The 72,089-nt window shown below is 45.2% G+C and overlaps 2 protein-coding genes across 2 annotated transcripts; both read left to right on the top strand.

Moving 5' to 3' along the window:
- Positions 1 to 21,672: 21,672 nt before the first annotated feature.
- LOC126542944 (sodium-coupled monocarboxylate transporter 1-like) lies at positions 21,673 to 46,970 on the top strand. Its single transcript, XM_050190067.3, has 13 exons — positions 21,673 to 22,526; positions 23,186 to 23,251; positions 23,330 to 23,381; positions 24,211 to 24,278; positions 25,138 to 25,292; positions 27,404 to 27,544; positions 35,966 to 36,095; positions 36,789 to 36,877; positions 43,673 to 43,788; positions 44,209 to 44,276; positions 44,381 to 44,467; positions 45,127 to 45,317; positions 46,413 to 46,970. The coding sequence occupies exons 1-13, from the start codon at positions 22,122 to 22,124 to the stop codon at positions 46,540 to 46,542; spliced, it is 1,698 nt and encodes a 565-aa protein (XP_050046024.3). The 5' UTR covers positions 21,673 to 22,121; the 3' UTR covers positions 46,543 to 46,970.
- An 81-nt stretch (positions 46,971 to 47,051) lies between these two features.
- LOC129387857 (uncharacterized) lies at positions 47,052 to 56,148 on the top strand. Its single transcript, XM_055077510.2, has 3 exons — positions 47,052 to 48,040; positions 52,826 to 52,964; positions 54,955 to 56,148. The coding sequence occupies exons 1-3, from the start codon at positions 47,993 to 47,995 to the stop codon at positions 55,281 to 55,283; spliced, it is 516 nt and encodes a 171-aa protein (XP_054933485.1). The 5' UTR covers positions 47,052 to 47,992; the 3' UTR covers positions 55,284 to 56,148.
- Positions 56,149 to 72,089: the final 15,941 nt, after the last annotated feature.

The following is a 72,089-nucleotide window of genomic DNA, read 5'->3' as shown; positions in this document are numbered from 1 at the left end:
TAAACATTAAATATGACCGACTCTTTGGAAACCGATCGCTGTAGAGGCTTACTTGATGCACTTTCCGTTTCTTAGCTGGTAATGCCAGATCACCTTGAAAGAGCAGAATTTCTTTGTAGCAGTGCTTCTTAACCTTACTTTGTTCACTCCACAACAACGCCGTGTTTTCCACAATCCACATTATATGCAAGGAATTTCCCTAAAGTCGCCTTCCTTTATTTTTCCAGAGTCCTCTGTCGCTACGTCGGTTCTATTAAGGGTATCCTCCAAGACACGCCTTCTAACTTACGGAACCGAGGAGGCTGATGTTCTTTGGGAAGTGTTCTCGATTTATGGTAACGAGTAGGGCGAGGTTGAGACATCATTTGATGTTGCTCTTCTTCCACAACTAAGAAACGTTAAGTATGACCGACTCTTCGTAAACCGATCGCTGTAGAGGCTTACTTGATGCACTTTCCGTTTCTTAGCTGGTAATGCCAGATCACGTTGAAAGAGCAGAATTTCCTTGTAGCAGTGCTTCTTAACCTTACTTTGTTCACTCCACAACAACGCCGTGTTTTCCACAATCCACATTATATGCAAAAAATTGCCCTAAAGTCGTCTTCTTTTCTTTTTCCAGAGTCCTCTGTCCCTAAGATGATGCTATTTAAGTTATACTCCTGAACGCTAATTTTTAATTACTGAAACGAGGAAATTTATGTTCTTTGAGAAGTATTCTCGATTTGTGGTAACGCGTAGGGCGAGGTCTGACACATTATTTGATGTTGCTGTTCTTCGACGACTAATAAACATTAAGTATCACCGACTCTTTGTAAACCGACCGCTACAGAGGCTTACTTGATGCACTTTCCGTTTTTTAGCTGGTATTGCCAGATCACTTTGAAAGAGCAGAATTTCCTTGTAGCAGTGCTTCTTAACCTTACTTTGTTCACTCAACAAAATTGCCTTGCATTGCACAATCCACATTATATGCAAAAAATTTCCCTAAAGTCGTCTTCCTTTCTTTTTCCAGAGTCCTCTGTCGCTAAGTTGATGCCATTTAAGTGATACTCCTGAATGCTCATTTTTTATTACTGAAACGATGAAATTTACGTTCTTAGAGAAGTATTCTCGATTTGTGGTAAGGAGTAGGGCGAGGTCTGACACATTATTTGATGTTGCTGTTCTTCGACGACTAATACACATTAAATATGACCGACTCTTTGTAAACCGATCGCCGTAGAGGCTTACTTGATGCACTTTCCGTTTCTTAGCAGGTAATGCCAGATTGCTTTGAAAGAGCAGAACTTTCTCGTAGCAGTTCTTCTCAGCCTTACTTTGTTCACTCCACAAAAATGCCTTGCATTGCACAATCCACATTATATGCAATAAATTTCCCTAAAGTCGTCTTCCTTTCTTTTTCCAGAGTCCTCTGTCGCTAAGTTGATGCCATTTAAGTGATACTCCTGAATACTCATTCTTTATTACTGAAACGATGAAATTTACGTTCTTTGAGAAGTATTCTCGATTTGCGATAACGAGTAGGGCGAGGTCTGACACATTATTCGATGTTGCTTTTCTTCCACAACTAAGAAACATTAATTATAACCGACTCTTCGTAAACCGATCGCTGTAGAGGCTTACTTGATGCACTTTCCGTTTCTTAGTAGGTAATGCCAGATTGCTTTGAAAGAGCAGAACTTTCTCGTAGCAGTTCTTCTCAGCCTTACTTTGTTCACTCCACAAAAATACCTTGCATTGCACAATCCAAATTATATGCAAAAAATTTCCCTAATGTCGTCTTCCATTCTTTTTCCAGAGTCCTCTGTCACTAAGTTGATGCTATTGAAGTTATACTCCTGAATGCTCATTTTTAATTACTGAAACGAGGAAATTTATGTACTTTGAGAAGTATTCTCGATTTATGGGAACGAGTAGGGCGAGGTTGACACATTATTTGATGTTGCTTTTCTTCCACAACTAAGAAACGTTAAGTACGACCGACTCTTCGTAAACCGATCGCTGTAGAGGCTTCCTTGATGCACTTTCCGTTTCTTAGCTGGTAATGTCAGATCACTTTGAAAGAGCAGAATTTCCTTGTAGCAGTGCTTCTTAACCTTACTTTGTTCACTCCACAACAACGCCGTGTTTTCCACAATCCACATTATATGCAAGAAATTTCCCTAAAGTCGCCTTCCTTTTTTTTTTTCCAGAGTCCTCTGTCGCTAAGTTGATGCCATTTAGTTTATACTCCTGAATGCTCATTTTTAATTACTGAAACGAGGAAATTTATGTTCTTTGAGAAGTATTATCGATTTGTGGTAACGAGTAGGGCGAGGTCTGACACATTATTTGATGTTGCTTTTCTTCGACGACTAATAAACATTAAGTATGACCCAGTCTTCGTAAACCGATCGCTGTAGAGGCTTACTTGATGCACTTTCCGTTTCTTAGCTGGTAATGCCAGATTACTTTGAAACAGCAAAATTTCCATGTAGCAGTTCTTCTCAGCCTTACTTTGTTCACTCTACAAAAATGCCTTGCATTGCACAATCCACATTATATGCAAAAAATTTCCCTAAAGTTGGCTTCTTTTCTTTTTCCAGAGTCCTTTGTCGCTAAGTTGATGCTATTGAAGTTATACTCCTGAATGCTCATTCTTTATTACTGAAACGAGGAAAGTTATGTTCTTTGAGAAGTATTCTCGATTTGTGGTAACGAGTAGGGCGAGGTCTGGCACATTATTTGATATTGCTTTTCTTCCACAACTAAGAAACATTAATTATGACCGACTCTTCGTAAACCGATCGCTGTAGAGGCTTACTTGATGCACTTTCCGTTTCTTAGCAGGTAATGCCAGATCACTTGGAAAGAGCAGAATTTCCTTGTAGCGGTGCTTCTTAACCTTACTTTGTTCACTCCACAACAACGCGTGTTTTCCACAATCCACATTGTATACAAGAAATTTCCCTAAAGTCGTCTTCTTTTCTTTTTCCAGAGTCCTCTCTCGCTAAGTTGACGCTATTTAAGTTATACTCCTGAATTCTAATTTTTAATTACTGAAACGAGAAAATTTACGTTCTTTGAGAAGTATTCTCGATTTGTGATAACGCGTAGGGCGAGGTCTCACACATTATTTGATGTTGCCGTTCTTCGACGACTAATAAACATTAAGTATCACCGACTCTTTGTAAACCGATCGCTATAGAGGCTTACTTGATGCACTTTCCGTTTCTTAGCTGGTAATGCCAGATCACTTTGAAAGAGCAGAATTTCCTTGTAGCGGTGCTTCTTAACCTTACTTTGTTCATTCCACAATAACGCCATGTTTTCCACAATCCACATTATATGCAAAAAATTTCCCTAAAGTCGTCTTCTTTTCTTTTTCCAGAGTCCTCTGTCGCTAAGTTCATGCCATTTAGGTTATACTCCTGAATGCTCATTTTTTATTACTGAAACGATGAAATTTACGTTCTTTGAGAAGTATTCTCGATTTGTGGTAACGAGTAGGGCGAGGTCTGACACATTATTTGATGTTGCTGTTCTTCGACGACTAATAAACATTAAATATGACCGACTGTTTGTAAACCGATCGCTGTAGAGGCTTACTTGATGCACTTTCCGTTTCTTAGCTGGTAATGCCAGATCACTTTGAAAGAGCAGGATTTCCTTGTAGCAGTGCGTCTTAACCTTACTTTGTTCACTCCACAACAACGCCGTGTTTTCCACAATCCACATTATATGCAAGAAATTTCCCTAAAGTCGCCTTCCTTTATTTTTCCAGAGTCCTCTGTCGCTACGTCGGTTCTATTAAGGGTATCCTCCAAGACACGCCTTCTAACTTACGGAACCGAGGAGGCTGATGTTCTTTGAGAAGTGTTCTCGATTTATGGTAACCAGTAGGGCGAGGTTGATACATTATTCGATGTTGCTTTTCTTCGACAACTAAGAAACAATAAGTATGACCGACTCTTCGTAAACCGATCGCTGTAGAGGCTTACTTGATGCACTTTCGGTTTCTTAGCTGGTAATGCCAGATCACTTGGAAAGAACAGAATTTCCTTGTAGCGGTGCTTCTTAACCTTACTTTGTTCACTCCACAACAACGCCGTGTTTTCCACAATCCACATTGTATACAAGAAATTTCCCTAAAGTCGCCTTCCTTTTTTTTTCCAGAGTCCTCTGTCGCTAAGTTGATGCCATTTAGGTTATACTCCTGAATGCTCATTTTTAATTACTGAAACGATGAAATTTACATTCTTTGAGAAGTGTTCTCGATTTGTGGTAAAGAGTAGGGCGAGGTCGGACAAATTATGCGATGTTGCTTTTCTTCCACATCTAAGAAACATTAATTATGACCGACTCTTCGTAAACCGATCGCTGTAGAGGCTTACTTGATGCACTTTCCGTTTCTTAACAGGTAATGCCAGATTGCTTTGAAGGAGCAGAACTTTCTCGTAGCAGTGCTTCTTAACCTTACTTTGTTCACTCCACAACAACGCCGTGTTTTCCACAATCCACATTGTATACAAGAAATTTCCCTAAAGTCGCCTTCCTTTATTTTTCCAGAGTCCTCTGTCGCTACGTCGATTCTATTAAGGGTATCCTCCAAGACACGCCTTCTAACTTACGGAACCGAGGAGGCTGATGTTCTTTGAGAAGTGTTCTCGATTTATGGTAACCAGTAGGGCGAGGTCTGACATATCATTTGATGTTGCTTTTCTTCGACGACTAATAAACATTAAGTATGACCCAGTTTTCGTAAACCGATCGCTGTAGAGGCTTACTTGATGCACTTTCCGTTTCTTAGCTGGTAATGCCAGACTACTTTGAAACAGCAAAATTTCCATGTAGGAGTTCTTCTCAGCCTTACTTTGTTCACTCTACAAAAATGCCTTGCATTGCACAATTCACAATGTATACAAGAAATTTCCCTAAAGTCGCCTTCCTTTATTTTTCCAGAGTCCTCTGTCGCTACGTCGATTCTATTAAGGGTATCCTCCAAGACACGCCTTCTAACTTACGGAACCGAGGAGGCTGATGTTCTTTGAGAAGTGTTCTCGATTTATGGTAACCAGTAGGGCGAGGTCTGACACATTATTTGATGTTGCTTTTCTTCGACGACTAATAAACATTAAGTATGACCCAGTCTTCGTAAACCGATCGCTGTAGAGGCTTACTTGATGCACTTTCCGTTTCTTAGCTGGTAATGCCAGATTACTTTGAAACAGCAAAATTTCCATGTAGGAGTTCTTCTCAGCCTTACTTTGTTCACTCTACAAAAATGCCTTGTATTGCACAATCCACATTATATGCAAAAAATTTCCCTAAAATCGGCTTCTTTTCTTTTTCCAGAGTCCTTTGTCGCTAAGTTGATGCTATTGAAGTTATACTCCTGAATGCTCATTTTTAATTACTGAAACGAGGAAAGTTATGTTCTTTGAGGAGTATTCTCGATTTGTGGTAACGAGTAGGGCGAGGTCTGACACATTATTTGCTGTTGCTTTTCTTCGACGACTAATAAACATTAATTATTACCGACTCTTCGTAAACCGATCGCTGTAGAGGCTTACTTGATGCACTTTCCGTTTCTTAGCAGGTAATGCCAGATTGCTTTGAAGGAGCAGAACTTTCTCGTAGCAGTGCTTCTCAGCCTTATTTGTTCACCCCACAAAAATGCCTTGCATTTCACCATCCACATTATATGCAAAACATTTCCCTAAAGTCGTCTTCCTTTCTTTTTCCAGGGTCCTCTGTCGCTAAGTTGATGCCATTTAGGTTATACTCCTGAATGCTCATTTTTAATTACTGAGTCGAGGAAATTTATGTTCTTTGAGAAGTATTGTCGATTTGTGGTAACGAGTAGGGCGAGGTCTGACACATTATTTGCTGTTGCTTTTCTTCGACGACTAATAAACATTAAGTATGACCGACTCTTTGTAAACCGATCGCTGTGGAGGCTTACTTGATGCACTTTCCGTTTCTTAGCTGGTAATACCAGATCACTTTGAAAGAGCAGAATTTCCTTGTAGCGGTGCTTCTTAACCTTAATTTGTTCACTCCACAACAACGCCGTGTTCTCCACAATCCACATTATATGCAAAAAATTTCCCTAAAGTCGTCTTCTTTTCTTTTTCCAGAGTCCTCTGTCGCTAAGTATGCTATTTAAGTTATACTCCTGAATGCTCATATTTTTTTACTGAAACGAGGAAATTTATGTTGTTTGAGAAGTATTCTCGATTTGTGGTAACGCGTAGGGCGAGGTCTGACACATTATTTGATGTTGCTGTTCTTCGACGACTAATAAACCTTAAGTATGACCGACTCTTTGTAAACCGATCGCTGTGGAGGCTTACTTGATGCACTTTCCGTTTCTTAGCTGGTAATACCAGATCACTTTGAAAGAGCAGAATTTCCTTGTAGCGGTGCTTCTTAACCTTAATTTGTTCACTCCACAACAACGCCGTGTTTTCCACAATCCACATTATATGCAAGAAATTTCCCTAAAGTCGCCTTCCTTTATTTTTCCAGAGTCCTCTGTCGCTACGTCGGTTCTATTAAGGGTATCCTCCAAGACACGCCTTCTAACTTACGGAACCGAGGAGGCTGATGTTCTTTGAGAAGTGTTCTCGATTTATGGTAACCAGTAGGGCGAGGTTGATACATTATTCGATGTTGCTTTTCTTCGACAACTAAGAAACATTAAGTATGACCGACTCTTCGTAAACCGATCGCTGTAGAGGCTTACTTGATGCACTTTCCGTTTCTTAGCTGGTAATGCCAGATTACTTTGAAACAGCAAAATTTCCTTGTAGCAGTGCTTCTTAACCTTACTTTGGTCACTCTACAAAAATGGCTTGCATTGCACAATCCACATTCTATGCAAAAAATTTCCCTAAAGTCGTGTTCTTTTCTTTTTCCAGAGTCCTCTGTTGCAAAGTTGATGCTATTTAGGTTATACTCCTGAATGCTAATTTTTAATTACTGAAACGAGGAAATTTATGTTCTTTGAGAAGTATTCTCGATTTGTGGTAACGCGTAGGGCGAGGTCTGACACATTATTTGATGTTGCTGTTCTTCGACGACTAATAAACATTAAGTATGATCGACTCTTCGTAAACCGATCGCTGTAGAGGCTTACTTGATGCACTTTCCGTTTCTTAGCTGGTAATGCCAGATGACTTTGAAAGAGCAGAATTTCCTTGTAGCAGTGCTTCTTAACCTTACTTTGATCACTCTACAACAACGCCGTGCTTTTCACAATCCACATTATATGCAAGAAATTTCCCTAAAGTCGCCTTCCTTTATTTTTCCAGAGTCCTCTGTCGCTACGTCGGTTCTATTAAGGGTATCCTCCAAGACACGCCTTCTAACTTACGGAACCGAGGAGGCTGATGTTCTTTGAGAAGTGTTCTCGATTTATGGTAACCAGTAGGGCGAGGTTGATACATTATTCGATGTTGCTTTTCTTCGACAACTAAGAAACATTAAGTATGACCGACTCTTCGTAAACCGATCGCTGTAGAGGCTTACTTGATGCACTTTCCGTTTCTTAGCTGGTAATGCCAGATCACTTGGAAAGAGCAGAATTTCCTTGTAGCGGTGCTTCTTAACCTTACTTTGTTCACTCCACAACAACGCCGTGTTTTCCACAATCCACATTGTATACAAGAAATTTCCCTAAAGTCGCCTTCCTTTTTTTTTTCCAGAGTCCTCTGTCGCTAAGTTGATGCCATTTAGGTTATACTCCTGAATGCTCATTTTTAATTACTGAAACGATGAAATTTACATTCTTTGAGAAGTGTTCTCGATTTGTGGTAACGAGTAGGGCGAGGTCGGACAAATTATTCGATGTTGCTTTTCTTCCGCAACTAAGAAACATTAATTATGACCGACTCTTCGTAAACCGATCGCTGTAGAGGCTTACTTGATGCACTTTACGTTTCTTAGCAGGTAATGCCAGATTGCTTTGAAGGAGCAGAACTTTCTCGTAGCAGTGCTTCTCAGCCTTATTTGTTCACCCCACAAAAATGCCTTGCATTTCACCATCCACATTATATGCAAAACATTTCCCTAAAGTCGTCTTCCTTTCTTTTTCCAGAGTCCTCTGTCGCTATGTTGATGCCATTTAAGTGATACTCCTGAATGCTCATTTTTTATTACTGAAACGATGAAATTTACGTTGTTTGAGAAGTATTCTCGATTTGTGGTAACGAGTAGGGCGAGGTCTGACACATTATTTGATGTTGCTGTTCTTCGACGGCTAATAAACATTAAATATGACCGACTCTTTGTAAACCGATCGCTGTAGAGGCTTACTTGATGCACTTTCCGTTTCTTAGCTGGTAATGCCAGATTACTTTGAAACAGCAAAATTTCCATGTAGCAGTTCTTCTCAGCCTTACTTTCTTCACTCTACAAAAATGCCTTGCATTGCACAATTCACATTGTATACAAGAAATTTCCCTAAAGTCGCCTTCCTTTATTTTTCCAGAGTCCTCTGTCGCTACGTCGATTCTATTAAGGGTATCCTCCAAGACACGCCTTCTAACTTACGGAACCGAGGAGGCTGATGTTCTTTGAGAAGTGTTCTCGATTTATGGTAACCAGTAGGGCGAGGTCTGACACATTATTTGATGTTGCTTTTCTTCGACGACTAATAAACATTAAGTATGACCCAGTCTTCGTAAACCGATCGCTGTAGAGGCTTACTTGATGCACTTTCCGTTTCTTAGCTGGTAATGCCAGATTACTTTGAAACAGCAAAATTTCCATGTAGCAGTTCTTCTCAGCCTTACTTTGTTCACTCTACAAAAATGCCTTGTATTGCACAATCCACATTATATGCAAAAAATTTCCCTAAAGTCGGCTTTTTTTCTTTTTCCAGAGTCCTTTGTCGCTAAGTTGATGCTATTGAAGTTATACTCCTGAATGCTCATTTTTAATTACTGAAACGAGGAAAGTTATGTTCTTTGAGGAGTATTCTCGATTTGTGGTAACAAGTAGGGCGAGGTCTGACACATTATTCGATGTTGCTTTTCTTCCACAACTAAGAAACATTAATTATTACCGACTCTTCGTAAACCGATCGCTGTAGAGGCTTACTTGATGCACTTTCCGTTTCTTAGCAGGTAATGCCAGATTGCTTTGAAGGAGCAGAACTTTCTCGTAGCAGTGCTTCTCAGCCTTATTTGTTCACCCCACAAAAATGCCTTGCATTTCACCATCCACATTATATGCAAAACATTTCCCTAAAGTCGTCTTCCTTTCTTTTTCCAGGGTCCTCTGTCGCTAAGTTGCTGCCATTTAGGTTATACTCCTGAATGCTCATTTTTAATTACTGAGACGAGGAAATTTATGTTCTTTGAGAAGTATTCTCGATTTGTGGTAACGAGTAGGGCGAGGTCTGACACATTATTTGCTGTTGCTTTTCTTCGACGACTAATAAACATTAAGTATGACTCACTCTTCGTGAACCGATCGCTGTAGAGGCTTAATTGATGCACTTTCCGTTTCTTAGCTGGTAATGCCAGATCACTTTGAAAGAGCAGAATTTACTTGTAGCAGTGCTTCTTAACCTTACTTTTTTCACTCCACAACAACGCCGTGTTTCCCACAATCCACATTATATGCAAAAAATTTCCCTAATGTCGTCTTCTTTTCTTTTTCCAGAGTCCTCTGTCGCTAAGTATGCTATCTAAGTTATACTCCTGAATGCTCATATTTAATTACTGAAACGAGTAAATTTATGTTGTTTGAGAAGTATTCTCGATTTGTGGTAACGCGTAGGGCGAGGTCTGACACATTATTTGATGTTGCTGTTCTTCGACGACTAATAAACATTAAGTATGACCGACTCTTCGTAAACCGATCGCTGTAGAGGCTTACTTGATGCACTTTCCGTTTCTTAGCTGGTAATGCCAGATCACTTTGAAAGAGCAGAATTTACTTGTAGCAGTGCTTCTTAACCTTACTTTTTTCACTCCACAACAACGCCGTGTTTCCCACAATCCACATTATATGCAAGGAATTTCCCTAAAGTCGCCTGCCTTTATTTTTCCAGAGTCCTCTGTCGCTACGTCGGTTCTATTAAGGGTATCCTCCAAGACACGCCTTCTAACTTACGGAACCGAGGAGGCTGATGTTCTTTGAGAAGTGTTCTCGATTAGTATGACCGACTCGATTTATGATAACGAGTAGGGCGAGGTTGATACATTATTTGATGTTGCTTTTCTTCCACATCTAAGAAACATTAAGTATGACCGACTCTTCGTAAACCGATCGCTGTAGAGGCTTACTTGATGCACTTTCCGTTTCTTAGCTGGTAATGCCAGATTACTTTGAAAGAGCAGAATTTCCTTGTAGCAGTGCTTCTTAACCTTACTTTGTTCACTCCACAACAACGCCGTGCATTGCACAATTCACATTATATGCAAAAACTTTCCCTAAAGTCGTTTTCTTTTCTTTTTCCAGAGTCCTCTGTCGTTATGATGATGCCATTTAGGTTATACTCCTGAATGCTCATTTTTAATTACTGATACGAGGAAATTTATGTTCTTTGAGAAGTATTCTCGATTGGTGGTAACGAGTAGGGCAAGGTCTGACATATTATTTTATGTTGCTGTTCTTCCACGACTAATAAACATTAACTATGACCGACTCTTCGTAAAGCGATCGCTGTAGAGGCTTACTTGATGCACTTTCCGTTTCTTAGCTGGTAATGCCAGATCACTTTGAAAGAGCAGAATTTCCTTGTAGCAGTGCTTCTTAACCTTACTTTGTTCACTCTACAACAACGCCGTCTTTTCCACAATCCACATTATATGCAAGAAATTTCCCTAAAGTCGCCTTCGTTTATTTTTCCAGACTCCTCTGTCGCTAAATCGACTCTATTAAGGGTATCCTCCAAGACACGCCTTCTAACTTACGGAACCGAGGAGGCTGATGTTCTTTGAGAAGTATTCTCGATTTGTGGTAACGAGTAGTGCGAGGTCTGACACATTATTTGATGTTGCTGTTCTTCGACGACTAATAAACATTAAATATGACCGACTCTTTGTAAACCGATCGCTGTAGAGGCTTACTTGATGCACTTTCCGTTTCTTAGCTGGTAATGCCAGATCACTTTGAAAGAGCAGAATTTCCTTGTAGCAGTGCTTCTTAACCTTACTTTGTTCACTCCACAACAACGCCGTGTTTTCCACAATCCACATTATATGCAAGAAATTTCCCTAAAGTCGCCTTCCTTTATTTTTCCAGAGTCCTCTGTCGCTAAATCAGTTCTATTAAGGGTATCCTCCAAGACACGCCTTCCAACTTACGGAACCGAGGAGGCTGATGTTCTTTGAGAAGTATTCTCGATTTATGGTAACGAGTAGGGCGAGGTTGATACATTATTTGATGTTGCTTTTCTTCCACAACTAAGAAACGTTAAGTATGACCGACTCTTCTTAAACCGATCGCTGTAGAGGCTTACTTGAAGCACTTTCCGTTTCTTAGCTGGTAATGCCAGATCACTTTGAAAGAGCAGAATTTCCTTGTAGCAGTGCTTCTTAACCTTACTTTGTTCACTCTACAAAAATGCCTTGCATTGCACAATCCACATTATATGCAAAAAATTGCCCTAACGTCGTCTTCCTTTCTTTTTCCAGAGTCCTCTGTCGCTAAGTTGATGCCATTTAGGTTATACTCCTGAATGCTCATTTTTAATTACTGAAACGAGGAAATATATGTTCTTTGAGAAGTATTCTCGATTGGTGGTAACGAGTAGGGCAAGGTCTGACACATTATTTCATGTTGTGCAACGGGGGTGTTCACCTAGCAAAAGGGTCACTAGTTATAGGTTGTAGCGCTAGGCTTAAAACAGGTCGACGCTATATCGTAACAGGGAAGCAAGCACTTCTCGTCGTCTTCTTTTTCACAAGCACACCAGCACCATGCCCACTGCCCAGTGCCTTCAGTACAATCACTCCCCACCGAAAGAGTAGCCATCCTGGCGACCTAAGGACAGGGGAACACAGGGGGGTCATGGCACTGCTTGAGCCGGGAGACGTGGACAATTTCCTGGCCCCGACGACGCTGGTCGGAAGGCGTTTCAATTGGCTCGATGAGGTAGTTGACTGCGGATGTTTGTTTCAGTACCCGATAAGGACCGTGGTACTTGGAGAGCAGCTTGGAGGAAAGGCCTGGAGGAGTAGAGGGCACCCACAACCAGACCAGCGAGCCAGGCGCAAAGCACGTAGCCGTAGTGGATGAATCGTGGCGAAGCTTTTGGCGCCACTGGTCCTGGGATGTGAACGAACGAGCGAGCTGGCGACATTCTTCGGCGTAAGCAGCCGCTCTAGAAACAGTCGTCCACTCCGAGGCATCTGGCCGATAAGGTAGAATCAGATAAGGTAGGCACGAGCGCAGTCGATAAGTGCTTGGTTGACAGATAGGAAATTCCATCCAAGAATAACGTCGTGTGACGAACGAGATAAGACGACAAATTCTATAACATACATAACGTTTTGAATGACAACCCGGGCTGTGCACGACGCTGAAGGCTGAATGCGATGCGAGGTTGCCGTACGCAGAGAAAGAGAGGTAAGGGGAATGGTCACTTTGTTCAAATTGCGGCAAAGCTTCTCACTAATAATAGAAACGGCGGCTCCGGTGTCGATAAGTGCGTGTACGGTGACGCCATCTACGGAGAGTTCAATTTCGTTCGCCGGGTTAGAATGAGGCCTTGAAATGTTCGACGTAAACGCAGTTCTTGCCTCTGGAACTGCGACTGTTAGTTTTCCTCTCGGGCTGGGCTGGGTCGGCGAACCATCGGGGAAATGGATCGGCGACGTGGGGAAGGTGACCGACGGGCATCGAAAGGGAGGCGACTGTAAGATGAGTCCGGAGGAAGGCTAGATGGGTCCTGACGTGGAAGTCGAGCAGGCCTGTAGCTTGAGGCGCCCCCACTGTCAGGTAAACGGGGGCTGCGACGGCGGCAGAATCGTGCTACGTGGCCCGGAAGATGGCAGAAATAGCATATTGGCCGGTTGTCAGATGTACGCCACGGGTTGACGACAGGGGCTCCAGCGGCCGAGTAAGGGACGACCATCGGGCGTGAAGGTGGCGGCGGCACATCGAAGGTTCCAGTGGCCCGGTAGGCATCAGCAGCCGGAGGAGCGTAAGGCCGGGCGACAACGTCAGCGTACGTTAGTGGCCCAGCTGCAGGCCGCGGAGGAGGGGCAGATGGCAGCGCCGCGGCAACTTGGGTCTGAATGACGTGGCGAAGCGAAGGAGCCAAGGTTGTCGACGGCTCGGGTGTGCTGTTCGCCAGAGAGAGTTGGCGGGCAACTTCCAGACGGATAAACTGCTTTATCTCTGGCATTAAAGCAGAGATGTCGGCAGCGTCGCGGCCGAAATCCAACGGAGATAGATCCGTGGTGTCCTGCTGAGCAGCGCGCGTTGAAGCACGCTGCTTGCGCAGCTCGTCATACTGCTGACATAGCTGTATGACTTCGGCAATCGTCCGCGGACTCTTCGCGACGAGCATCTGGAAGGCATGGTCATCGATGCCTTTCATGACGTGCTTGATCTTGTCAGCTTCGTCCATAGATGAGTTCACGCGCTTGCATAGCGAGAGGACGTCTTCAATATAGCTGGTGAAGGTCTCGTCCTGGCGTTGAGCTCGACCACGCAAGCGTTGCTCAGCGCGAAGCCGGCGAACGGCGGGACGGCCGAAGACCTCTGCCAAAGTCGCCGTGAAAGCCGACCAGGTGGTAAAATCGGCTTCATGATTGCGGAACCATAGGTTTGCCACGTCAGTCAAGTAAAAGATGACATTTGTGAGCTTGGCGCGGTCGTCCCACTTATTATAGGCGCTTACACGGTCATATTCGGCGAGCCAGTCTTCCACGTCGTGGTCGTCTGTGCCGCTAAATATAGCCGGATCGCGCTGGCGGATCACGCCAGAACAGACGATGGTGGGGGGCACGGGAGCTGCAGCCTGGGACGGTCCTGGTTCGTCCATTGGAACAGCTGGTGGTAGCGTTCGGCTGCGGAGTTCCAGGATGTAGAAGAGAAACCCAGCACCTCCACCAAATGCAACGGGGGTGTTCACCTAGCAAAAGGGTCACTAGTTATAGGTTGTAGCGCTAGGCTTAAAACAGGTCGACGCTATATCGTAACAGGGAAGCAAGCACTTCTCGTCGTCTTCTTTTTCACAAGCACACCAGCACCATGCCCACTGCCCAGTGCCTTCAGTACAGTTGCTGTTCTTCCACGACTAATAAATATTAACTATGACCGACTCTTCGTAAAGCGATCGCTGTAGAGGCTTACTTGATGCACTTTCCGTTTCTTAGGTGGTAATGTCAGATTGCTTTGTGAGTGCAGAACTTTCTTGTAGCAGTGCTTCTCAGCCTTACTTTGTTTACTCCACAACAACGCCTTGCTTCGCACAATCCACATTATATGCAAGAAATTTCCTTAATGTCGTCTTCCTTTCTTTCTCCAGAGTCCTCTCTCGTTAAGTCGGTGGTATTAAAGTTATACTCCTCAATGCGCATTTTTATTTACTGAAACTAGGAGGCTGATGTTCTTCGAGAAGTATTCTCGATTTGTGGTAACGAGTAGGGCGAGGTCTGACACATTATTTATGTTGCTGTTCTTCCACGACTAAGATACCTCAAGTGTGACCGATCCTTCGTAAAGCGATCGTTGTAGAGACGGATGCACATTCCGTTTCTTAGCTGGTAATGTCAAATTGCTTTGTAAGAGCAGAACTTTCTCTTAGCAGTGCTTCTTGACCTTACTTTGTTTACTTCCCAGTAACGCCTTGCTTTGCACAATTCTTCTGCTTTGCTTCTCCAGGTCAGTGACCATGCGTTGCAATCGGTCCCCTGAGTTGCTAAGCAAGGCAATATCATCAGCGAATCGCAAGTTACTGAGGTACTCTCCATTAACTCTTATCCCCAATTCTTCCAAATCCCGGTCTCTGAAAACCTCCTGTAAACACGGTGTGAATAGCATTGGAGAGATCGTATCTCCCTGCCTGACTACGTTTTTATTAGGATTTTTTGCTTTCTTTATGGAGGACTGCGGTGGCTCTGGAGCAGCTATAGATATCTTTTAATATTTGTATATATGGCTCGCCTACACCCTGACTCCGTAATGCCTCCATGACTGCTGAGGTTTCGACTGAATCAAACGCTTTCTCGTAATCAATTAAAGCTATATATAAGAATTGGTTATATTCCGCACATTTCTTTATCACCACATTGATAGTGTGAATGTGGTCTGCCGGGTTTTTAGGTTGACGGATGTCTGAGGTGTTCCTGATTCTATTTTCGATTACCTTAGTAAAACTTTGTAGGCAACGGACACTAAGCTGATCGGTCTATAATATTTCAAGTCTTTGGCGTTGCCTTTCTTGTGGATTAAGATTATGTTGGCGTTCTTCCAAGATTCCTGTACGCTCGAGGTCATGAAGCATTGCGTATACAGTGTGGCCAGTTTTTCTAGAACAATGTGCCCACCATCCTTCAACAAATCTGCTGTTACCTGATCCCTTCAAACTGCCTCCCCTTTGCATAGCTCCCAAGGCTTTCTTTACTTCTTCCGGCGTTACTTGTGGGATGTCAAATTCCTCTAGACTATTCTTCCATTATCGTCGTGGGTTCCACTGGTACTGTATAAATCTCTATAGAACCCCTCAGGCACTTGAACTATCTCAACCATATTAGTAATGATATTGCCGGCTTTGTGTCTTAACGCATAAATATCATTCTTGCCTATTCCTAGTTTCTTCTTCACAGCTTTTAGTCTTTCTCCGTTCCTGAGTGCATGTTGAATTCTATCCATATTATACTTCCTTATGTCAGCTGTCTTACGCTTTTTGATTAACTTGGAAATTTCTGCTAGTTCCATTCTAGCTGTAGGGTTAGAGGCTTTCATACATTGGCGTTTCTTGATCAGATCTTTCGTCCCCTGCGATAGCTTACTGGTATCCTCTCTAACGAAGTTACCACCGACTTTTATTGCACACTCCCTAATGATTCCCATAGGTTCGTCGTTCGTTGCGTGAACACTAAGGTCCTCTTTCTGAGTCAAAGCCGAATATCTGTTCTATAGCTTGATCCGGAATTCCTCTATTTTCCCTCTTACCGCTAACTTATTGATCGACTTCTTATGTACCAGTTTCTTCCGTTCCCTCCTCAAGCCTAGGCTAATTCGAGTTCTTACCATCCTATGCTCACTGCAGCGCACCTTGCCGAGTACGTCCACATCTTGTATGATGCCAGGGTTTTCGCAGAGTATGAGGTCTATTTCATTTCTAGTCTAGCCATTCGGGCTACTTCACGTCCACTTTCGGCTATCCAGCTTGCAGAAGAAGGTATTCATTATCCGCATATTATTCCGTTCTGCAAACTCTACTAACAACTTTCTCCTGCTATTCCCAGAACCGATGCCATATTCCCCCACTGACTTGTCTCCAGCCTGCTTCTTGCCTACCCTGTTATTGTAGTCACCCATCAGTATAGTGCATTTTGTTTTGACTTGACCCATCGGCGATTCCACGTCTTCATAGAAGCTTTCGACTTCCTGGTCATCATGACTGGATGTAGGGGCGTAAACCTGTACGACCTTCAGTTTGTACCTCTTATTAAGTTTCACAACAAGGCCTGCCATCCTCTCGTTAATGCTATAGAGTTCCTGTATGTTACCAGCTATATCCTTATTAATCAGGAATTCGACTCCTCATTGTCGTCTCTCCGCTAAGCCCCGATAGCACAGAACGTGCCCGCTTTTTAGCACTGTATATGATTCTTTTGTCCTCTTAACCTCACTGAGCCCTATTATATCCCATTTACTGCCCGCTAATTCCTCCAGTAGCTCTGCTATGCTCGCCTCACTAGATAACGTCCTAGCGTTAAACGTTGCCAGGTTCAGATTTCAACGGCGGCCTGTCCGGACCCAGAGATTCTTAGCACCCTCTGCTGCGTCGCAGGTCTGACCGCCGCCGTGGCCAGTTGCTTCGCAGCCGCTGGATACTGAGGGCCGGGGTTTGATTGTTGTATTCATATAGGAGGTTGTGGCCAAGTACTGCACCAGGGTGACCAATCCTGCTCTGGTGAGGGAGTGCGTTACCGGTTCTCGTCACCGGGATTAGGCCACACTCCTGACATGTTTATGCAATTTTCTCAACACCGCGAATTTTTTTTAATGCCGTTGAAAGTCGCACGGTACCGGAATTCGAACCACGTTCCTCTTGCACGCGAGGCGGATGCTCTCTCTCTACGCCATCGCTGCACCCGTCGAAGAAGTATTCAAGCTATTAAACTGGGAAGGATCGACGGCGAATACCTCAGCAACCTTCGGTTTTCCGATGACATTGTTCTATTCAGCAACATTGCAGACGAGTTACAACAAATGATTGAGGACCTTAACAGAGAGAGTGTAAGAGTGGGATTGAAGATTAATATGCAGAATACAAAGATAATGATGAACAGCCGGGCAAAGGAACAAGAGTTCAGGATGCAAAGGAAGAGTTCAGGCCAGTCAGCCTCTAGAGTCTGTGAAGGTGTACGTTTAGCTAGGTCAATTAGTCGCAGGAAACCCAGATCGTGAGAAGGAAATTCATAGAAGAATAAAAATGGGTTGGATCGCATACGGCAGACATTGTCAGCTGCAGACTGGAAGCTTACCATTATCACTGAAAAGGAAGGTGTACAATGAATGCATTTTCTACCCCCCACCCTCCCCAGCCCCAACCCCCCTGAGCGATGGGAGACCTTGTTGTCCAGCCCCGACCTACGGACCCAGCTCGCGCTGGCGGCTAGGGGCCAGGAACTGCTGGACGCATATGGGACCTGAGAAGAAGGTTCCACCCCATCTGGTGCCAGCGCGCACCAACCGTTACTAAGGGCTCAGTATAAAAGTTGATTCCCTCTCCCTCTCTCTCTCCCTCTCTCTCTCTCTCTCTCTCTCTCTCTTGTCTTGCCGGTGCTGACATGTGGGGCGGAGACTCGGAGACTGACAAAGAAGCTTGAGAACAAGGACCGCGCAAAGAGCGATGGAACGAAGATTGCTGCGGATAACTTTAAGAGACAAAAAGAATGCGGTTTGGATCAGAGAGCAAACGGGTATAGACGATATTCTAATTAACATCAAAAGAAAGAAATGAAGCTGGGCAGGTCGAGTAATGCGCCGGTTCGACAACCATTGGACCATTAGGGTTACAGAATGGGTACCAAGAGAAGGGAAACACAGTCGAGGACGGCAGAAGACTAGGTGGAGCGATGAAATTAGGAAATTCGCAGGTGCTATGTTGGAATCGGTTGGCGCAGGACAGGGGTAAGTGGAGATCGCAGGGAGAGGCCTTCGTCCTGTAGTGGACATAAAACAGGCTGATTATTATTATTATTATTATTATTATTATTATTATTATTATTATTATTATTATTATTATTATTATTATTATTATTATTATTAAGGGACATATTCAAAGCCTACGATGGAGCAGAATACGTCATTTTATTGGACATATTACGAAATCTAGAGTTTCCAAATTATCTTGCAAACTGGATGTGCGAGTTTTTAAATAAGAGGAAATTTTACTGCTGGCTAAGAAGTGTTTTTCTTCGAGTTACATAATCAATCACATAGTGTTCCTCAAGGAGCTGCCACTTCGCCCTCATTATTTATTATTCTGAAGAGTTCCACTCCTCGATATCACGATGTACAAGCATATGTATACGCACATGATATTGCTTTCTTCGCATCTGACAGGTATATTCACTCCCCCTATTATCGACTACAGAACTACCTCTACGCCATAGAAACCTGGTTAAGCAGCATTCACCTCTCACTTAACGATAGAAAGTGCTCGATTTTGGTTTTTCCTCTTTATGATCCCGTTAACATATCGCTAAGTTACCGTCTCGAGACTATACCTCAAGTGGAGTCGGGGAAATATTTGGTTGCATGACGGTTCCCTCAGCTGGCTTGGTCATATTGACTATATATAGATGAAAAAAAAGATGGATATCAGTTGGCATGCCACGCAAACTATGCAATAGTCGGTCGGGGATGTGGAGAGTGCCACTTCTAATAGCATAAAATGTGTATGTATGGCTCATTTTAGAATGTCGATGTGCACTAAATTTTGGCGTGCCAGTTTATAAATTGTGCCCCCTTGTTCTGCTTGAACAGGAGGCCCTGCAATTGTGCTGCGGACTACCGAATTGTTTTACCAATAACATATTACTTCAATAAATCTCGCTGCCCTCAATACTATGCAGATTTCGCTTACTGAGAGTGCAAACATTCCTAAATATGTATGAATCCCCTATTAGAAGATTAGAAAACATTTATTTACCATCATGTGCTATTCTTCAGAGTACACTGACCTCGCGGTTTTATACACCACAGGTCGTCTTTGTACATTAATTGATCCCTTATTCCCTTAGATGAACGTACCTGGGAGGTGCCACCTATTTGTAATACACGAGAGAGTTTGCAAATAATCTGTGATGGCATCTGCCCAAACAACGCAAAACTCCTCTCTCATAATATATTAAGTGGATTATTACAAGAGGATTTACTAAGTTTATCTATAAATACAGTCATTGCGACAAACGCCTTACAGTGTGAAGAAATATCTGGAATTGGCATTTTTGCTCCTGCGCTAGACTGGTCATTCTCAATCAGGATTCTCGACTTCTTATCCGCATTTCTGGCCAAGTTTCTTGCTGTAGTGTTTCCTTACGCAAACTAAACTCATCAATATCGACAGTAGCCATAATAACTGATTCTTCATCTTTATGTTCATCTCTCACAACAAATAGTGGAACTAACCTGTTACGCACATTTCATTTTCTAATGTCTTCCCACATAAATTTAGTCAGACTGCTTTGGGTGCCCGAACATAAGGAATTATTCATGAACGAAATGGCTGACAGTCTCGTGAAAGCGACCTTTAATGGCCCTTTACTATCACTACTTCCTACACCAGCTTACCTAACTACTGCTAGATTGAGGAGATATCCAATTACTCAAGACTTCTTGAACCCAGCTATAGCCCGTTTTTCAGGATATCAACACCGCCTATTCCCTTCGCGCAAATTTTTTTTTTTCACACCAGCAAAACTAAAGTAATTTTTACCCGATCACATTGTCGAATACCAGCATTAAACTTTTACCGTCACAAGGCTGGTCTGGCGCCCTCCCCTGTGTGCCCAATCTGCGCAGAAGATGAGACCATAGATCATTCTTTTTCTTATTCTGCCGCCGTTTTTCTTTTCTAAGGAAAGAAATTTAGAATCAAGGTTTAGCCAACTTGGTTTAAATGTCTCCGTTCTGAATATTTTTTTATCTCTATCAGCCTCCTTCTCAGACTTCTGCAAACAAGCACTTACCCGAGCCCCGCGGCGCTGCACACAATGTACCCCGAACGTTTCCCAAGCCCGGACTGCCCTCTGTGTGGTGATTATGCGGACTTCGAACATGTCCTGTGGGGCTGCGCCTCTGCCGGTCCCCCTTTCACCCAAGAGGAAATAATGAAGCTAATTGGGGCCCAGGATCAGACCTCTCCAATCCTGGCAGTCCAGAGGGCTCGCGAGAGGTCCGTCAGGTTTCCCCTGATGGTCCCCGAGTGGGCCTAGCCAGGTGACGTGGAGTTTGCTTGCGTCTATAGTGGACCAAATAAAGTTGTTTCACTCACCCACTCACTCTAGGAGCCTCCTCTCTTGGAAACTAAGACAGGGACGTTTGCTCAGCTGTGGAGAAATTTATAGTTTTTTCAAGCATACTTTGTTAAGTTCTTCATATGTTACATTTTATTCATTCCCTCCCGACAGTTTAACCAATTTCAGTACTACCAGCACTTTTGTAATACCATGCAAATCTTGGCATTTCCCCCACAGCGGGTATGCGCCACCACCAGAAGGCAATCCAAACCAAACCAAACAGAAAGGGAGGGCGCGCTCGACCGGTTCGTTGTCAACAATTAGCACAGTTCCTACATTTAACACGACACTGACATGTACAATTAGAATGACAGGTATAAATAACAAACATTTTAATGCGACCGCCGCTACAACTCGGCCGACGTAGCGCTGAAGAAGATTTGGAAGTTGCGTGCAGGGCACTGGACTCCGCAAAGGGGCGACGACAGGCGGGTTACGTTGCAGGACAGCCATGAAAACTATGCAGTTTTGTGAACACATGCGAGCAAGGGGTAGCGCGCGCGGCATTCTCGGGAGTTAAGGAAGACGACGAAGGGGCGCTTTGCACGCCTCGCTCGGCTCGTGCGCCCGACTGGTCGCCACATCAGAAAACTGCGCAACTGCCCTACTGCACAGTCGTACCTCCTGTAGACTGCAGCAGGTCTCTCCTCGCACGCGTTCCTTGACCAAGTTCTGTACGGACGCCGCTTCAGATTTGCAGAGTACCTGAGCGACACAACCACGTACGTGCAGCGCATTTTTCTATCGCCTATTGCGTATATTTATATTCTTCATATACATAATATGCAAATTTAGATCAGTAGATTAGTTCGGTTTGACGGCTACAAAATGTATTGCGAATGCTTATTCGAATCGCTGGACTATAAACAGATGCAGAGGCCTTTCGCTTGAGGTGCTCAAGTACACAACCAGCTGTGACCATGCTGTTATTTCGTATGCCGCGCAATGTACGACGTTTGCTACATTGATGCACGGGGACTACGATTAGCGACTAGAGCATAATAATGTAAAGAAGGTTTTTATTGCCGTATCGCCCTTACACACATTCCCTCTACGTTTATGCGTAGAGATGCTGAAGTCCGTCCAGTCCCTTGAAGTACTTGTAGTGTAGCAGACGGTATTAGTTAAGTACACTGTCACATCTCTAGTCTCGACTCTGCCACTTCATATTCCACTAGAAGCTTGAGTCATCACCTGAATCGCAGTCACTGAGCACAACGGGTACACGTGTCGGAAGGAGGAACAATCCCATAGGCACTGCTCGACTGGCGTCTTTACTATTTGAAACGAATGTCTTTCGTGTGTGTTATTCGCGAAAATGCTATTTCATTTCTAATAACAGTTTCTGTCAGAGATTTTTTTACCTTCCTATCAATCTTCTGCGTCCATACCCTAGATTTGCATGCGCTAAATTGAATGCCATCGGGCGGTCGACTGAACTTCCTGCCTCACGCAACACGCTGCAGCCTCGGGATGACGTCATCGCTGGTGAGCCGATTCACGATCTGGGACTACCTGGTGTTCTGCGGCATGCTCGCGGTGTCGACGGCCATCGGCGTCTACTACGCGTTCTTCGGCACCAAGAAGGTGTCCACCGACGAGTTCCTGATGGGCGGCCGCCAGCTGAGCGCGTTTCCCGTGGCGCTCTCCATCCTGGCCAGCTTCATGTCGGCCATCACGCTGCTCGGCACGGCCTCCGAGATGTACCTGGCGGGCACCCAGTACATCGTCATCTGCGTCTCCTACTGCTTCGTCATTCCCGCCACGGCCTACTTCTACATGCCCATCTTCCACCACTTGCAGCTGACCAGTGCCTACGAGGTGAGCACACGTTGCCCGGCTATAGTCGGGCAGTGCCTCGAACGTTTCACACACTCAACCTTCACACACAAGGCCGAGTTGTGCTCGTCCTTTAGTACTTTGCAACACTACTACAAAACACGATTGTTATTTGTCGAGGCAACATGCAGTTTCTTTCAATTTGCTTCCCAGAAAAGAAACACGATGCTCAGCTGATTTCATCGTATAAATCGAAATGGGAATACTGTGGATTATCTGGCTGGTGCATACCCGTGCTGCGCTGAAGCGCGACAAACAGTGCGTTTAAGACCTTAATATTTCCCTTTTCCTTCTCTCCCGCGTCAAACTGCATCATAAGAACTTACAAATGGCGTCATTTACAGATGCATGTTTTTGCTGGCTCGGTGATAAACTGCTGTTAACTCTGCTTTTAACCGGTGCTTATAACCGGCTATTTTCACGCGAGAAAGCGTAGGGGCAAACATTAAGAGGATCTTCAATCTTACTCGAAAAGAGCCAGATGTTACTCAAGATTGTAAAGCATATCTAAACAGTTTAACAAGATTACGCTATTTCGCCAGCCTAATAACAGTCGTCAAAAGCAAACGTTAATATCAATTATTTCAGAACGCGTGTGATTTGTGAAACATTTACGTCCTTCTTCCCTTTATCTGACGCAGTACCTCGAAATACGCTTCAACAAAGTTATACGATCCATGGGAAGTGTAACATTCTCGCTTCAAATGGTAAGTACTCACAATGTCGCATTCCTTAAATGGTGAATCACATGCATTAAATCCATGCTTTCGTCTTAATCTTTTCAGTTGATTTATATGTCAATCGTGTTGTACGCGCCCGCCCTGGCACTCTCTCAAGGCAAGTTCAAGAATTCTTCTCTGTTATACTTGATTGCCTAGTTTGCTGATTTCATTAACAATAATGACAACACGTTCGTGCAAAAGTGCTACCACATACGAACGCCGTTCCCATCAGCAGTGGCAACAGTATGTAATGATGGGTACTGATACGAAGAAAATAAGTGCTTACATTGGCGGCACAAACTCAGTGACGCGCTTTTGTTGCAGGTATATATACCGGTACATATGGGTTTAGTTGAAACTGCTTTAAATTCATGTTTGGTGCAGCTATCGTTGCAAGTTATGATTGGGTATCTGTTTTTCTCGTACTGCTTTTTGCAAGAAAGTTACACCACGTCCCATGATAAGCAGATGCGTTGACTGAATGCAAAAGCCTGCCATATCGCCGAAAGACCTAGCATAACAATGATACACGTCATAAAACGATATCCGCCGTTGCTTAAAAGAAAGTCGAGTCACTGTCTTACCTACCGTTGCGCGTAGTGGTTCTATAGCACATCGTTGTTACAGATGTCGCGGAGTTCACATATATGCTGGTATGCCTGTCCACTCCGGCAAAGTAGGTACTTGAATGGATTCGCCGCGTCAACATACAAAGGAGAACCATACTGCATGGCTGTAGCCAGTGTCTAAGGGGGATGCGGAATGGACGTTCGTTAGCATTGATAATACGTGCTTCTGTGGTACTTTAAATGTTTCAGACAAGTACGGTACGCAGATCATGCTCCTTTTATGTGCTTTTTTAATTAATACAACCAGGAGCTAGCTAACGACCACCGCTGACAACTCACGACTTACTATGGCTACCTGTCTGCTATACTGCGCAGTGACCGGCATTTCCACCTGGACATCGGTTCTGTCTCTAGGATTTGTTTGCACTTTCTACACGAGCATCGTGAGTAAAAGGACTTATGCCATTTACGTGGCGCTATCAATTACGAAGAGGGTGCCTGGATTGGTACCAAATTTGGGCAGCCGGCCTGATGTCATTAGGGCCTTTTTTCACAGCCTTGCATATTTAACATGATCGTATGCACATTTCACGTGTTAGCGAACCCAATTTGCAGCTTCGAGATTTATATGAGTCGTGAGCATGTAAATCAAGTCACGTACGTACTGCGTAGTACCTCTTGCATCGTAGTCACCCGCGTCTAAATTGGTTACTGCCTGCTGTATTCGCAGATAATGAGTAAAGAATTGTCGCAATATAAAGCTTCTTTTTTTTTTCTTCTTACTGTACTGCCCGTGACAAATGGCAAGACATTAGAATTACTTATGCGAATGTTCTCACATGTGCGCGTCCTAATTACTCGTATTCTCCGTATTCTCCAGAATGGTATTTGGCCCTCTAACAGAACGTAACAAAAATGCTAAATAATGATTTTATTATTTGTTTTTCAAATACCAACTGTTTTTTTTTCTTCTGAATTTAGAGCACGATAGTGAAAGACCATTTTGCAAAACTCAATACCGGTAGCCTCTGCTCGTACTTCAGCGGAACAGCTTATTTTTTTTTAGCAAGTTGATCTCTGTGAGACGGCACTGAGTCGTGAAACATCTCTTCAGAGATATTTCTTTATTTTCGTAGCCGCGCAATCGAACTCAACTCGACCCCTTAGATCGTGCTGTAGCTTAGTGCCACCATGTTTAGCGTTGTTCGAGGTGATTTTTATCGTATTCACTTTATTTATAGTGTATAATGAATGTTATTCCAGTTATGCACCCCAAGTGTTTCCTTACCGATACTCTTTCAGGGCGGCATGAAGGCTGTCGTGTGGACGGACGTCTTCCAAATTGGGCTAATGTTCGGATCCATGATCATGGTCGTCATTCGAGGGACTATCGACCTCGGGGGACTCGGATACGTCTTTGACAGGGCGTCCGAAGGTGGACGTCTGGAATTGTTCAAGTGAGAAATGTTCAGCACTGTGAGTTACATACTAATACTGGCAAGCATACGTTCCTGTGTAAAAATGCAATGTGTGAGCAGTAATGCTCGTTACGTTTTGGAAGCTCGTCGCTTAACCCCACGCACCTATCGATGTGTGAATGGGGAGGCGTGCTTCTATGGAAACTAGAACGATGCTAAACGGCAACCTACTTAGAGAGACAAAATGCCGATTGTTTATCGTTTCCACACACACCCTTAGTGTGACGAGAGTCGCGATTCATGATAGCTAATACGTGAAGCTTTGGTCTAGCTGTCCGACTGTATTTGTTATAGAAATAATCTGTAACGCTTTTATTTGATTTCTTAAATGTTCTTGCAACTTCTCAGTCGCAGTAAATGTCATAACCATTACACTGAGCTTTATTAAAATCTCGCAGGGAAAACAGGCTCAATACACTAGAGCCAGCACTAACGATCGTATACCATTAAATAAGTATCTTTGAGCTTACTTTATAAGGTTCGTTTATCAACCAGTCAGAGATATCTGCATGAATATTCCGAGAAACGCTGACCATTGAATTAAAAGCCTTGCAACTTCCTATGAGCAAAACAGAGTAACAATATATCTAACAACACTGTCTGTGCAGCCATGGCCGTTAACCCTAAATCAATCAGCGCTCGTAGCCGACATGAGGAGTGAAGGGAGCACTGGGTGGCTTTGCAAATTTGGAAGCACGTTTACCAGCACCAGAGGACGAGACATGTGAAAGCAGAGCGCAAGACAAAGCTAAATTAGACACTCGGATAAACACACCGAGCACGAACGATGACACGCTCCGCAAGTGCGTACTGCTCTTATCGCTCCGCCAGTGGTAGACACGTTCAGCGGCACGCCAGCATCGCTTACACGTACAACTTAGGTGAAAAAATTCCGAAGACATCTAAGCACTTCTTGTGAGTTCTGAATACGAAAGCATCAAGAGGAAGCTTAAGCTCGGCGGCTCCTACGTAAATACAAGGGAAAGGAAAAATCATTTTTCTCGGTAACCACCGTACCAAATTTGATGAACCATTTGTACTTAAAGAAAGAATTAAAATACAGTGACTGTTTGCAGCGAATTTCCAAATTAGGCCGTCAATATTTTAATAAAAGCTTTAGAATCACAAATTTTGAAAAACGATACTATCAAGTTTACAACTCTGTAACTCATCAATGAAAAACGATATCACAATTCTGTGAATTGCTTCTAAACATAAATCCAAAGCGGTCAAAATTGCTGTATTATACATGGCTCTCAAGTATACCACTTATATGTGAGTAGGATTTTTGCAAAACCCTTGTAAACAACATAACCAATTCATGTAAGACATAAGTTGGTACATCAAATTTGTTCGCTTTGGATGCTCTAACGAATGCATTTTACAGAACTGCGACATCTGTCTTTGGTGCAGAGTAAACCATTTGAAAACCTTGTGATTCCATTTTTTTCGAACTTACCAACTTTTAGAAAAGCTTTTTTCAACATTTCACGCCTTAAATCAAAATTTTGCTTCCACAGTCATTACAATTTAACTTTCTCTCTCAAGTTCAACAAATGTAATTCAGATCGGCCCACTGGTTATTTCAGAAAAGCGTTTCAGCGTTTTACGTGTATGTGAATAGGCGGCATCGGAGTTGGGCCGCTGTTAAGGCTTCCTCGGCGCTGAGCGGTTCTTAGAGTTTTTCGCTGCGAGTAATGATACATAGCGATACGGGTTGCCCGAGCCAGCAGCAAGCATCAGCTGCTGTGCAAGAGGAGAGGGCATCGCCGCGACGCGACGTCATCCTCGCTCCCGCTCTCGGCGCGAGCGCTCCTCGACGGAGCAGAGCCAACGCCTCGTGCCCTACCGCGGCAGCGTGTGACCCCTTGCAGCCGCTCTCCTCCTTCGAGGCGCATGTCGTGACGTGGCGTCGCAGCCAACGGCAATGCGAGTTTAGGTGCCGTTTCGCTGCTACACATGACAGACGCTGGCTTTTTCGCTCAATGGCCCATTTGACGCGTTCGAATAAAGAAAAAGCGTGCTACCGAGTGTCCCTGGGTGGCACCCGAGAGCGGCCCGCGTGCGCTTCATGTACACCCACCCTGCAGCTTCAACCCCAGCCCGACCGAGCGGCACACGGTGTTCGGCATGACCATCGGCACCTACTTCACCTGGATGTCCGTGTACGGCGTGAGCCAGGCCATGGTGCAGCGCTACCTCACCATACCCACAATTCAGGGCGCACGCAAGTGAGATGCCATCTTCCCCGATCTGTTTTTTTTTTTTTTTTTTTTTTAGAGCGCAGATTTTATTAGGCGCCCGTTCGTGCGGCGAGCGTCGGCGTTCCCAGTTCAACCGAACGAACGAGCACGGCGAAAGATGAGAGCCAACACGGCGCCCAGCGGGGTAGAAAAAAGCGGCGATAGGGAAGAGACGCAAGAAGGAAAACGGAGAGGAGGGTGCAGCGGAACCCTGAGGCGGAAAGTGGAGGAGGGTATGGCGAAAGCGTAAGGAGAAAAGCATAGCGCGGCGACAGTGGCTACGAGATGGCGCCAGAGTGGCGCGCGTCTTCTGGCAGGTTTGTCGGTGGCGGCTTCTGTGAATCGCGCCCACGCGTAAGCCAGGCGCTGGCCCGACGCGATCTCCAGATTAGCGAGGCGGTGACGCCACACTTCTCTCCGTTTGCAACGTGCCGCACGAGACCGATTTCAAACGCCAGCCGATAGATCGCGAAACGAAAACATGTATAAAGACGCTCAAATTTCGCATTTGGGAATATCGTTATCGTCGGTGAGCTTTTTTCGCACCTCTTCCAAGCATGATAAAGATTTGTATTTCTTTTTTATGGTAATGTTATATCCCTTTCTTTAACTGCGAGAAGTTTCCAGATTATTTTTTTTTTTCAAAATTTGTACTGGTAGATGTCTGCCAAAAAGCGGCGTTATTTCAAAGATGAACGGTTATGTTTCAAGACGGGAATGAGGCAAACGCTAAGCAAAAAAAAAAAAAATGAATGAAGGACAGAATAAGTGAATAAATAAATAACGCATCACGCAAGGTATTCACGAGCGCAAATGCCATCAAGAACTTACGCCATTTTACGTTGAGAATTCTTGTGTCGAACGTCGTAGTGAAGGTATTACAGTAATAATCATTTTTAGTCGAAGAAAGGGCTTTACTCAGGCATGTGCTTGTCAAAACAGGTCGTTCTCAATATTCCGGTAATTCAGTGAGATACATTTAATACTGTTGGTAGAAAACATTTTTAAAGAAACGAAATCAATATACATATGCAATTTGTTCAATAATAAATCATTCATATCTGCATTCCACAAAGAAGAACGTTAGCTTATCGTTAATAATATCGTTAGGTTAATAAGCGCAATTTATTTTCATTGAAGGTGTCGCGCCAACTGCTACATTATAGTCGGGTGCGCTGAAGTACACTGTCAATTACTCTACGTTGAAGGCCCCAATTTAGGTAAGAAAAATAAATACGGCTCCAGCACCAGATCGAGTTGGAATGAAACATCCGCGTTAAGTATTCGCAAAGCCTTGTCCGCATTATCAGATATCACCGAAATGTCACTACCGACCAAGCATTGTAAATAACTGCTGCTTCTGCGTTCAGACTAAATACCACGAAGAAGCAGGTGCTCACAGCGGTGTGGACCTAGCGGTGCCCAGAAAGCAGCAAGGGACTGGTGCACACTCACATTAGATGCGATCAAGCATTGTCCTACGCACAGTCCGGATGTCACCCTGCCACTCAAGCGCTGATGTGTAAAGTGTAAAGAAATGGGACGATGATACGTACGTCAGTTGCTTGGTCGATTCTGACTGTCAGCATATTGTACGAGATGTAACTCTCGTAACCAAACAAACAAACAAAAAAGCTTAACGTTCAACGATGTTGTTTTAGTTTAAGCGAGAAGGAGGGCGTTTCTACAACTGTCAAGTATAAAGATGACGATACGAATGACCCGCGAAGGAATTCCGTAAACGTTTCAATATCACCAGAAGAGAAAATATCAGCTGTCAGACGAAAGAGCTGGCCCACGAGTGGGCGAAACGACGTACTGGTGCAATATGTTTGTGGAGTATCCCCGCACGCGAATTTAAGCCAAGCTACGCGCATGCAGCAAGCAGGAAATGCTTAATCTTTTCTTGCATTATCGGGACTTGCCCCTGTTTATAAAGCTACACTACCAGTCGTTGTTTTGCCACTGCAATTATCGGTGTCCGGTTGTAAATATAAATATCAAAACAACACCTCTGGTGCAGCTTTTAATCAGCAAATTCCTGTACCGAAGAATACTGAGTTGCAGCGTGTTGGTTTTATTTTGTCTACAAGCAGGCTTGTATACTAACGCGTTGAAGACACCATCATTGCGAGATTAACTGCTGAAATTTCTCACGGGGACACCTCCTTTTTCACATCGTCATGATTCGTTCACATTCCAGAGGAAGGTATCGTATATTTAATAATTATCAATAATATAATTAATTTCGCAAATGCGGCGCGAAGGGTAACGCCGTCACCACTGTTATCTTCGTCGGAAAAACTTGCCTGATCCAACATCAGTGCTTGGAAGGATGCCTGAGCTGTTGAAATTGCTGCATTGCATGTACAATAAATATTTAGCAACAGTCGCCTCACCATTTAACTTGCCTCATATTGCTCTAAATTTAGGTTGAATAAATGGACGCAGACTAGGGTATAATCTAAAGGACTAAGCCTCAGACTTCTAAGAGGACGTAGGTATTGGGATATATAACGATGATTTCACACAGTGCGTTCTATGAACAAACGATTTGCACCATTTTAGAACACCAATAGCACTTAGAATTGTTGTTGATGTTTTACTTATTGTCGAAGCTGTCCTGTCAGTCATTGGGAAATCACTCACTTGCTGCTCGCCTCTGCAAGTTTTGGCAGGTCATAGCTGTTATCGGCGACGTGGCTCGGTACAGTCCTTGCTTTCACGATAAGCGGCGTAGTGTATCTGAGACTGAGCCGTGAAATCCAGAAAATGTTTAAAATCCCTTAAGCAAAAATCGCAACCAATTTCTCGGTAAAAAAGAACTGACCCAAACTACTCTGGAAGGTCGGCAACTTCGACATATTCGACCTACAGGAAGCAGTCCTTAATGTTTATTAACTGCGCAGCTAATTTTGTCATGCCAGCCAAGAACGTGTCTTCGAATTCGTCATCTGTTACATGAAATCTCGCTGCCCTTTCTATTTGATGGGCTCGAAGATTAACCAAAATATATATGATAAAGCAGTTTCAGTTAAAAATTACTAGTCTCGGCCAATATATTTTTACAAGAAAAAAATAACAATGCAATTACTCTCTCGAATTAGATTTAGCACAAAAATAGCAGGCGCAGGCGTAAGCATCAACTGGTATTCCTGCGTACTATATTTTCTCTCTTCCTTCTTTTTTTTTCTTTTTGCAACGAAGAATTGTGACAAATACAGGGCCACGCGACAACTTATATGCAGCCACCTTTGGTATTTGTTGTGCGCATCAGAATTTTCAGAATTGGTCGTAGTATAGAGATCACCACACGTTATAGTTGCTCAACCTAGCGAAGACAACATTGACGAGTGAAAAAAAAACAGTGCGCTAAGCGTGACCAACTAGCCCGGGGAAAGCAAGTTGATGAGTGCAATACGAGAAAGAATTACGTCCAAGTGTCTTCGGCAAGGTCCTAACTGGAAACACAAGTATAATTTTAAGCGCTTGGCGCCACAGCGTAAATATGCATCAAGGCCGGCCTATATAACTAAGATGGCTAGATGTACGCGTAGGCGTGTTACTAAAGATAATAGTTTATTTCTTAATATATCGAAACGACATTCTGCTGGTAAATTTGACTGCTTCTTCCCACAGTGTGAATACAACAAGTACGCCGACTACGGTGTTACTGCAAAACCGTATACATGACGGCGGTTCATGCTACGCCTTCTCACTATATAGTATACAGTCTTTAGTGTTGCCTCTTTGATGCACCTGAGTACTGAAGGACCGATGACCCTACCTGCCGACAGAACAGATATTCATCAATATTTCTTCAAATTACTCATCAAAGAAGAAATAACTATCAGTGCGTCTTGTTAACAGCGCTCAGGAGGGACCACTACTCGCCATAATTACCCGGCCTCGTGATTAGCTCCAAGCCAATATTATATTTATTAAAAAATTTTGCCCCTACATGTTTTTTACATATGCCAGTAAGTTTAAAATCACATATTCCTCTTTCATAATACCGTCGCCGTCGCCTACGCCGAACCATCAACGGACATCGTCGAGTGCTTTGCTTCTGAAGTGGACACAAACGACGGTTCGCTCAGAGACGTCGATGTAGACTCCGAGCTTACGGACGACCAAAAGAGCGCACTGCAGGAACTCTTGAACGAATTCCGCGCGTGCTTCGCTCGGTCTACTAAGGTGGGCCAAACGCCAATCACGAAGCACCAAATCACGACATCCGCCGACGCACGCCCCATCAAACAACAGCCTTATCGTGTCTCGCCGAAAGAACGTGAAGCAATTCGAGCCCAAGTCAAGGAGATGCTAGATGATGGTGTCATTCAGCCTTCGCACAGTCCGTGTCGTCTCCAGTCGTTCTGGTCAAGAAAAAAGACATAACGCTTCGTTTCTGTGTTGATTATCGACGCCTCAACGATGTCACCAAGAAGGACGTGTACCCACTACCACGTATCGATGATTCTTTAGACAGGTTGCGGCGAGCTAAGTATTTTTCGTCTCTCGATCTAAAGAGCGGTTACTGGCAAATTGAAGTAGATGAACGAGACCGCGAAAAAACTGCTTTCGTCACTCCAGATGGCCTTTCCGAATTCAGGGTACTTCCTTTCGGGCTCTGTTCGGCACCAGCAACTTTCCAGCGAATGATGGACACCGTTCTCGCTGGTCTGAAGTGGCAAACCTGCCTCGTCTACCTCGACGACGTGGTCGTTTTTTCGGCGACATTTGACGACCACCTGAAACGACTGCGGCAAGTTCTCGAAGCCATCCGATCGGCTAACCTCACCCTTAAGCCTCAGAAGTGTCACTTCGGCTACAAGGAGCTTATGTTTCTGGGACACGTGGTCAGCGCGGAAGGCGTTAGCCCCGATCCCGCGAAAACTGCCGCTGTAGCCACATTTCCAACACCGACCGACAAGAAAGGTGTCCGACGCTTCCTGGGCCTTTGCGCATACTACCAGCGTTTCATCGAAAATTTTTCGAAGATGGCGGAGCCGCTGACTCGACTCACGAGGGACGATATATCGTTCGTCTGGGCCTCAGAGCAAGAGACTGCTTTCACTGAACTTCGACAGCGTCTGGTGTCAGCACCAGTTCTGGCCCACTTTGACGAGGAAGCGGACACGGAAGTTCATACAGACGCCAGTAACGTTGGTCTTGGCGCGGTACTTGTACAACGGCAGGAAGGTATTGAAAGAGTGATCGCCTACGCAAGTCGCACACTTTCGCGTGCAGAGATTAACTACACCACTACGGAGAAAGAGTGTCTTGCCGTCGTATGGGCGCTGACCAAATTTCGACCTTACCTCTACGGCCGCCCATTCAAGGTTGTAACCGATCGTCACTCGTTATGTTGGCTTGCAAATCTACGGGACCCTTCTGGACGACTGGCACGGTGGAGTCTACGTTTGCAGGAGTACGACGTGACCATCGTGTACAAGTCAGGCCGCATACACGAAGACGCTGACGCACTCTCGCGCGCCCCTATCGACACTACCGACCAATACATTGAGGACGACGGCGTTTTCCTTGGGGCCGTAAGCGTTACTGATTTGTCCACACGGCAGCGCGCAGACAACTCACTACGACCTATATTTGAACATCTGGAAGGACGAAACCCATCAATACCCCGGCACATCGCTCGAGGATTGTCGTCTTTTTGTTTACGACATGGCGTCTTGTAAAAGAAGAACTCCGCTGCCACCAAGAAGACATACCTTTTGGTCGTTCCAGCAGACCTCCGTGCCGAAGTTTTATTCGCCTGTCATGACGAGCCTCCGTCTGGCCATTTGGGTTTTACGCGCACGCTTGATAGAGTGCGCAAATCCTACTACTGGCCGAAACTTGCCGAGTGTGTTAAGCGGTACGTCCAAGCCTGCCGTGAATGCCAGCGCCGAAAGTCGCCAGCTGTGAAGCCTGCGGGATTGCTGAATCCGATTGACCCACCTGGCAAACATTTCGACCAGGTCGGCATGGATCTTCTGGGCCCGTTTCCACTGTCATCTTCTGGCAACAGGTGGATAATCGTCGCCACAGACTATTTAACGCGATATGCTGAGACAAAAGCGTTGCCTCGAGGCACAGCTTCCGAGGTTGCCCAGTTTTTCATACAGAACATCGTCCTACGGCATGGCGCCCCATCGCACGTCATCACAGACCGAGGCAAAGCCTTTACAGCGCAGCTCATTGAAGACGTTTTTAAACTCAGCTGCACAACCCATCGACGGACAACTGCCTATCATCCGCAGACAAACGGCTTGACCAAACGACTGAACAAAACGATGACTGACATGCTGTCTATGTACGTAGACGTACAGCACAAGACGTGGGACGAGATACTCCCATACGTAACGTTTGCGTATAATACTGCTACGCAAGAAACAACACGCTTCACGCCGTTTTACCTCGTTTACGGCCGTGAAGTGCAGACTATGTTAGAAGCAATGCTGCCATGCGACAACATCGATCACCTCGATCTCGCCCAAGATGCCGAACTCTTCGTGCAACGAGCGGAAGAAGCCCGTCAGCTTGCCCGAGTGCACATAAAGAAACAACAGAGCATCGATGCACAACGTTACAATCTCCGCCATCGACAAGTCGAGTTCCAACCTGGCGATCAAGTTTTGGTCTGGACTCCCGTGCGCCGAAAAGGACTATCCGAGAAGCTTTTGAGTCGCTACTTCGGACCTTACAAAGTGTTGCAGCGGATTAGCGACGTGAATTACGAAGTCCTTCCTGACGGAAGCCAGCCTCCCCGACGTCGACAACCGCAATCTGAGATTGTGCATGTTGTGCGGTTGAAACCGTATCATAGCCGCTAAAATCCGACGTCTTCAGCCGCTTAGGTTAGTTTTTGTTGTTGCTCGTCCCTCAGTGTCTTGTGACTATATCGCACACCACAGTGATTGTTACTATAGCCTATGTGTTCGTCCTAGGCCATCTCGGCGCTCTCACGTAAAGCCTATGTATGTTTTCATTCTTTTATTTATTTATTTTTTTGATGAGGAGGTAGTGCCACATGCAGTGGCACAGCAAGGGGTCAAAAGAAGAAGAGAACGAGGTTCGTCTCGGCATCGCGCATCAACGGTTTCGTTTCGTGAAGGACAAACGCCTGGATCCCCATTCAGTGTGTATACTTCAGCAGAGTATACACGACAGTATAATCAAATACGAAGTACAATGTCTCAGTCTTTCAGAGAAATGCTTCGAAAGAAACGCCATCACACGAGCCATCCAGACCAGTTGCGCTATTGACGTCGCAGGTTTCCTGCTGCAAGACATCTTACACCACAGTGCTCCTCGCCAGCTCCTCACTGACAGGGGCCGCTACTTTTTATCGAGGGTTATCGACGATCTACTTCGCTCTTGCGCCACAAAGCATAAGTTGACAGCATACCACCTTCAAACGAACGACCTCAATGAACGCCTGAACCGAGCGCTTGCAGATACGCTATCTATGTCCCCTCAGATCATCGTGACTGGGATGCCTCCTTCCCATTTGTGACGTTCGCATCTCCTTTTTGTATGTCACGCCACAATGTTATTCGACACGCTCCTGCTCTCGAGTCCCCGTCCGAGTACGCTCACGACGCCATAGCGACAGCCGCCAAGCCTCTAGATTGCCCACCGTCGCCATTATGAGTCGCAGGCAAGACCAAAAGTCTCTTTGTGAGAACCGTCATCGCGATATCCACTTCTCTGCAGGCGACCTCATCTTCCTTGGGACTCCTTCGTGGCGTGTGGGCCTATCGGAAACGCTGCTCTCCCGGTACTCTGGTCCTTACCGCGTCGTCCGACAAATCAGTGATGTCACTTATCAAATAGTTCCAGCCGATGCTTCCCCGTCGTCCACGTCATCTGATGTCCACGCGGATCGCCTCAAACCATATCACGCGGCGGGCTTCTAGCAGACGCCGGGTTGGCGCTTTCGCCGCCGGGGGCTATTTCGCCACGAAAGCGACAAAGACGAGGATCATAAACAAGACGAAAGAGACGACGTAGTGGGGCGAGCATAACGTTTCGCTATACTGGCGAAACGTTATGCTGGATAAGGCGATAAAGAGCGATAACGGCTTATGTAATGATCGGAACGAAATCAGCGCACTTGGCGCCGCCACCTGCAACACCTTGCTTGCGTCATCGATGCACCTTGCGCTGCCGTCCGCGGCAGTTCGTGTCACCGCAGCGCTGTCGTTTGTACTGGCGGGATCAAGTTTCATAACATTGATAATGACACCTGGTTGCGTGGAGATGAACAAGTGGCACAATGCTTACGCATACTTAGAAACTTGGTTTCTACGCGAATTTCCTTAACACGTTCTTCTAGCCTCTTATTAGTTGTCACTTCGGAACGAATTACGTGATCTATGGCTTCGTACCATCGCTTTAACGCAGGGCTATCTGGATCAACCTTCCGGGCCTGTCGTTCTTGATGCTCATCTGTGCCATGGCGGGCCTGGTCATGTACGCTCGCTACCACGACTGCGACCCAATCATGACCAAGAAAGTTAGCGCGCCAGACCAGGTGTGCGCGCTTGGGAATAACACCGCGAGTAGGTAGACAGGTTGCTGCGGCAGTGAAGGCTCATGAGCGTTCTACGTTGTGGGTGCCGCTTGCTGCTTCCCGTGCACTGGCATCGAATCGCTTGACTCACTCCATGAGATGCCGCACAGCTGGCCACACAACAACGTACACAGAGCAAAAAACAATTTCACAGGAAACGCGCCCCTGTAGGCACGTCCCCTTGTTATGTCAGCCGAGTTTTTCTTAGTGTGCGCCAGAGCACTGTAGACATCTTTTTTTGCGCAGTCGCCGTCGAACTGCTACAAAACTTCCCGTTCTTTAGTGCGATGATTTACTTTGCGTAAGCATTGGCGGAATAAGTGATGATATGGACATGCTGTGAACTTAGTAAAGATGCTTTGTGTAACCACGCACATGTTTATATGAGACAGGCAGCAGTGAACAGACATTTAGAAGCAGTCAGAGCAGGCTCGAGGACTTCCTCCCAGGATTACACTGATAACCCGCTAAACGTCCTAACAGGAGTACTAATTTATTGCCAGCAAGATTCTGCAAAGATTAGCAAGTAAATATGCAGTAGTTAGCGTCACATCCATGTAACGAACCACATTTTACAGCGTAATGACGAACATCTCAAATTACAGAAAGCGCCGTCATGCCAGCCATAGAACTTGTCTGTCCTCTTGTCTCCAGCTCCTTCCTCTCTACGTCATGGACATCCTGGGCAAATTCACGGGTGTCCCTGGACTTTTCGTCTCGGGCATTTTCAGCGGAGCACTCAGGTGAGCGCGTAGTCTCCTCTAATCTATAGCCGTCTCCACGTCGTCATGTCTTCAGGCCGTTATCAAAGATGCGTTCGCTCTAAGAACGCCACAAAAGTGGGACGGACATCCCCTTACTACACTGCGCCATTTAGAAGACAACAAACATGCGGAGTGAAGAAGCACACATTCAGGATTGACCGCGCAGCAAATGGAGAAAGCACTAAGCTTTGGATCTATAGCTGGCGTTCTCAAGCGTGACTATAGCTCAAAAGCCCTAGACCCCTGTTGTTGGAATCGACGAAGCCGTATCTGTCCCAGATATTAGACACGAAGTGATAAAAGTTTGCAGGAGTGTGAAAGTGGATTTGATTGCTTTGACCGGCACTTAATTTTGTCATTAGCTGTATCTTAACGTACATAACCGTTATATTCTGCAATAAACCTGTGGAGACGAATATGGGAGTTATGTTTAAAGAAGCCTAAGGACAAACCTAACATAGCGACCTAAAAAAATTCACTGACGATTACTATACTACCTAATGAACAATTTGAGCGCAGATCTATACATGTTTTCATTTCGCGTGTCAATATTTTGTATTATAACTATATAGGTACACGGTTTATATTAGGAAGAGAACGCTGCTAGTAGCGTAGCTGGCGCGGACAATCTGTCTCGTGCGCCACCTAGCAAATGAAGCGAAGTGTCGCGCGACTGCCTCACTAATCGGTAGATCGCGAGAGGCAGCGCGTGGGTGACGCGTGGACGCGAGTCATAGCAGCCGCCGCAGATAGACGTCCGCTGATGCAGTGCTTTGTTTCCATACAGACGACGCGCGCTACTCTGGCGCCATATTGTAGCCACCGTAGCCGCACAGCCTGCCTTACGCGGCACTACGCTTTTCTTCTCACGCTTTCGTTCCACCAACGACGGCAGCGGTCCTTCGTCGCGGGAAATCATGCCACAGTGTCAGCGGCGACAACACCCAAGAGAGTGTCACACCGAGCTTTACTCGTAGCCGCTCGCCATCGCCCCTTGCAGGAGCAGTGTTCCCCGTCACAAACACTAGTACCACGGACTGACCTCAGCAGCTGACGCCGCGGACGAGCGCAGCCCTCCCCCCTCACCTCGCCCCCCACCCAATAGAAGCGCAGATGAGATCGCCCACGTGGCTGCGGATGCCGTAGCCGCCGGCAACTCAGCGCATGCGCAGGTCGTCTCCCCTCCGCTCCTCCTCCGCCTACCGCCTATTGCTTTCACTGTAGCCTCCTCCACTTTCCTCCTCATGCTCTGGTCTTTCATCTCCCCGCTGCGCTTCGCGTTCGCTTTCATCTTTCGCTGTGCTCGTTCGCTGGGTTACGAGGTACGACGCTAAGGCACAACGACGCTCAACGCAGGAACGGGCGCCTAAGAGCTGCGCTCTAAAGCAGGCACAATCCAACGCAGTGTTGGAATCGAAATGACGCAAAGCTTGTGCAAGTTAGCGACGTAGCAACAGCCAGCGAGCACAGGCGAGGTATGGTGCTTGTCGAGAGAATAATGTTGACCAGGGGCACAGAGAAGTACGATAGATATCTAGGTTGTCTTTTCGTGCCAGTGGCGTTGCCAGAAGTTTATTTCGGGGACGGGACGGGACGGGGGATTCTCCGCAGACAAGTACCGCTCCTGCCCCTTCTTCACCTCTCTCTCTCTCTCTCTCTCTCGCTATATATGTGTGTGTGTGTGTGTGTGTGTGTGTGTGTGTGTGTGTGTGTGTGTGTGTGTGTGTGTGTGTGTGTGTGTGTGTGTGTGTGTGTGTGTGTGTGTGTGTGTGTGTGTGTGTGTGTGTGTGTGTGTGTGTGTGTGTGTGTGTGTGTGTGTGTGTGTGTGTGTGTGTGTGTGTGTGTGTGTGTGTGTGTGTGTGTTTCATGCACATGTTTGCGTTGCCGAAACATCACTTTGCTTAACTACTGACAAAAGTGTTTCGTTGCTAAGATGTGCAGCCACTTCGTGTAAAATTGTATCATCGCTTACTTTTGTCCTTCAATGCTGTTAAGCATTCGGCGCGTAGACGCCGAGGGCGGCAGAACGGCCGGCCCAAGGAACAGACGACCCATGCAGCGCCAGGAAAACAATCACCTTTATTCCGTCAACGACGCGCTTTTCGTGCGCTAAGTAGCCAATCAGGGGGTGGAAAAAATTAAAAAGAAAGATATCGCGGCAAGCGGGGCAATCTTATCTGCAGGCCCCAACGTAGAATGTGCCCAGCACCGCGAATGTTGCTATGCACAAAACCATGTTTTGTTAAAAAAGCAGCTGGAACGCCAATGCATTTGTCCGCGAACTTCGGGAATTAATATTTCGAAACTGGTGTCATCGTGACAATTCCTTCCAAGTGGATCCGCCTTGCGAACTCCGCGGCTAGAATTTGTAAGTTGCAATGTGAGCCACAAGGTAGTTATTTTAAAAGTTAATTAGTGAATTTTTGTTAATTACCCGATTATGCATTTCAATTTTTTGTGCAAGTAATTTCCGCCTCTTTGAGTAGACCAGCTTGCAGAATTGTGCTATCTGCCACAGGGACGCTTTAAAATATTTTGAAAGTGTTCGCTAGAACACCCAGTGTATATCCACAAATATATCCGGCGAGAAATAGACGGCGAACACCAAAGCCCGGGGAAAACAGCAACGTTAACTGGAGAGATCAGATGCGCGTAGCTGATAATCTGGTAGAAGTAAGTGTTGGCCATTCACAGAATTTTGTCAGAGTAGCAGAACGCTTACCAGGCGGAGGAAAACGCAGCAGATTACGACAGAGAACTAGGCGGTGTGACGAAATTGGGAACTTTGCAGACATAGGACTAGTCGACTGACATCAGGCACGGGTATTTCGAGGTTGCACGTAGTAATGTCTGTTCTTACAACGGATAGAAAAGAGGCATGATGGACGTCGGTGACTGCATACGAGAAAAATGAAATCAATAAACAGAAAGCTGTACAAACTGTAAAAGGAAAACTGAAAAGGCTAAATTTCGGGCTATAGGGGCAGCTGAGTAGACCCTGGAAAGGGGCAACTGGAAATCTCTAGGGCAGTCCTCTGTCGTGTAGTGGCCTGACAGAGCTCTCGCTTTGGCTTCAGTCATCCATGGAGTCAACGAAAAATGTCAGTCCCTCCTTTGCAACCTTCCTCGAGACAAGAAGAGCTTTCCGTGTAAATAACTGGACGTGGCAAGTGGGCTGCGGGAGCTCGCTGTCCTTCGTGAATAAAGGACCTTTAACCGACGTGTGGAGCATGTAACGTCATGGTGCAGATTGTGGTGGTAATGCACCTTATCCTCACTGTGTCGTATTTTAAGAACCATTGCCCTCCCTCCTTCCAGGAAGACTAAAGGAATAGTGGCGGTAGAGATCAGCTTTATTAACTAGACAAGACACTAAAGAACTACACCAAGATTATTCTGGCGAAGTATTTTATTAAGAATCGCTTTGAACTTATTCGATGAAACAAGGTTGGCCATTAGCGGAGGAAATGAATGGCACAGTTGTCCATCTATGCGTAAGCATTCTTTGGCGAGTACCCCAGCGAGATCTGTGTCACGCGAAAAGTGTGATTCCTTGTATTTGCACAAAAATAAGCAATATGCGAAGATATTTAATCATTATAATAGTGTACATGTAGACGATTGTTAGCCTTACTAGCGATAAGAAACCACTGAAACAAAAAAAAAATATTGATCAGAGAGAATTTTGTTAGCACAATCGTTTCGGTGACCCGAAAAGTGTAACACGTTACCTATAGGGATCCATAGGGCTCCATAGAAAATGCGTGACCCGCGCTTATAATAGGTGTGGGCCAATGGAAATTGTGGGGTGGGCCAACTTTAATTTTTGGCTGGGCCAACGTGAAATTTGGGGATGGGCCAACTGAAATTTGGAAACAAAAGCAAAAGCTAAATAACAGCCGAGTCAAAGAATGCTTACGCATTTGTAGACAATTCTCAGAATTTCTGTATAACTCTTATAAAGTACGCGTCCCAAACGCAGCTTCTTGGTACGTTAGTATGACATGACCGATTTCCTAGGATTCGACTTTTTTTTTTATTTTGCATGGTATTTGACTCAGTTTATAGTAAAAAGGTTTATCTAAGTTCACTTGCCCATCTCGGGGCTGTCCGACTCTCATAACTTCACGGAACCGGTGCGGAAATTTCGTGCACGTTTTCTTCTTTCTTTCTTTTTTTTCTGCTCCTTTCTGGCTTACATAGCTCAGCAAATGGCGAGACGTTACTGCTATTTCCTGAAGTGTAATTCACCAATCCCACTTAAATTATTTTTACTTTTCATAGCGCCTTTAACTGCGCTCTGCGCTGACCTGTTTGCAATGTCGGAATTCTGCACTATCATAGGAGAGTACCGAACTTTCTATCAACAATGAGTCTGGTGAGCCGCTACCAGCATCTGAATGTGCACTTTTATTTAGCTACATTTTTTCCGCCAATTTCTCAGGAAACACCGCCGTGCCTGTTGACACAGTTGTGTGCCATGAATAGTACCCAACGTTTGCTATAATTTTTGAATCTGCTGGAATTGTTAATTTAATTAATTCCTTAAAAACATCTTCATCGTGTGGTACTGGCAACATTAACTCAAAGTTTCTCAAACAGACATGCGCATATTCTTCTCTCTTGTTGCACGAGATCTTTCAGCAGTCTCTTGACCAAGAAATTTTGCGGCTCGATTGGAAAATCGGTAAGGTGGTTTCAATACATAAGTCTGGCGATAAACCCTGCGCTCTCAACTACCCGCCCATTTCATTAAAAAGCATTCCGTGTGAAGTTATGGAACATATATTGTACTCGCATATAGCTAAATTTTTAGAATCTAATTCATTCTTTGCATCCGCCCAACATGGTTTTAGGCGTACATTTTCCTGTGAAACCCAGTTCTGTTCACTCATCATTTGCATACTGTACTTGACAAACACTCCAAGATAGACTGCATTCTTTTTGGACTTTGCGAAGGCCTTTGAGAAAGTTAATCGCGCCTTACTAATGTTTGAACTCTCCTCGCTCAATCTCGACTGCAACACACTGTATTGGCTCGAATGCTTTCTAACAAACCGCCTCCAGTGGGTCAAACTCACCTGAAATATATGTAGCATCGGGAGTACCACAGGGTTCAGTTTTAGGCACACTTTTGTTTTTAATATATGTTACCGATATGCCTAACTGCGTTTCTTTTTCTGTGTATTTGTATGCCGACGACTGTGTACTTTACATGGAAATCCGTAAAGATGACGATAAAAATATCTTGCAGACAGATTTAAATAACATTGCAAGTTGGTGCGATAACTGGCTCATGGATTTAAATCTTAACAAATACAAATTTATGACTGTTTATCGGCAGTACGATAGCTCCTCAACGTATACATACAAGGTGACATCGAACTCAACCATGTATCAACATACCGGTACTTGGGGGTTTACTATTACCTACAATATAACATGGAATATTTATGTTAACATGATCAGTAACAGTGCTGACCACACATTAGGATACTTACGACGTAACTTCAATAAAGCCCCACCTCCCCTTAAAATCCTTGTATACAAAACTCTTGCGCTCTCGAAGTCAGAATACGCCGCTGCAATCTGGAATCCACATCACGCAAACTTAATTAGGTCTCAAGAATTATTTCAGAATAACGCCGCACATTTCATTCTTTCTCATTACCACCGTACAAGTATAACAGCAACGAAACAGGCTCTCTCGTTGCCATTTCTGTCACTGCGTCGTAAGTATTTCCGCCTTTGCCTCATTCATAAGGTCGTCCATCATTCATCACTGCGTACCCAGCTTATCATGCCGCCCACTTAGCGCTCATCACGGGTTGACCATAAACACAAAGTTAAAGGCATTTTTTCCTTTTTATTTTTCCTTCGTACCGTACACATGAAACGATTGGAGCCACCTACATGATGACATTGTTTCCATTTCTGATCATTCTCTTTTTTCCCATTCTTTATCTGCGCACCTGCATTGTGATAGCCCTGCTTAATCATCTCGTGTATCTCTCCTCCCCACTCCTTTCTTTCTCTTTTTACATGTGTCGCGATTCCTGCAATTTCTTTTGCTTTTTCACAGTTTTTTTTTCTTTCTCCTGTTTTTTTTCCTTTCCCAATTTTCTCTTGCGCTCATATATTGCCCCTAGTATTGTATAACACGTTGTGTTTATTTCTGTTCAGTTCAGTTATATTTGTTTTAGTACCATTCTGCTATATTTCATTTCACTTTTACAAATTTGTGGCTAATACTGTATAACGCTGCATGTTTCATTCTGTTATTTTCTTAGTTTGTGTTGTCACCCACTCCCCTCTGCAATGCCTCGGTGATTGAGGGTATCGAAAATAAATAAATAAATAAATAAATAAATAAATAAATAAATAAATAAATAAATAAATAAATACCAGTGCACGCTTTTGTAACTTCCTCGAATAATGCAGCAGCAGTTGAGGCAGAAAGGTTGGTTGCGTCTACCGGCTTAAAACGTGCACGGTTGTTTGCTCTTCATTTCTTTGTAGGAGACAAAGAAATCGGGTCGGTTAGGATAAGAAATCGTATCGCTTCGTCGGCACGTGTTCGGCGTCCGGTGGCTTTAAGAAAATATTACTATTTAAGTGACCGTCAGCGTCTTCACTCGTATATACCTGTGGCACAGTTAGCAAACGAAGCTTGTCGGTTGCTAATCGCTGTTACGCTTTATTTGTTTAACTTCGTGACCTAATAGACAATATAATAATCAAACTGCGCTCTCTTTTTTTTTTCTTTGTACACAGCACCGTCTCCTCCGGAGTAAACTCGCTGGCGGCTGTCACCCTCGAGGACGTCGTGAAACGCTACATCGTGGAAGATATGAGCGATCGCTCTGCCACTACGCTCACCAAGGTCCTGGGTACGACTCCTCGACATCATGGCGTCTTTCACCCCATCTATACGACCTTCTAAATCAACACCGATAGAAATGAGAGTTTGACATTATATGCCGCACTTCCATGGTGGTAAAGGTGCAAAGTTCATCTTGTCGGACCTGCTCTGAATAAGCATTGGACATCAAATATATCGGTTAAATTGAAGTGAGCTTACGAAAATTCTATATCCCACGTCGCACAACTCTTCCAAGCGTTAGAGAAATACATCTTACATTCACCCTGCTCACCTCAAGGTTTCGTGTTTTAACACGCCAACCACCATTTTAAATGAAGGGTTTGGTTTCTAACGCCACTGTAAACAAGCAGGCTTTTCTTTAACAAGGTTGCGATACATTTGCGGGAGAGCCTTTCTCTCTCTCTCTCGCCTTTGTGTGCACTCGCAGCGCTGACATTTGGGTGCACCGCCATTGCACTGGTCTACGCCGCGCAGAGTATGGGCAACGTCTTACAGGCAAGAAACCACCTCGCACACTTGTAGATGGAAGACGCAAAGCGTTGCTGGCGAATCGACTGCCAGTTGCGTTCTAACCTACGACCTTTTGGTGTCCATTTCAGGCCGCTCTGTCAATCTTTGGCATCGTCGGAGGACCGCTGCTGGGAGTTTTCACCCTCGGCATATTTTTTCCCTTTGCAAATAGCATCGTGAGTGTCTTAAACCTTTGCAACCAGTTCCAACGCAACTTGCACCAAGAACATACGGGTTGCTACGTGCGGCTTACATAATGTAACGTCACGAAAACGGGCAGCAAGCAATCTTACACACACATACACGCGCAGTAGAACACAGGACTACTGCGCACAAACTTTCTCTGGTGTCACTTTTCATCAAAGAGGCTCCTACAACTTAAACATTACTTGGAGACGGCTATTGGAATGGAGCTACGGAGCATAAACAGCAAAAGTGGAAGACTTGCAATACTATAAGTACGAACTGTTCCGATCGGTCTCCGCTTCTGTTTCTCGTTGGAATGTCTACTAAGAAATTACGTACCACTCGGTCTCATGTACCGAATAATCGTGCAGCAGCCCCTAACAGAGACACAGAGAAACAGACAGGAAAGCGAGCCAGGTGCAAAGGGATATGCAAAGAAACAAAACGGAGGAAGAGTTAATATTTAGTTTCCTTTGACACTCTACATCGTTCATTATAACTGTACGTGGGTGGTAATGGTGTCGTTATGTCTTACGTGGTGTCGTTATGTCCACTGCCACGTAGAACACGCACGTTGTGCTTTTGGTAATCGTGACATGCGTAAAACATGTGCGCAGTTAACACGGTTTCCTCTGGTCTCACCACGCAGGGGGCCGGCGTGGGCATAGTGACGTCACTGGTAGTGACCTTCTGGATTGGCATCGGCGCCTTTTACTACAAGCCGGCGCATCGAATGGCTAGGCGCTCGGTGATGGGTTGCCTGCAGGAGTACATCAACGTGACGCACCAGGACCCTGCGAACGTGACTTTCCCCGTGCTTCTTGACCCGGATGTAGCCAAGTGAGTTGAGTATCCACTAGTTGGCGCCCTTATGTCACAACCAGTACCAGACTACTTGGAAACGTATCTGCCGCCTAACATATTTCGTTCAGTTAGTGCGAGGCCGGTATAAAATAGATACGTCGAGTATTTTTATGTACTCCACGGGCTATGCAACTCAGCTACATCATTCCCTCACCGTTGGGCTATTACCTACTCGAGTTAACTGTTTTAATATTCTTACTTCCCTAGAACCGTAACAGTTTGGAACAACCTCAGCAACGACGATGTAACACATGACTCAGTATCATCGTTTGAACAAGCACTTAACTTGAAATTACGACCTGCATTGTATTTATTTTGTGCCTGGTTCTTTGTTTCGTGTAACGAAATGTCATCCACCCTGCTATGATCTTGTTAAAACATCGCAATGTTCATAAATACAATAAGATAAAAAACGGACCAGTACCGGCTGGCTTAGAAGGACTGAAAGTTGAGCAAGCTAGGGATTCGTGTCACCGAAAGACAGGCAAGCCCAAACACGGACGCAAAACAAAAAACAAAAAATCACAATACTAATGCCGACTGTTTGCGGCTGCCATTTTCCTCTAGTACAAGAACTTAACGTGTCTTCTTTCACAAACACATCACGAGAACTCATACCTACCTTTAAGGAACAATATGGAAAGAGAAGACCGTCCGAGCTCCCCTGTTAACGCCTGCTTTTTCTTTATGCAGTAACATTAGATGCAGAGGCCCTATAAACGTTGAGATAACGTTCTGTGCAGATTGATTAAATCCCCGCTTAAGTAGAACGAAAACTTAAACTTTAAGCAGCAATACCTAGAAGGTGATTTACCTAGAAGTACATTTTACTCAAACTGCATTTTGTTATTGCCGCTTCAAACATGTCGACGTATAATTAACAGCTGCCACCAAACTTTACAAGTGGGTAGATTCCTCTATATAAGTAGTACTTGTATTTACCGACACCACACATCACCTTTTACCTTCCGATAGGTGCGAAAGTTGTTTTTCGTTCACCTCAGTAGTTCCTGCAACGGTTCTTAACACGTCAACGTATATATGATTATTTATGTCCATGTTTTTTTTTAGCAAGGAGATACTCTACGTCTACCGGATCTCGTATGTATGGTACAGCATGATTGCCAGCATGCTGGTCATCTTCGTCGGAATCATCGTTAGCCTTATCACTGGTGAGTGTCACAGACGCGGAGCCCTTTAATTATCACCTTCGAAGAACTGCGCATTTCGAGGTTTGTGTGGAGGTAAACAATAATAGTGCAAGTATTTTGACAAGTGTAACAAGCATAGCGATTAACAGCCAATAACAACATCGTAAAGTGGATGCTTTTTGTTTGGGTTGTTTCTTCACGGTCGTCTAAGGATGCCGGTTATCTTACATAGTAAGACAAAAGCCAGAGAACCAAGATGCAAAAAAAAAGGAAACGATAAGAACTCGGACATTTACGTGTTAACAAAAGTTTGGAGGACGCTTAAGATTGGCCTTTAAGAGTAGAACACGATAGCACTCAAAGATCCCTGACTGCTGCTGACGCTTCCCGGCAACTGCAGCTAGCTTATGTAACCGTAACGTTTACCGGGAAACGCTGGCGGCGAACGCTATGCACGAAGGAGAGCTTTCTGGTAGAAACGCAGCCTCTTGCGTGGGCCAATCCCGGAGGTAGTAGAAAGCCACGCCAAATATATATATATATATATATATATATATATATATATATAATTGTCTGTTTCCTGTTATTATTTCGCACTTCTAATATTTAAGTCTGGGAAGATTTAACACAAGAAGCATGCGCTGTTGCTGCTTTATTTCATGACGTTTGTTTGTGAGCTGTAATTCTCAAAATTCCGAGGAATAACTTTGCCAAGAATGTAAGACAAGGTACGAGGAACATTAGTGATAGAATGGTGTGGCAATATAACCCGCATATACCGCATGTCATACAGCAACGCGTGGCATATACGCATACCTAAAATACGAGAAATTTTTCCCGAACGGCCGGCGCCGACGCTGACACCCGATTTCCTGCGACACGAAGCCCTCGACGCTGCCGCGTTAATACTTCATTATTCCATTCGTGGCCGACATTATGAGGAAGACCAGCGGACATAATCCGTAGTGTAAAAAGTGAAGTCTCTTTGAAGTGTCAATTGGCGGACACTATTTGAAGATCAAACCGTTGTTGTCAAGCTGATCGAACTACAATTTAGCCTCTCGTATTCGTTGTCTGGCTTGGAGATTATATATGGTACAAGTCTTCCGTTTTCTCTCACATGACAATAACTCCTAAAATTTACAACGCCAGCCGCAGAGGATAATCAGCAAATGTAACTGAATTATGAAGTAGCACCGCTCTCAGACCTCGAAGCGAAGCACGGTTTTGATTTTGTATACAACAGGTTGCTTCACACTTTTCGTATATGCGAGCGATTCCTTAAGCTACAGATCACCGATATAATGCACGTTATATGGTAATAGGCGGGAAATATTAATGAATAATGCATCAATGGAGAGCACTGAATACGTATGACAAATACTGGCGCATATATCTGATAAATCTGTTTAACGAAGATTCGGCACTTTCCCAGGGCCCTATAAACCGTCGAAGGTGAACCCGAGGTCGATTCATCCCATCTACAATTGCCTCGTCAAGATGCTGGCAACACCATCTGCGAGAGAGAAGCTCTTGGTCAGAAGTGAGGTATATGTCACGAACAACGTTTTTTATTACTTTTAGCGGGAGAGAGATAGAAACCGGGGGGGGGGGGGGGGGGGGGTGATTTTCAGCTTCTAACTCTACCCCTTTCTGCATTACAAATTTCGAATAAGAAAGATCACATGGTATTTACGATCCTAAGCGTCTCATACTGCCTTTTTTACCAGTTTATCACCATGTTCCTACCAAGTTTTTGCATTTGTTACATTCATATAGCACTACACCCCTCCTCCGCCCCTTATGTAATGTATTCGGGCCGTTAAGGATAAAATAAATGAAATGAAACAAGTAACATACATATTTACTGAAATAACGTATCCACTATGTTTCTTGGCCCTTAATTATGTACTATAAGCATTTACATCATTGAATGGCGAGAGGACCCAACGTGTCTTGCCAGGGCACTAATGTTGGCATGTGCTGACACGGAGAATGACTAACAAACATTAAAATGCACGAAGGCAGAAGTTTGCAAAAGTTAAACAATCTGTAATATAACGATTATGATGTGACATAATATGACAAAGTCTCACATCTCAATGGTAAATGCCATATCTGTATCCGCAATGGCATCTTCGCTTATTATTAAATTTAGTAGGTCTCGAACCGTTGAATAGAATTCCCAGACATCGATCATAAATGGCCGCATACTTGCACTGAATGGAGTTTACACGCAACATCAGACATTTGGGGCGTCACCTATTATCGCCGTCGAATAGCCCACTTAGTACAGCAAGAAAGGTGGAAACAAGGCTCCAGAGTGTAGCGTGCGGTGGTGCTTTTATTATATTGATCATATTAATTTTACTGGAGATTGACAAGGCCAACGACGTATCAGCACATCACCGCAATAGCAGCACCCCTTGCGGATGCATTTGACAAAATTAAACCTGATACGGTGAAGATAAATTCTTCGCTCACTCCTTCTCCGTTCCAGATTTTTCTACAAAAGTTACTGAAGGGAACTCTGGCACTGCGTTCGTACATTTACCATGGTAACGATAGGTATACACGTAGATTTGTCTAAATCTTCGTGCTTGTGGCTTCAGACGTTGTTGTGGCGGGTTCTTTTTTTTATTTAACCGCGAAAGGCATTTTAAATTCGAAGCATTTCTTGGCGAACATTTGCCACTTCGAAAATTTCTATCTATCTATCCGCCTAAGTCTTGGTGCTCTCATGGCCGTTTCGTTAATTTGGTACGTACCAGAATTGCCATAGTATGACAAGAGTGCATGAAAAACACAAATGACAGGTCACGACATGCGTGTCACGTAGGTCATGAAACAGCCGCCTGCGTCTTGGTGCTCTCATGGCCGTTTCGTTAACTTGGTAGGCTCCCCGCACACTGCTTCACATAACACCGACCCCTACAGGGCGTGGGATCTGCCGGCTTTTTTTTTTCCTGAGGTCTCCTGCAGATTAGTCTTCCACGGAAACTACGTCACTGCCCGACATGGCGGCACCCGGCGTGCCCCTCTTCAGGCCGTATTTTGACCCATTCACGCGGAGTGAACGGTGTTTGTAGACCCTCGATTCTCTCACACGGGCAGCACGGTTCGGGCGTCAACTCCCGGCGTTCTTCTCGAGACTGGTTCTCGACATCAAGGGAAGGTGGCCTGTAGTGTACGGTAACAAGCATGCGGCGCGTCATTATTGTGCATCGGCCTGGCTTCAGGCAGCCCGCGCACTCCGTTCGCAGCAACTGGCGTCTTGAAGCGGTTGGAACGTGCACACCCCGACGAACGCAAACGCACGAACGCACAGCGATGTTAATGCATTCGTACCTTGTTCTACGCGACTATTGCAAAACGCTTAAAGACGCAGGCGTGTGGAACGCATGAACAATTTTAACCCTTTCGTCTCTCCTTATATGGCGAGAGATCGGGTCTGAAACGCTCATTGACGCTCGCAAACACCACACGCCGTAGTCGCGTAGTGGCTTTGGCATTGCGTTGCTAAGCCCGAGGGCGTGGGATAAAATTCCGGCCGCGGTGGCCGCATTTAGATGGGGGCGAAATGCAAGAACACCCATGGTGCCGTGCATTGGGCGCATGTTAAAGAAGCCCAGGTGGCCATAATGAGTCCCCCACTGCGGCGTGTCCCATTATCATATCCTGGTTTTGGCACGTAAAACCCCATAATTTAGCCTTTAACATGTCACAGGCGGGCCTTCTTGCCATTGGCTTGGATTGGCGTTTCTTCAGGCAGCACGCAGTGTTTTATATGCTCCCTTTGCTCGTGCATCAACGCTCGGACGCCTCGAATTGCTTTTATAAACATTTCACAGAACGTCGTACTTGCCCGAGCTTCTACAGTTTAACACATTATGCTTCAGTTACGAGTATGGTGATCATCAACCCGCCAAGACACCTTCCTCTTTAATATTTCGCTAAATGTCTCTTTAAAAGTGCATCACATTCAAGGCAGCGCATCTCGTCGTCTCTGTTAATGTCGCCGACCTGTACAATTCACCGATGATATTCACTTCAATGTCGATATTTCAAAGACAGATAGCGCTTATAATTTTCATGAAAGTTTCTTCGACTTGAACCTTGCAAATAAAGCTATTACAACTACGTGCAACCCGTGCATTGACGCACTGTTCGTCAGGAACGCAGGTGACGATTTGTGAAATACGTGCAAACTACTTCAGCTATCACAAGGCAGTGTTAGCAGTTGCTAGGTAACAATCTCACCAGTCTCTTGTGCATGCTGTGTAATTGTGTTCGTCAGCCCCGTTTAATAGACGACTCTCGTACACTTTCTGGTGCAAATAAATATTTTCTTGCCTTCTGGTCTATGCTCTAGTAATTTTCTTCCTTTCCATGGGTAATACACATTTCAGTGCCATATAGTAGAAATCTATTTGCGACTGCTTTTACTCCTCTTATAGCACAGAGGCCAGAGATTCAGCTGTATAACTTAGTTTGGTTCAGAAACCAAATTACTTTAATTGCTTTACGCTTTTCTATGCAAATTACCATGATATTTCTTTCTAAACACAGCAAAACAATTCTCTGCGCATGTGCATAATCATTGAGAATTTTGCATTTATGACTCAATATTTTCTCAAAATGATGAATTTGCAAATTCACTAAGCCGCTTGAAGCGAGGAGGACGAAGTGGGGGCAAATTCATGCACTAGCCAACATTCCCACGCTCTTTGAGCCGCCGTGCTTGCAACTCCCCTGTAGATAGCGCCAGAGTTCACTCAAGCGACCTTTGCAAGAAACTCTATTCCTAACTCTTAAGCCATGACTTATGTAGAAAACTCTATGCCTAACTCTAACGTTACCATGAAAGGTTGACATTTTTTGTAGAATAGCAATTCCGCGACTGGCGCAAGCACTGCGTGCCAGCAAGAAACAAGGTCGACATTCCTGGCGCGATATTCCAAGTTTCAAACGGAGCAAAATGTGGTAATTCTTTCCTGAGAAGATGCGCACGATAGCTAAGTAACAGGTAATGTCGGTTTCGTTAAATTTTAATTGATCGAGCCTACAGTACTCGAACACCAGCTATCTGTTCTGCGCGTTACATGACTTGCCCAGTGCAGGTAACTGTAACAAGATTATCCTCCCGTTAATTGATCCTTAATCAGTTCTGCAGTCTTTCTGTCCTTTAACGTTGCGCCTATCATTTACCTTGCCATTCCTCGTCAAGAGTATTTGCTCGCATCGAAGTTCACCATTCCTTAAGTTAATACTGGTACAAGAGGGCAGTTGAAAACTAGCTGGCATGATGAGACTAAAAAGAAAACCTTGGTTTAGGTAGACGTCGGTCAATGCAGAAAACTGGAAATGGTACACATCTCGAATAGGGAATCTTCCCGCAGTGTACTTAATTACGGCAAATAATGATGACGTTTTCCTGGCGTCGCATAAATTACAATGCACACAATCAGGGAGTACATTTTCTAACGCGTCCTTGTAGTTGTTCGTATATAGGACTTACTTTCGGTAGCACTTTGTGGAACAGAAGCAGCGCCCAAAATCTGCTGTCGTGACTATATATCCATATTCTTGGTTCATAGCGTAAAGGGACACAGACAAAGACTAGAAAGTGGCAGGACGAGCACTATTCTTCGTCTACTTCTAGTCTTCGTCTGTGTCCCTTCTCGCTATAAACTGAGAATATGCTACCGTACCAACTCGCCCAACTGTCCATCTTTTTTGCGCTATATATCCATGCCAGATGACTGCGCGTTTTTTATCGTGTCGTGTGCGGCCGCCTTATTACCACCAGGCAACATTGAAGAAACGTTATCGAAGATAATTGTATATTAAATTATCGATTCGTGAAAGCTATGGAATATCTATGCCTATCGGTAAATATGAGAGCATATTACACTGTAGCTTCTGCTGTGAATATAAACGTAATTACAGTGAAGCATCTACGTGCTTAAATCTCAGGATAGCTTTAGCACTTAACGTAATAGAGTACAAGTGAGCGCATTCGGACAGGGTGGTTGAGCTTCGGCGCTCTGAAAAATAACACTTGCTACAGGACCACCGGAAGACGAACACTCGTTTTTCAACTAATACCGCTTTCAGAAAGAATGTTGATGTAATGAGTAAAAAATGTATTTCTAAAATCTCTCGCGCTACGGATGCGTTTATTACGACCACAAAGCACTACCCCCTTTGTGTGGAACAGCTTGTGAGGAGCAACGCAATTCTGCCACAACAAGGCATGCTATTCGATAGATTTTTGATGTCATACGTGCGTTAGTTTTAACGCTCAGCCCTGCTTCGACATTTGCGCCGCAGGAGGCATACGACTGGGACCGCATGGTCGAGCTGGGCCGAAGGAAGAAGGCCGCTGATCACGCGGACGAACGCACGCATTCTCCGCCATCAAGAGAACTGATCGAGGCGCCCTCCGACCGTACTGTCGCCGAAACTCCAGGTACTCGACAGGCTTCATAGCTTTCGACGGCCCTGAACCAATAATTTGAGAAGAGCGGCTTGCAGGGTGAGCTGGTATTACATGCTTGAAGCAAATAGCGCCCCCCCCCCCCCCCCCCCAAAGTAAAGAAGAACAGGGAAGAAGACGGACAGAGCGGTGACTATCAAGTGAGGTTTTCAATGAAATCACAGAAATCTTTTATCACAAGTCTTCCTTTGTGCCGTAATAACTTAATTTTCGCGCTGAATGCCTTAAGTAGTGTGCGCTATCAATCACCGCCGATATTAACATATCGCTAATATGCTGCGAAACGAGCGAGGGAAATATAGCACGATGAGAGAAAATCACAATGACCCACAGAGAAAGGCGACACGGAATATTCGCCTTATTGTAACATAGAACTGGGCTTCGTGCAATTAGACGATCCTAACTAAGCGAACGTCACCCGCCAATGGAGACAAGAACCGATCAACAAGTCGTGTCGTTGGCCGGCAGCAAGTTTTTTATTCTTAATTTGCAACTTAATTTTTTTATTTATTTATACATACCGCAACCCTAGAGGCTTATCGCAGGAGTGGGGTACAAAATCAAGGGTGCCACACACACAGCAATAGGGGTACATAAATAAAAGGTACAAAGCAAAGGACTAGTATCAGGAATATGTTAAGAAAAAAAATGGTCTCAGTACATACATGTATGCATATAAACATTGTGAATAATACATGGTTTTAGGAACCACGGACATCAACCACTGATTGCCTTAACAAAATTATCAAATGTCAATTTGCATATCTTAGGGGGAAGTTGGTTCCACAATCCAATGCATCGGAGAAAAAAACTATATTTGAATATGTCAGTGCGGGCGTAGGGGTGTTATATTTAGAGGGTGAAAATTCCGTGTGTTATATAGCTGCCTACATTCGGCCCACTCATTATCAATAGCGATTATCCGGCTTCTTATGCGTTGTACAATTAAAAATCAAATGCATATGGCACAGAATGGCCTGCGGCCAGTGGGAAATGGACGAAACAGCGCTAGAACTAACTGGTATAGTAGTCCGTAGGACGGTGCCCATCCGGTGCGGAGAAAGTACAACGCAGCTAGTGTTCGTAAGATACAGTTCTTTAATTTTTAAATCGGGTTTTGTGTTTTCTTGCTCTGAACGAAGGCTGCGACAGGGAAGTGAAATTATGCTTGGAAATAAAAGAAGACGACGATGTCCAGAAGGCCAAAGCAAATACCGTCATAGTGCGTTGTCGTGACAGCATCTCTTTTTTTTTTTTTTTTTTTTTTTTTTTTTACATATCGAGAAACTCAATAGCCGGAATATGTTTACCGTCCGCTTATACATGCGCCACGTACGAACACCTTGGTCGGCATGTGCCAAATACCAACGCATTTGCTATGCACCACTTGAATTTCATGTCTGCTATGGTCAACACGCTGCAGTGGTGCACTTACTGACAGAAGTTAAAGAATACTAACTCGTAGTGCTCGATGACAATGAACTAAAGAAAAAAATAATAAAACCGTGCCCCAGCATTCGACAGCAGTCATCGCGACCGTTTCGATGGTCCGCGTCAGTTTTGAATACATTCGATAACGTGTATTAACATAAGTTTCTCCACGGAATGAAATTTGATGTAGAGTCACCAAGGCAGATAAACGAGGATATCTCAATAGAGCAACAACTGTCGGTACACGTGGCCAGTATTGTCACAAGGCTAGCGAGAGTGCTCCGCTGCTTCTGCCTGGCATTAACTCGCAAGCTGTGTGCCAACCAGAACTTGATAACTCGGTGTCCATTTCATAGCTTAAGCAATTTGCGTATAGACTCCAAGGAGCTGGAAACAATGAAACGTAAGAAAAACCTAATAATTCAACAGCATTAAACTCGTTTGCGCATACGTACAGAGCCGACCCGTAGGTCTCTCTGTCGAGCGTCTCGGGCGACAACTCGCGCCGAGCACTGGTGTTTTGCTCTTTCAGCTCCGGACTCCGCGGTCATTCCCGTACCTCCAGCGACGATCGCGCTCCCAACGGCAGCCACCGGTGACCCCGTGCCCGCGCGGCTAGACATGCCCCCAACGCTGGTGCTCGCGCCCTCGTCTCCGGCACCGTCGGAGCCCTTCGACGTGGCCTGTTCGAGGGCGGTGTCGCCGTCGCCCGCCATCGCAGGGGGAGCCGGCGCTCCGCAGGGAGCACAGCCTCGACAAGCCGCGGCTGACCAGCAGCCAAATGGGTTGCAAGAGGCGGCCACGGCAACTGGCAGCGCTCACGAAAGCAGCGAAGCAGGTGGAGCGGCGCCGGCCAAGTAGGCCGCGGCGAAGAAGGCAACACGTGCAGGGGGCGCCTCGCGGTGCCATCGACGATGTGCCGTGCTGCGAATTCCTACGCGCCGAGCTTCGTAAATAAATCCGCACTACACCGTGAGCGAAGAGCGAACCTTTAACGTTTGGCTTTCTATATATGTGCGTAGGCTCGCTTCGGCGCTTAGAATTTTGCGTCAATACGCCAGTGGCGGTGAACGCCATTTTAAGCCCCTGGAACAAAAACGTGTAAGACAGCGTCATAATGACGCGTGACCACGAACCTATAGTTTCATGCGAGGGGCCGAACGTGCCAACAAGCAACGGTAGCGTTAACGGCGTGGCAACTTTGTAACGCATGGCTTGTATTTCTGAAGAAAACTTGACACCCACTCTGACGGCACTGCGTTTACGGTAAGGGCCGTACTACGGCTGATATTGGAGTGACTGTGTTTCACGTCTTCCATTCAGCTTTGATCATTTGGATAGGCTTCGAAAATGTGCTCCTAAATATGATTTTCTTTTTCAAGAAGGACTAGCCCCCTCTTATCAGCCTTAGAGCATTAAATTCTGCAGAACGATCCCGCCAGAACACATTCACAAGACTGCGCGTGCTGTTGTGCTTCCTCTCCCAAGCTTCATCGGCGTCGGACGATCTCCCGTTAGAGAGTCGTTCTGCACTGAAGCCAGAATAATTCACCATTTCTCGTTATTTTGACGCTAGTCCTGACGAGCGTTTTACGTAACATTGCGCTTCCAGTTTTTCCACATAAAAGTCACTTTATAGACCACACCAGCATGTCTGCTTTTTTTTTATTACAATTAAATAATAAAATGCCTGCAACTAAATGAGCGGAAAGCAATGCACTTCATGCATGATACCTTGTAGTTATGCTTGTTGAACGTCGTAACTGAATACGTCATCTTCATTATTCAGGAACCTCGTATATCTTCATTATTCAGGAACCAGTACACGCAATTTGTTATTTACGAAGACGCCTATGTCCTGAAAAGTTTAGTTTCAGTTAGGGAGTCATTATGGCACTACTGAATGTTAATTCTCTTTCTCTATTTTAAGGAAAATGTACAGTCCTTAATGTTTCGCACCGCAGCACAGTCCGGTACAATTGCAGACAACTACAGAAACCCCATTAAAAAATATATGAAGCTTTAATGATCAAAGTTAACCACGAACAAGGGAATGAGATACGCTGCCCACTAAATTTCAGTTAAAATGAAGATGTATAGACCAAGCAAACAGTCGAAACAAGATTTTTATTAAATGATAATGACAATGCAGAATGTGAACAATGACTCGTATACAACAAGTTCGAAAAGTGTCTGGGCTTTACAGAACCTGATGTTTTTCATTACACGCCTCTTTTGTGGGATTCAGCCACAGCGCTGTTTGCTACGTTGTCCAGAAATTTCTCGAGTCCAGCCAAACTCCCGCTATATTTTGTCGGCTTTCTATTTCTTGTGTACTTTTCAATTATTTTCATTCATTTTAACATGCAATTACTCTATAGCAGTCCTGGAACTTATTCCAGGCTACAACTTGGAATAATCCACCCGCTCCTTGGCGAATTACTACAGTGGGTATGAGTCAGATGTTAGCTGAGCAACAAGTTGGGAGAGCGGTCGGTGCGTTTTCTTTTTTGTATCTCCTTCCGCACACTAGACCGTTTATGCGTTTTATGCTAAAACTAATATGCAAACTAATATGCAATTCTTGCCTCTTTGAATGCCCAAATTAGGCGTTTATTATTTTAGTATTTTGTAGCAAGCCATGTGACAGTGCACTCCTGTATAACAGTTCGTCGTCTGCTCATCTGAAGGCTACCATCGAAGTTCAACAATATTAGACTACTTTTCAATTTTATTAAAAGCTTAAATTGAACAATGCAACCCTCGGCCAGAATTCACCTTCTAAACAAAGCTATCGCATGATAACACCAGTCGTGGCCTGAATCATTCATTCATGTCTCGTGCGGCACATTGCAAATGGAGAGAAGGGCGGCATGACTGAACAATACCAGTCGACTGGTACAAGCCTTTATCATCTCCCGTACAGCGTATAGTGCTCCATTCTTAACTTCCAAGCATACCGAGAAACACACGATTGACAATGATAAGGAAAGCATTAAAATAGGCATCACACTTTCCTCCAAGCACAGCAAACGAAAAGTTATTAGCCCTAGGATTACACAATACACAGGACGAAATTATAGAAGTACAGAGAACATCACACTACGAACGCCTAACACAAAGACTGGACGGACAATACTAAACAAGCTGGCAATACAATACCAGATGCGAATTGAAGAAGAGAGAGAGATTCCACCTGAGATCAGGAACACCTCCATAATACCCAAAAAAGAACTGTTCGACTCAACTGGACGCCAGGCCATGCAGGGGTAATTGGGAACAACGCTGCGCACGACGCTGCCCGAGCAAGTATCTACCGGGAGAGTCACTTGCGTCGCCCATTTCTCTCTGGACAACAAATCCCCGAAGATACTCAAGCAGAACTACGGCCCCCATAACCAGATCAAGAAATAACAGCGTCCCAATACGAACAAATGACTACTTACGGAGAAATCCGCGAATACTATCGAATTGCTCGCTATAAATGCCCTCCTCCTCACAAATTAAAGAACCAGATAAAGAAATAACAGCTTCCCAATACGAACAAATGACTCCTTACGGAGAAGTCCTCGAACACTACCGAAGTGCTCGCTATTGATACCCTCCTCCTGACAAATCATTAAACACTAAGCAACTACGTGGAGACTTCTACAAACAAGCAGTTTCCCTACGCCACTCCTCATGCACCGAATACACCCAGAAGCATACTCATCACACTGCAAGACATGCAATACACCACCTGAAGACCTCCATCACATTATAATGGGCATGTCCATCAGGTCCAAATAATATCAGAGACAGCATAAACCACAATGCTAAAATAAAAGTCCCTGAGAAGTGGTAGGCTATACTGCTCAGCGAATGCCCAGAAGACCAGCTCTGGGCTATCCGGCTGGCGGGGGACGTCGCTATACGTTTCAAGGCCTGGCCTGCTCATGACGGAAAGTGGAGCTTTACGGGGCTGGCCTCCCAGCCTCTCCGTCCCCTTTTCGAACCCACCAGGGACTTTTCAATAAAGATGTTTTATCTCTCTCTCTGCCTTGCAAATCGGGAGATCGCGAGAGGCAGCGCGTTGGTGACGTATGGGCGCGATTCACAGCAGCCGCCCCAGACAGGCATGCGCTTTGGTGAACAGACGAAGCGTAGAGTGCCTCGATGCGCGCGCCCTGCGAACGGAGCGGAGGCTAGCAAGCGTATTGAGGCACCCCAGCGAAGGATGGATGGATGGATGGATGGATGCTATGAGCGTCCCCTTTGCAAGGGGGAGGTGGGTTGCACCATCAAGCTCTTATTATATTGCCTAATGTCCTACCTATGTTAAAAAAGATTTAAAAAAAAGGAGAAGGAAGAAGAGCACGATGAATTCCCATAACCAAAGTTTGTGAACCCCTATTATGAACTGTGCCTGTGTACGTCTCCTTTTCTTTTTTTTTTTGTCGTTTCCCTACTTTTCGTCCACCAATCCTCCAATCGCCTCTTACTAATGCCTATTGCCCGGACATGTTTACTTTTCCACTGCTCCATTGAAGCCACCCATGGGATTATTTCAGCCTCTCTGACTTTCCGCTTCACCTTTGTTGCTGTGTTGTCCACCCTACAGGCCGCATACTTGCTGGTAAGCTTCCTAGTTCTTTTCCTTCACTGTGAATCAATGTTTTTCCTGTAGGAATACCTCAACACTGTCCCAGCCCATTTACTTTCGTCCATATTCCTCAGCCGTTCTTCATACTCAATTTTACTTCGAGCTTCCCTCACTTAAAACTAGTTCAGCCCATATTACCGTGCACAGCTTCAGCGCCCAATGCGAGGCGACCCACTGACCTTTGGTTCCCATCGAGTCCTGATTGTACAACTGATTTAAAGCAAACAACCGCATTTCCAAAAGCAAGTCCTGGAACCATTACACCTTCCCACATAACTCGGGGGACCTCGTACCTATTGTATCCCCATAGCGTTCTGTGCTTCATTATGGCTGCATTTCTCTTCCCCTTCACTGCTATTGTTTTTTCCTGTGTTTCCATATATCTATTGCCTTCGTTTATCCATATACCAAGGTATTTATATTCTGTATCTCCACTGTCTGTTCACTCTTTTCATTGAATACCATAACACCCGATTTTTTAACACTAAATTTAAAACCTAAATTGTTGCCTTCCTGTCCACAGATATTAGCCAGACGTTGCAAATCACTTTGCTTGTTAGCTGGCAATACAATGTCGTCCGCATAAAATAAACCTGGGAGCTGCTGCTCTACTACTGTACCCACCTGTTTGTGTGGGTACAGTACTCCTTAGTACACTCCTCATCCCTTCCCATTCAACGCAAACGGTATTTTCTAGGTAAATCTCTCTCAAAAGCTGTAGACAATCGTCACGACGCCCGCTATTCTGGCGCCATCTCGAAACCATCGTCACCATAGTGTCGTGCGGAACTACGCTTTTCTTCTCACAATTTCGCCAAACCCTCCTCCTCGCGCTTCTTCACTCTCGCCATCTTTCATCACCCGCTGCGCTCCGCGTTAGCTCCCATCTTTCGCTGTGCTCGTTCATGAACTCAATTACGAGGTACGACGCCAACGCTCGCCGCAGGGAACGAGCGTCTAATAGCTGCGTTATAAACTTAATGCCAGCAGCCCCTGGCAACACTAAATCTGACAATGCTGCCAGAGTATGTTCATTGATTTTACACGGCACGGTGACACTTCCTATGCTTTCTTGGGTGGTGGCTGCACCAGCATATTTCTGGTCAGATTTCAATGTCAAAAGGCACATGAATCGGAAAGCGTGACAAGTGGCCATATATCCTGAACTGAAAGGTCTTTTTTTTTTTTTCTTTCACCGAGAATGCTTTACCATGCCATCGTTAAAAGGAGCTGCGACAGTGCTAATTTATGAAAATTTCGGCGCATGCTAAGAAACTCGGGTAGCTGAACATTTATATGCTCTTTTACGGCATTTCTCGTAGTACACCTTACCAGAGGAATCGGACCAGCCCTAATCAAGAGACGAGATCGTCAACACTGCGGCGTCACCTACGTTTCTCGATACCTCTTACCGCCAAGCGCACACCCACTGATTGACTGAATCGTTATGCCAGGCGTTTTTCGTGAATAAGAGAGGCCGTCGGTATAAATGATGGAAGAACGGTCACATGTCCAACGCATGCGTTGCCTGTCCAGAGAGGTTATAGTAGCACCGGTTAGGGAGTCGCTATCTAAGAGGTTCTTCATGTTTTTCCCACTCGTGCACCCCGGTGCAGCCTGCCATTAACTCACCTCAGGTACCGCTAAAGCCACAGAAATGCTCGCAATGATTGCAGATAACAGCTTGCGATTGGCCAAATGATAAATCATTAAAAGTCGCGTCGCAGAGATAGAGTATATCTGCCCAATGATACAGCCGCCTTTCGCTGAGCGGACAGGTACGATAATGAGGCAGTGTGATGCATGTGAAATTGTAAAGGCTTGCCGTATTGCGGAGCACCCGGATACATGCATGTCACACTCTTTGACACATACTTCAATGTAATATTAGTTGCAAATTCCTTGTATGACATACGCGAGCAGGCAGACTTTGATTATGCATTCCAATCTACGTAACAATTTCAGTCGTTCTTGTTACGTCTTGCTTAGTTTTTCTCCGGTTTGTCCAAGCCAAGGATTGACATGAATATGCAAGTAGAGCGAAATTAATACAAAACTCAAAATGTTAACGTTGTTAAACGCCTCAGTATACCGAGACATGAAAGTTAACTTCGCTGATTTCTTCTACTAACAAACGTTTTATGTCGCCGCATCTGTATGAGTCTTTATTCTGACGCTCGTTCGAATTCGCTGCAGTGTAGGCAAAAAGGAGTTCGCACACTAAAACATAGGGTGTATATGAAATTTAATTAAGAAATTGGCGTTACATTCGGCCACTTTAGTAGATTTTATTCGTCACTGGGCGCGGAAAAAAACTGTTTTTTGTATGTAACTATGTAACTGACGATACGTAGCACGCTTGCGTAATAATGTTCACTCTTATGTGCTAAACATTCAACAGACACAAATTAAACTGCTTATGTGTGGGAATGCGAAAACATACCGTTAATAGATCTCGGAACGTCATAAAGTCGCTCATTTTATATGCTCATAACATGGCGCCCCACCCTCCCCATCTGCTGCACCATCACGTGCCCAGAGACGCACGGACTAGGCCACGCGTTTAGTCCGCAGATGGCTGCGGCGTGGCGTGTGCGATGACGCACGCACTAGCGATGCCTGCAGTCAGCCAGAACAGCGGAGCGCCGTGACGTCGTAGTAGAAGTGTGCTTGTGTCGCAACTCGGAGGCCCGGGCTCGGTCCTCACCCAAACCGACATATACATTTTCTTTCCAGAGCCATTAATGCACTTTATTTGCATGAACCTCCCTGAGAAATCTGACGTCAATCCGAGCATTTTTGACGTGTTTTTACTCTTTGTGCAGTCGGCCATCTTTGGTATCACCTTTCGGCCACGCCCACTACGACGGATTTTCGCTCAATGGGGCATATAATTCTTTCGCGACATAAAAATCCCGCTCGAGCGTCGACCCACGGTAGAGTTTAACGCTCCTCTGTCATTGTTCACCGAACACTTCGAGCAAAACGACAGACGACTGTTTATGATTTATAATAAGAGAGTTATTCAAGGCCGAGGCACTTGAACGCAATCTTTTTCAACAGCGCAATGAACAAGGACCAGACGAGTGCACATAACACAGCGCTGTGTTATGTGCACTCGTCTGGTCCTTGTCCTTTGCGCTGTTGTAAAAGAATGTCGCTCCAACTTGCCTAAGCGACTTGAAAACAAAATGCAGCGCAAAATATTTTGTCAGAGGCCTGCGTGCATAGGATTCTCCTGCAAATTAGCACAGTGGGAACAGGTCGATAGAAAATTTGCTTTTATTACTGCCTTGTTTTTGGGGGTGATAAAAGGCACCTCCATTCACTTTTTTCCTCTCTCTCCGTCGTGAGCTGCATACGTACCTGACGACTTCGGTTGACTCATTTCTCTCTTCCTCTACGACCTAAGGTGCAGCCTCCCTACACTCAGATCAACGAGTGCGCACGCAACCAGTGTCGTTTCTTTCTCATTACGTGCATTTCCTCCAACGCATACGCTGCGGCACTATCGACGGCAACTCGGCGCAGTAGCCGCGACGCCGAAAATGATCCTCATCGCCAGGGGCTCGTATGAGATAACACGTCCTGCATACAGAAAGAGGTACAAATCTAGAACAACAAGCTCGCCGTCCACGCTGGAACAGCTGCGACGCTTCATTTCACAGATTATCCGTTCCGAGCAGAAAACACGTCACTAAGACAGAAGGCGACCAACACAAACGCTACGGAAGCGCTGAGCCGATCGAGGGAGCACTAGATAGCGGTTCCCGCAGGTTTACTTTTTCTTTTCTTTCTTCAGCTTGCTCATTACGACTATTTACTCCCACTAGAAATGCTGCAAAATGCGTAGCTGAAGCATACTCTGAGGCCCGAACGATTACCTTAAAGCCTCAGCTCCGCAGATAACTTATATAACGGCGTACTCGAACGAACACCTTCTGCCAAACTTTTCAATTGCAGTCTTTCATAACATAATGTGCCACCAATACGAGAAAAAATATTTGAACTTACCTTCCCTTTTCCGCCCTCCCCGCTGCACTCGTCGCAGTAAGCTGACGAAAAGCCACGCTAACGGACATGAAATAGGGGCCTGCTTAACGTCTGTATAATTTTAAGTGACGTCTCCATAATTCTCGGTCGTCGGATTCGGTCTTCGGCGCGGTGCGCCGAGTTGCCTCAGCAGACTCTGTCGACGGGTGCCATCGGTGCTGTGCCCAACCAGCTTTTGCGTCATGCTAGCCATTGACAGACTACGCGGCACCGCCGAAACGCTGCGCCCAGGCCGTAAGCCGCGGGGCTAGAGCGGCGCGTCCTTTTATAGTATTCCCACGAAGTTCTCGAAGCATCCAGGACGCTCTTGAGTGGTTTCGACCAATCAGGGCCGAGCGCCTGGCTGCCGCAGCGAGATGAGCGCTCCCATTGGTTCTGGCGCTTCCGAAAATTCCAGAATGTTCTCGCGCGTTCTCCGCAAGCTTCTTCGCTGTTTCTCTCGCGTGCGCTGTTTCCGAAGTGCGCGGAAGTAAACGGCGAAGCCACAGTGTTTGGCGGCGAGGATCCCCTTGAGCTTCGGCAATGGTGTTGGCCGAAGTTTGTGAGGGCCAAATTACAACATTCCACACGCCGTCCTTATTGTTTGCCGTCGGTTTCAGCAACCGAGGCAGATAGCCAAAGCTGTATTTCCTGCTATGTTCGATAGATGGCGCACTGTGTCCACCAGCTTGCTATGCGTTTGCGTTGTTTTATGTTGTTGCCTAGCGACGATTACGAGAGAGAGGGAGAGCGGCGGGTAACTGCGCAGCGGAGCGTGCGGATCTTTCCGTGGCGCAGGTTTTCTGCATTGTTCGAGATCTTTCTAGAAAGGTGCCGAAGGAAAACAAATCACACGTGTGCATTAGTCATCGAAAGCTGCAGCGCTGCGGTGTAATGAAACGTTGACTCACCGGCCGGTTCTGGCGCAATAAGCGGCAATACGTGTTAGAATAAATACGCACTGGGTGCGGAACCGCTCACTGTACGCACCCAACTGTCGACACGAGAGTTGCTGCTCCCTACGTTCTTTTCTGTATCGCCTTTCGACGGCAAGAAATCGGCTCCGAAATGCTGCTCTTTCCAGTCGCCCCAAGTTACGCTGATGTGTTCAGTTTCGCCGAGGCCAACCCATGGGTAACGGATATTTTGCCACCCCTGATGGCCCCTTTGCTTGATCACTTATTCGCCGATGTGTTCGAGCCATCGAAAGCAGCGCCATGCGCTTCTGCAGAGGCGTGCTGCTCGCCACTCGGCGAAGACGCGCTCGCGGTCGAAGATAAGGGCGGGGAAGACGATGCACCGCCGACTTCTTCAGCGAGCAGAAGCGACGACGATTCGTATTCAGCCGCCTGCGCAGCAGCTTCTGATAAAGAGCAGCGCTCACCACCGGAGTTCTCCCGTTCCTTCGACGTTGGTGGATTCGTCGCCGGAGAGGTAACCGTCAAAGCTGTCGGTAACTGCATCGAAGTCCACGCCGGTCACCTCGAGAAGCCCCCACGGGGGGAGGATGGGGACTTCGTGCGCCGGGAGTATACGCATCGCTTCACGCTGCCAGACGACGTCCAACCAGACTCGGTGACATCTGTGCTGACCAAGGAAGGTACGCTCGTTGTTCGAGCCCCCAGGAACGGATCCGTGTGCGCAGAAGAAACGGGCACCGGAAGCAGTGGCGGCTCATAGCGAAGCTTGCGTTTAGCCTCGAAGATGCTTTACTTCTGGCACTGACCAAAATCTACGTGGCCTGCGCAAGAAGCTACAGAAGGAGCAAGCCGTCCATCACGCATTCGTCAAAACCCCGTGGTAGCTGACTGCTCCACTGACCCAAGTGGTTAAGGCGAAAGCCCGTCGTATACACCAGATGAGATGCCCACGACTAAGTCGGAAGACTTGACTATCCATGCATGAACCGAAATGCACGCATATTTGTTGCCTAGTCTCGCAGTTAATAAAAGCCTTTTGAAAGTACTGCCATAAATTGCCCCCATCTATTAAAGATGAAAGTAAAAGCGAGGACATGAGACCCTAGAAAATGCCATTGGTGATTCTCTCAAGCTGCGTTGTCGCGTGCAGTTGACGGGGCTCACGTCGAAGTGTTAGTTTATTTATTTATTTATTTATTTATTTATTTATTTATTTATTTATTTATGTTACAAATCTTATCGACTTTTCTCACACCTTGTAGGGTCGACACGTTTCATGCCCATGATTTCGCCAATACATGTAAGTCTTGCAAATGCAAGCATGGAACGTGCACTAATGCCCGTATAAGGATTTCTCTCTCCTGAAGCGCGGCTAGCTGTGGCTTAGAGAATGCCAGGTTATAGCATCACTGCACTTTCAATACCCTTGCGCTTGGTTGCTCAGAGCGTTTGAAGATTGCGACAGTGGGAAATCACGCGCTTTAAGGGCAAAACATACAAAGCCAACAGACAATGACACCAAGGGAAGCATATAGGGCGAATTACTTGTTTCAATTGAAATTACTTGCTTTCATTGAAAACAAAAGGAAGCACGTAGTGCGAAGACGTGCTTGTATCCCCTCTGCAGCCAGCTGTTGTTCCATCCACTTTCGTTCACCACATACGCTTTCCGCAGTGTCATTATCTATTGGCTTTACATGCTTGTGACTTACGAAAGATCGGGCCTCTCTGTTACCCTTCAGGCTCTCTGCACAGTTGGCACAAGCCCCACTTTGCGCATCACTTATAAGGTGCACGAGCCCCACATGGTGTGCGCGCGGACTTCCTGCATGCATTTTTGTGTGAGCAGGGGTTGCTTTACGAGGTCATTCGAGATAGACTGAGAGCCCAATCACTACTAGACGGCAGCTATCGGGAGCGCCGTGACCCGCGTTGTGAAAGGGCATTGACAGCCAAGCGCGTTGTGGATTGTGAGGTCGTGTAACTTGAATCTTTAGCATTATCAAAGTAAATGTTTTCGCGTCATATTTTTCCATTGGCTAAGCTATAAAGACGTGCGACGTTCCCGGTTTGGGTATATAGTTATTCATGGAGTGACTCAAATATTACGCATCGCAAAGTATAGCTCATGTTAAATTTATTTAACAAGGGCACCTGCTCGGAATAAAATTCAGCTGTCGTTCATATACAGCAGCAAAATCCACGAATTGCAACAACACCAACAACAAAGTATAGGAGGAAAAATACCGGCTCCTCCCCCACGCCCCTTACCCCGCCTTTCCCCTTCTAGAACTTCGCAGCTGGTGTGAAGGCAGGTCATTATTGCATAGAACACGTGCTTACAACGGCGCTGTGCCAGCATCGTCGAGGTTTCCGGCGGGCCTACGCCACCTCTCTGTTTTATAAATGCGTTCTTATTGAGAGACCCATTTGCTGGTCAAATAATTTTGTTTGTATCAAAAATAAGGCGCATGGTTACGCGTCTTCTTCTCTTTTTTTTGTTTTTGCAATATTTCGCATTCTGTCTCGCTAAAATCCTAATTCTTCTGTAACGTTATCAAGTGCGTTTCTGTTCTTTTCATGCATATGTTTATTCCTTCCTTCATTCGATGTCAAAGATTTTCAATTCCTCCTTTTTTCCTAAGTGGGTGTGTGCGTTTTTTAAATTATTATTTTATTTTAGACCATACAGAGTTCTTAAAAGTCACCTGTGGTAAAAACTGAAATTCTAATCCTTGAACTGAGTTACTCAAAGAGGCTGACATTGTTCTCCCGTGAAATCAAAATTCCGGATCGACTAAATTCAAAAAAAAAAAAAAAAACGCTGATTAGGTTTTTATCTAACTATCTTGCAATTTACAGATACTAGCCGGTGAGACTGGAAGACATATACACATAAAACTAATTATGTGGATGGCTCTATTTTCGAGATACGCACCGTCCAACTCGCCGTAAGAATGCAGCCTTGTCTCGCTTACTTTTTGATTGAGGCATACAAAACTGGACCGCCAATGTATTTCGCCACCCGCTTTGGGAATGAATATATATATATATATATATATATATATATATATATATTAATTATGGTGTTTTACGTGCCAAAACCACTTTCTGATTATGAGGCACGCCGTAGTGGAGGACTTCGGAAATTTCGACCACCTAGGGTTCTTTACCGTGCACTTAAATCTAAGTACACGGGTGTTTTCGCAATTTGCCCCCATCGAAATGTGGCCGCCGTGGCCGGGATTCGATCCCGCGACCTCGTGCTCAACAGCCCGACACCATAGCCACTGAGCAACCACGGCGGGTAATGAACATCTCGAAAAGTGCACAGCGCCATCCTGACAATTCGTTCCAAATGGACACGCCTTGCGGACCGGCTAGAATTCGTAAATCGCAATGCATGACGTTAAGTCGTTAACCAAGAAAGTGAATTAGCGAGCTTTTGATGATTGGTTGATCATGAATTTTGATTTCGCGTGCAAGAAATGTCCGCCTCTTCGAGCATTCCACCTCAAGGACTAAAATTGTGCTACCTGCCAGAGACAATATTTAAAAATTCTGTATGGTGTGAAAGAAAAATTAAAGCACCCAATATACAGGTTGATTAATAAAGGGATAATGAGACATCCACCCAAACGTAGCTAAGTGCTACAAAGGAAACCCAACGGATTCTTTGAAAGAAAAGTTCGAAGTTGAAGAAAAAGTCATCCTGAAAGGGAAAATAAGACATTCACCGAAATGTCCAGGACGAATTTTTCTTCAACTTCGAACTTTTCTTTCGAGGAACACGTTGGGTTTCCTTTGTAGCACTTAGCTACGTTTCGGTGGATGTCTCATTTTCCCTTTATTAATTACTTATCTCCTCCTTGCGGCTTTCCGCAGAACTATTACGTCATATACAGGTCGTTTCAGCGAACACTTTCAAAAATTCTTAAAAGTTGCCTGTGGCAGATAGCACAATTCTAGTTCATGAGGAGGTCTACTCGAAGAGGCGGACCCCACTTGCAAAAAAAATTGAAATGCATAATCGAATAATTAACAAACATTTTCTAATTAAGTTTTTACCTAATTGCCTTATGGCCCATATTGAAATTTACAAATTCTAGCCGTGTAGTTCGCAAGGCGGATTCACTTGGTATGAATTCTCAGGATGACACCAGCTTCGAGATATTAATTCCCGAACTTTGCGGAGAAATGCATTGGCGTTCCAGTTACTTTTGTACTTCAATGCATAAAAGAATGTTTCGGTAAGAAAGTAACCGAAATGCCAATGCATTTCTCCGCAAATATCGCGAATTAATACTTCGAAACTGGTGTCATCCTGAGAATATTTTCCAAGTGGATCCGCCTTGCTGAACTCCACGGCTATAACTTGTATATTGCAATATGGACCTAAGGTAAATAGTTAAAAGCTTCATTACTGAATTTCTGTAAAATAGTGGATTATTCATTTCAATTTTTCGTGCGAGTAATGTCCTCCTTTTCGAGTAGACCAGCTTATGAACTACAAGTGTGCTTTCTGCCACAGGCAACCATTACAAAATTTTGAATGCGTTCGCCGAAACACCCGGCATACTGACGCTCTATCATCGCTTTTAGCTGGCGCGTATTTTTAGAGCGCAGCGCCCGTTCCTGCGTTCAGTGTCGGCGTGCCTCGGCGTCGTACCTCGACGCAACCGGGTGAACGAGCACAGGCAAAAAGTGAAAGTGAACGAGGAGCTCAGTGGTAGATGAAAGAAGAGCGCGCGAGGAGGAAAGTGGAGGAAGAGCGGAGGGTAATCGGCCTGCGCAATCGGTGGGTTGCCGTCGGCAACGCCATCCGCCGCCGCTTGGGCGATCTCATCTGCACTTCCGGTGGGAGGGCTAAGCTCGTCCGCGAGTAGTAGTAAGTGACTTTGAAGTGGGAAAAGAAAAGAGCAGTACCGTAACTGTCTCTCGCTCAAAAGGTCACCTCAACAGTACTGCACGGGGGAGGGGTAAGGGGAATAAAAGAGTGAAGAGAAATAAAGATCGAGGAGGACGAGCGCAATGCCGTGAAAAGCTGCTGAGGTCAATCGGCTGTACTAGCGTGTGTAACGGAGATTACTGCTCCTGCAAGGGCGATGACGAGTGGCTACGAGAAAGGCTCGATGTCACGCTTCCTTGGGTGTTGTCGCCGTTGACACTGGTGGCACGATTTCCCCGCGACCAAGGGCCGCGCTCGTCGTTGGTGGAACGAAAGCGTGAGAAGCGTCGTGCCGCACAAGACGGGCTGTGCGGAGACCATGGCTACGATATGGCGCCAGAGATGCGCGCGCCGTCTGTATGGAAACAGAGCGCGCTACTCGCAGTGCTCTCTTCCTTATGTAAACCGTGCACGTATATAATCGTAACACAAAATACTGACACGCGAAATGAAAACACGTATATAGAACTGCGCTCAAATTTTGCATTAAGGAGTATCGCAAGCGTCAGGTGAACTTCTTATGCTGCACATTTTATCTCTATACTTCGACAATTCTACAATTAACGTCTGTCGTTTGAACGCGGCGTTTTCTCTCCGTGCAATTTTTCTGTTTTCTTCTGTTTCTTTTTTGTCAGTTTAGTACACGCTTTGTCCGCTTCCCTCAGCTATTGTCATATTTTCACTTGAATATTGTTTCTCGCATTTCTTCCACCTATTCACAACGCCCTTGTTTCGACTGAAGTTTATGTTGCCAAGTTTTCACGAAAACGTCGGGAAACGAAATATGTTGTCGAAGGTTCAACGGGCGTTCAAGAACAGTATATATGAGAACGGTAGTTGTTAAAATAGAAAGGAATAGAAATAAAATGGGAGTGGTACCACAGTATTAAAACAGAACCGTGAAATAATTTTACAAAAGAAAATGGGGAGAAAGCAACGGAGTCGGTATTGTCAAAATGGCCAAGTGAAAACAGAAATAGAAAAGATGCCACCGCGTTTACAAGAATAAACGCAGATTCGAACGTATGCAGTGGTCAGAAGCCTTATGAACAGTAACTCAGCAGTGTTTATCAAACTGCAGGTCATTAGCCTCATTTAGGGGGTCATAGAGAGGAGCCACGATCACTATCACAATGACATCAAGGCCTCATACCAACCTTTGACATCGAACGCTAATCTATCCGCTTCACGCTTTCTTCGCTCATTTGTGCGAGGTGACGAAATTTTACTCGGAAGGTAGCCAATTAAAGGAATGCTATCGCACTTAAAGACCGGGCCTCTAGGGCTAAACTACATCCTTCTCGATAAAATACATGATTAGAGTAATCCATGCCAAATACATTAACAATAATTTTGGTAGCTCCTCTGTGCTGCGCTTAATGTCTCTTACATAAATTAAAATGTAAATATCTGCATCACTGAAAAAAGAAAGCTTTCCGAAGGTTTTTAAAGGTGGGGGAGGGGCACGGTACGTTTGGTACATTAAAGGAAGTCATGTGCTGGAAATGTTTGAGAAACACAGCTACAGCGAAATACGCAGACGAATTCAACATCCCCGCACAATGGCGAAATATATATTTCTAAAAGAGAAAATGGGAGGAAAAACAAGACAAAGCGGCCACATCGAAGCGTTCAGTGCCATGGCCAGCGTAGACATGACCTTATTTGAACTGCCACTGATGCTTATGTATTGTGTGGGGTGCCTCAGGGTGGAAGGGGTAGGGAGGGGTCCGGCGCCTCTGACTTGTGCCAGAGTTGTGCCCTTCGCGCTTCGAAATGTACTCGCCGCCGCTCATTTCAGTGCCTCGATGTCACAGCCGTCTCGCGGGATTGCGGTGAAGCTTACTCGTTCATCTCTTTCATGTGAGTGCCGCAAGGTGTCACTAACTTAAGCCGGCAAGAGGAGCGCGGAGAAAGTTCATATCAACACGGGACTAAGGCAGGGGTGACCTTTATCCCCGCTGCTGTTTATGATGTACATGGTGAGGATGGAGAGGGCGCTAGAAGGAAGCAATATCGGGTTTAATCTCTCATACAAACAGGCAGGTACAGTAATAGAGCAGCAACTCCCAGGTTTATTTTATGCGGACGACATTGTGTTGCTCGCTAACAAGCAAAGCGATTTGCAACGTCTGACTAATATCTGTGGACAGGAAGGCAACAATTTAGGTTTGAAATTTAGTGTTAGAAAATCAGGTGTTATGGTATTTAATGAAAACAGTGAACAGACAGTGGAGATACAGGGCCAAGAAATACCTCGGGTAACAGAATATAAATACCTTGGTATATGGATAAACGAAGGCAATGGATATATTGAAACACAGGAAAAAACCATAACAGTCAAGGGGAAGAGAAATGCAGCCATAATGAAGCACAGAGCGCTATGAGGATACAATAGGTACGAGGTCCTCCGAGGTATGTGGAAAGGGGTAATGGTTCCAGGACTTACTTTTGGAAATGCAGTTGTTTGCTTTAAATCAGGGGTACAATCAGGACTCGACGGGAACCAAAGGTCAGTGGGTCGCCTCGCATTGGGCGCTCACGGGAAGACTACAAATGAAGCTGTGCAGGGGGATATGGGCTGGACTAGTTTTGAAGTGAGGGAAGCTCGCAGTAAAATTGAGTATGAAGAACGGCTGAGGAATATGGAAGAAAGTAAACGGGCTGGGAGAGTGTTCAGGTATCTGTACAGGCAAAACATTGATTCACAGTGGAGGAAAAGAACTAGGAAGCTTACCAGCAAGTATGCTGCCTGTGGGGTGGGCAACACAGCAACAAGGAAGGTCAAGCGGAAAGTCAGAGAGGCTGAATTAATCTCATGGGTGGCGGCAATGGAAAAGAAACCTGCCATGAGTAACTACTTAAGAGGAAAAAACGAAATCAGGAAAGGAACCATTTATGATAACTCAAAGGGAAGCTCATTACTTTTCGAAGCGAGATCGGAATGCCTTAGAACACGCACCTATAAAGCGAGATATAAGAAGGAAGAAGAAGCATGTGCTTGCTGCTGTAAAGCTAGGGAAACGACGGAGCATATTTTATTAGAATGTGAAGACGTCTACCCAGCGGTCGATTTAGGCACCACTGGCCTCCTTGAAGCCCTTGGGTTCAATGGGAGCAGTGGT

Source organism: Dermacentor andersoni, chromosome 2 (assembly GCF_023375885.2).
Source record: "Dermacentor andersoni chromosome 2, qqDerAnde1_hic_scaffold, whole genome shotgun sequence".
Lineage (NCBI taxonomy): Eukaryota > Metazoa > Arthropoda > Arachnida > Ixodida > Ixodidae > Dermacentor > Dermacentor andersoni.
Note: the sequence above shows the minus strand (reverse complement) of the source record. Positions and strands in the feature narration are given on the sequence as shown.

What these genes read in the sequence shown, in the direction of transcription:
- LOC129387857 (XM_055077510.2), top strand. Translation starts at nt 47,993, where the DNA reads ATGCTGGCAACACCATCTGCGAGAGAGAAGCTCTTGGTCAGAAGTGAG. An exon ending in AGCTCTTGGTCAGAAGTGAG is followed by an intron (nt 48,041 to 52,825) that starts GTATATGTCACG and finishes TTTGCGCCGCAG; the next exon opens with GAGGCATACGACTGGGACCG. An exon ending in TACTGTCGCCGAAACTCCAG is followed by an intron (nt 52,965 to 54,954) that starts GTACTCGACAGG and finishes TTGCTCTTTCAG; the next exon opens with CTCCGGACTCCGCGGTCATT.
- LOC126542944 (XM_050190067.3), top strand. Translation starts at nt 22,122, where the DNA reads ATGCCATCGGGCGGTCGACTGAACTTCCTGCCTCACGCAACACGCTGC. An exon ending in TAACATTCTCGCTTCAAATG is followed by an intron (nt 23,252 to 23,329) that starts GTAAGTACTCAC and finishes TAATCTTTTCAG; the next exon opens with TTGATTTATATGTCAATCGT. An exon ending in ACAATTCAGGGCGCACGCAA is followed by an intron (nt 27,545 to 35,965) that starts GTGAGATGCCAT and finishes GCTTTAACGCAG; the next exon opens with GGCTATCTGGATCAACCTTC.